Raw genomic sequence first — 72,089 nt, 5'->3', positions numbered from 1 at the left:
CTGGTACATCAACAAACAGGGGGGAACCAGGTCTTACCCTCTATGCCGCAAAGCCATGAGAGTGTGGGAATGTGCGATTTCCACCAACCGCTTTCTGATTGCAACGCACATTCCGGGGTGGACCAACATCCTAGCGGACAAACTCAGCCGCACCATTCTTACCCCTTACGAGTGGTCTCTCAACCCATTAGTAGCGAAGTAGATATTCGCAATATGGGGGCAACCCTGCTGCGATCTTTTTGCCTCTCCCTCAAACACCAAATGCGACAATTTCTTCGCTCTGATTCCCCCTCCAGGGGAAACTCCAAGAGACACTCTGGTGCATGCTTGGCCGCCCGGTCTACTTTATGCCTACCCTCCTCTACCCCTGATGCTACAGCTCTTACAGAAAGCCTCGCGGTTGGGGAGCAGGATGATCCTCATTGCCCCATTCTGGCCTTGGCGAACTTGGTTCCCTTACCTGTGGTCTCACCTAGTGAATCCCCCTTGGATTCTGGATCCCAGTCCGGATCTAATCTCCCATCCGTCGGGCTTGTCGACCCCAAATCTGGACAGTCTGAAGCTGACAGCTTGGTTGCTCCAGTTCCACTCCTAGTTAGGACTCTCAGTATCTCTTCACCAGTCAAAGCCATCCTCATGGCAGCGCATAAACCTTCCACCAGGAAAGTGTACCGCAGTAAATGGAAACGTTTCTCCGTCTGGGCGGAGCATCATAATCTAGATCATTTTGCGGCCCCTCTTCCATCCATACTAGACTTCCTAACTGGACTTTTTCAGGAAGGCGCTAGTTGCTCAACCGTCAAAGTACAATTGGCGGCCATCTCCCATTACCATGTGGGACATGACACAGGGCCCTTGATGTCAGCCAAATTGTGTAAAACCTTTCTCAAGGGTACCTTTCTGCTCAGACCCCCTATCAAAGAAGCCGTACCCCCTTGGGATCTTTCACTAGTTCTTCAAGCCCTGACTGCTCCCCCATTTGAACCTGCCGCTTCAGTGGATCTCAAATACTTGTCCTGGAAAACAGCATTCCTTGTAGCCATTACTTCAGCGAAAAGAGTTTCGGAACTTCAACCCCTTTCTGTGAAACCACCTTACTTGATTTTTCATCCGGACAGAGTGTACCTCAGGACCAATCCCTCCTTCCTTCCCAAAATAGCATCAGAAACCAATATAAATCGATCTATAAATCTACCGGTCTTCTTTCCTAAATATCAGAATAAAGGAGAGTACAAGCTGCACTCATTAGATGTTCATAGGCAGCTACGTTTTTATACTCATAGGACTTCTGGTCACAGGCAATCCGACCAGCTGTTCATTTCCTTTGCCAAATTTAATTTGGGGAAAGCAGTATCAAAAATTTCCTTGTCACGCTGGATTTCCCAATGTATTCTTTTAGCGTATCAAGCTTCTGGGAGACCCGCACCTGAAGGAGTTTGCGCACATTCCACTCGTTCCATCTCTACTTCTGCTGCCTTCAAATCTAGAGTTCTGTTGGATGATATTTGTTCGGCAGCCACTTGGGCCTCATCTCATACCTTTATTAACCACTACAAACTGGACGTAATTTCTAGAGGGAGAGCATCCTTTGGCTGTGCGGTGCTCCACAATATCCTTCCATGATGGCCACCCAAGATTCAGGTAGCTGATGACTCTGTCCCACAGGTTGCTGACAAATGAAGTCCCTACTTCAGATTAAGAAGTTATGTACTCACCATAACGTTCCATCTGAGTAGGTGGCTTCATTTGTCTGCAACCATCCCCCCTTCCTTCCCCCTGGCCTTCTAAATGGATCTATGTAGGTTGTTTATTGGCATACCCTTTTTGGGTATCTATAGAGGGGAAAACTTGATCTGAGGTCATGGAGGGTTGGCAGGGGATTATGGGTGAGGGGAGGAGCTAGGAGCTCGGATCCATTAGCTATGAAACAAGTTGCCGGCTCGGATCCGATGTCGGATCCAAGACCCACAGGTTGCAGACAAATGAAGCCACCTACTCAGATGGAACATTATGGTGAGTACATAACTTCTTATTGGATGTCATTTTGGAGGCAAGGAAGCCTAGTACTAGAAAATCTTATGCTGAAAAATGGAAATGTTTCTGCTCCTGGAACCAAACTCAAGGGATGGGAATGTACCTCAGATTCTTCAATACTTAACTGAGATGCTTCACAAGGGCCTTTCTTTTTCTTCCATCAAAATTCATGCCTCAGCCATTTCAGCTCATTACAACACAGAATCACCCCTCTTCTCTCATCCACTGCTCAAGCAGTTCCTCAGAGGGGACAAAAACTTAAGGCCACCCAGGAGTACCCCAACTCCAGCCTGGGACCTTAACTTTGTATTGGAAAAACTCGCCCCACCTACTTTTGAGCCAGCTGCAAGTGCAGAGTTAAAGTTCCTTTCTTGGAAAACAGCCTTCCTTTTAGCAATCACTTCAGCAAGAAGGGTATCTGAATTACAAGCCCTTATGGCAGTGGAGCCTTTCATCATCTTTCATGCGGACAGTGTGTCCCTGAGAACCAACCCCTCCTTCATGCCCAAGGTAGTATCCAGTGTGGCTCTTAATCAGTCCATTTATTTGCCAACCTTCTTTTCTAATCCACAGAACAAAGGAGAACAGATACTGCACTCTTTAGATGTGCACAGACAACTTAGATTTTACTTGGACTGGACTAAATCTCAAAGGAAACTGAACAACTGCTGGTAGCATTTGCTGTAGGGGCAGAGGGGAAGGCCGTTTCAAAGCAAACCATTTCTAAATGGATAGGCCATTGTATTAATTTCTGCTATAAGCACCATGGAAAACTTATCCCACAGGGGATAAGACCACACTCAACCAGGGCTGCATCTATCTCTACAGCCTTTCTCAGAGGTGTCCCTACCAGGGACATCCTAGAAGCTGCTACCTGGAGTTCTGTACATACTTTCACCAAGCATTACCATTTGCCTATTTTTGTTTAAATCCAGAGCTGGTTTTGCCACTGCAGTCTTGCAGGGCCCTATAGCTGGTCCTAATGCTATCTAAATTCCTCCTCCCATCCTTAGCTTTGGGAATCTACCCAAATGTGGTGACTGCAACAGTGAAACACGAAGAACATAGTACAGTTGTGTACACTTACCGTAAATGTAGATGCTCGAGTGTATTCACTGTTGCAGTCCTGGTTACCCTCCCTCCAACCCCCTGACTTCTTTTGGCTATACCTGTATTCTCCTTTACTATGCTTAAAAGCTTTTTGGTGTATTTGCTTTTTTGTTGGAGGTATAACCTTGCATATTTATATTTAATTGCTTCCCATTAGGGGGGCACCTGGCATCTGGGGCATGAAAAACTGATGTAATGGCATTGGCTGCATGCTTTATACCCCTGACTACATGTGACACCTCTGTGTGTACAGTTGGAGTGCACTTATCCAATGATGCAGGAGCTTTTTACGAAAGTTATCAAGTTGACAGATGGACTGGTATTAGTGTTAAACTCATGGAAAAGGAATATATTCTGACCTACTGAGAAGATAAGCCGGTATTGATTACATATCTCATTGTGCATCTTCAATGTAGTGGATGGATTTTGTAGCCCATCCAGTGAGTGGGGTCTATGTTTAACTGTCAAATGAAACTTTCATTGAACGGCTAAACATCGAACCCTATTCATTGAATGTGTGCGATGGGGATAGTAAGTACTTGGCTAACACTTCCCTGTATCACACACTGCAGTATTTCAAACCCACACAGGTGGTGGGGCTTTGCCCCCACACACCCCTAACTGTATATACCAACTCTGAGATTGCATTACAGTAGGGAAAAGGGCTTTGAAACAGTGCGGTGTGTGAGATGGGGGAAGTGTTGGCCGAGTAGTTAACTTTCTCCATCTCACACATTCACTGAAATGAATGTTTGATGAATGAACTTTTTATGAATAGGGTTCAAAGTTCAGCCATTTAATGAAAGTTTCATTTGATGGTTAAACAGACCACAGTGAGTAAGCAGTTGGGTAAAATATTTTTCAGTAAGCAGAAATGGAAAAGTACAGCCTGTAAGCAGTGCAATTAATTACACACACATACACGTATGTAAACTTATCAAAGTTGCACAAGTTTCCATTTTCCAGAATCTTTCATCAACCTGTAGAACAGATGGAGTCCGTGTCCAAGCTGTATCTGAAGAATACTTTTATGCTGTTTCACAGAATTGAAAAATAGAGCTGATTACCTTTTAAACATGTAATTTTAAAGAGCTTGTACTGATAGTCTGTCCCTCCCCCAGTTGTTTGGTTAAAATGGACTTAGGACATGTCAACTTTGTTTATCTTGAGACCTACCTGAATCATTTTTCTGATTCCACTGTATGATTTTTGTGAATGTGAAGTGCACTTTCTAGTCTTGTTAGTGTTTATACTATTCATTGTTTTGCTTTTCATGTAGTTACATGATCTTTATAAGATTACTGTTGCAGTAGCTATTGTATGTGGGCTGTATCCTGCCAAAGAAACTGTACACCCAGCCTGTCTACAAAGCTTCATGCTCCTTCCTCGTGTTTCTAATGTCAGCTCTTACTACAAGAGGATTGGTAGTATGAGCGATGCATTGATGTGCCAGATCTCATCACTTTCATGCCATTAGTCCGTTTATGCAGACTCGCTGCAGCATTGCATCTGGTGTAACTGTGTGGTCATCTTCAGGCAGAAAAGTGCCCCATTAGGAACCCTTCTTTTTTCATACAAGTTGTGGATGGTCATGATTCAGTCCATATTGCCTGATGTTCTTCGTGTTTCACTGTTGCAGTCATTACATTTGGGTAATCTGCTGGCAGGTTGCCCTCAGTCGGCCTGATTAACAAAGTCTTGGGTTCTGCGTCGGTTGCTGTCCCTTCTTCCATCATGTCAGGTCGTCAGGGGTATAAAACATGCAGCTAACGCCATTACATCAGTCTTTCTTGCCGTGCAGTGCCCGAAGCAGAAGCAGTTCGCAAGTGCTGGTCGACTCCTGAAATTTTCGTTTTCGAGTTTCAGAACCGAAGTTTTCAACTAAAAGCTAAGTACCCCGTTGGGGAAACTTTTTCTTGCTCCTTACCGATGTCAGTAAAAGTTAATAGTTGCATTACTTGTGGGAAGCAAATACCTCATAAGGATTTTCATTTGTACTGTATTCCTTGCTTAGGCCCTGACCACAACATGCCTTGCTGTCGGTTTTGTGCTACATTTAATCAACGCGTGATTAAACGTCTGTATATTTTTGCTTCTAAATATTTTGGCTCAAGATTTAACTATCCAGAAATGTCGTCTGTTAGCAATCCGACTACCGGAATACCTCAAAAATGCAAAGAAAAAGACAGAGACAGACTGTCGAGGTCCAAAACTGACGACATTGCTTCTCCTAAGCCAGTCGCCGGTTCACCGGTACTCAGTGAGGCGCTTTCACAGCCTCTGATACCCACTACTACTGATTCGCAGGCCTCTAATGAGACCCATTCGGAGTCCGGTATGCCACGAGATGCTTCAGTTATGGAAGCCGCAGATGTCTCTACCTTAGATGGGTCCGGAGCCACTGTGCAGGCACTGGCTGCTGAGGGTGTTTTCAGGCCTACAGATTTGTGTAGTAGACAGATGCCATCTTCAAAACTAAGGCCAAAATCTAAATCTATGCTAAAAAAACTGACGCTTGGGCCACGTGTGCAGGCCCGTATGCCTAAAACACAAATTATCAAAATGGCTGACAACTTAATTACTCTGATCAGGGGTAGCCAACCCCCTCCTTCTAAGAGACCTAGGTAAGACAGATTATGAATCTTATGAACAGGATTCTATTTCTTCTCACTCTTCTAATGAACAGGATTTGTCTATTCCTACTTATGAGGACTCTGATGCAGAGGATTCCATTCCTTCTGCCTCTCCCCCTGAGGATTTTTCTTTTGGGGAAACTTTACATGCCTTAAGGGAACATTTCCACTGGGAAAGTCAGGATTTCTCTGAATCTAAAAAGAGACTTAGGGATTTTCTTCTTCTTCCTCAGCATAGGCCTTTGGCTATACCTCCTGTTCTAGACATTGTTGATGTTTTTTCAGAATCTAGTATGACTCCTGATTCACTGCCTCCAGCTCCTTGTAAGCCAGACAGATACTACAGGGTTCCTGACTCCCATAAATTCCTTTTCAAAAACCCTGTTGCTGATCCTGAAACCATTTCTCAGGGTCCCAAGGGCATATAGGCCTCTTCTGCCAAAAATCCTACTCCTTCTGATAGAGATTCCAGGGCGCTGGATAGATGGGGTAAGAAGGTTTACACATCTGCAACCTTGGCAATCAGGGCTTTAAACTGTCAATTTCATATGCTTAAATATCAACAGCATATCATGGGACTACTTAAACAGAAAATTATATTAATCTCTGACTGTGTGGAAAATAAAGAATTGCAGTATTTATTGCATTCAGCTGAACAAGTTGGAAAACATACTTTGCAAAGTGGTTTTGATTCCTTGGAGACCTCTTGCAGGGCTGCTGTAACTGGATCTGTACTAAGAAGGCATGCTTGGCTCAAAGAGCAAACTATGCCTGACCATGTTAAAGCAAAATTGTTGGATGCTCCCTTACAACAGGACCGTCTCTTTGGTAATAAGCCTGAAGAAGTGTTAAAAAAAGAAGGAAGATAAAGCTAAATCTATGCAAACTGTGAAAGATTTCTTACAGGTACAACCTCCAATATATAGTAGGCACTGGCCTGCTAAGAACTGGTTCTTTCCAGTCCCCTCGAGAGCCGCTCAAGTCAAATCAAGACATTCCAAAGGCTCCAGGTTTCAGTCACAAGGAACTTTTGGAACAAAATAATGGGGTGCCTCCTCCTCCAAATCTGGAAACAACAAGGCACCTCCCTATGGTAAACAGTCTCAATGATTTCCCTCTATGATCACCAAGCACTTACCTCTTAGCCACCCCTTTGGGGGGAAAACTAGCACTTCATGCAGGAAACTGGCAACTTATTACCCAGGACAAATGGGTTTTAAATATAGTATCCCAGGGATACAGATTTCACTTCCACACGTTGCCAATCCCAAACGGATGGGCAGAGGCCCAGAAACAAGTTCTGTCCCTCATGAACATGGGGGCTATTCCACCTTTACCAGAAGAGGAAAAGGGACAAGGTTTCTATTCCAGACTTTTCCTGCTACCCAGAAAAGACAAATCATGGTGTCCAGTTTTGGACTTCTCCACTCTAAACTCATTTCTGGACATACCAAAATTCAAGATGCTGACTCTTCAACAGTTACTGCCTATGCTAGGCAAAGATGCCTGGTTTGTAACTCTAGACTTAAAAGAGGCTTACCTGCATATCCCAATCGGGGAATCTTGCAGAAGATACCTCCGCTTCAAAGAGGCTACTTGCATTACCAGTTCTCCGCACTGCCCTTTGGCTTATCTACTGCACCCAGGGTCTTCACAAAGTGCCTGGCACCAGTAATTGCATTTTGCAGGCAAAGAAATATTCAAATATATCCATACCTGGACGATTGTCTAATTCAGGCAGAAAACAAGGAAATTCTTCTAAAGCATCTGGCGTTTGTAAAAAAGGTTCTAATTTGTCTAGGGTACACCATAAATGAAAAGAAATCACAACTGGTACCCTCTCAAAAAATTACATTCCTGGGTGCAAGCTTGAATACAACTGCACAGCTGGCTTACCTTACACCAGAAAAGCAAATTCAATTGATGTCTTACTTCAAACAGGTGGCCACAAAAACCTTGCTATCTGAAAGACAAATTCTGCAGGCCTTGGGGTACATGGCCTCCTGCATTCTTCTAATTCCATATGCAAGACTGCATATGAAGAAACTTCAGTGGTACTTAAAAAGTTTATGGAGTCAACATTGTCACAGCCTGGAAACAATGATTCCTATTATACCTTGCCTGCAAGTAGAGTTCCTATGGTGGGCATAGGCCTGCCACCAAAACAAGGGACTGCCATTCACTCTACCCCCTGCCGCTCAAACTCTAACAACAGACGCATCAGACTATGCTTGGGGGGCTCATCTGGCAGGGAAGTGCATTCAGGGCAAATGGAGCCCAAATCATATGCACCTACATATCAATCAGAAAGAGATGCTAGCTGTACAGAATGCTCTGACAGCCTTCAAGGACTACCTTCAGGACAGCTAGTGATAGACAGACAACATCACAGTTATGTGGTACATAAACAAGCAGGGGGGGTACACATTCCTACCCCCTTTGCAGATTAGCCATGGTGTTGTGGGACACGGCCTTGACCTATCAGATACAACTACAAGCTCAATTCCTGCCAGGAAAGCTAAATACACTGACAGACGAGCTAAGCAGAAATCTAATGGACCCACTCGAATGGAAACTGGAACCACAAGTTTTCAACATGTTGACACGCAAATGGGGGAACCCAGACATAGATCTTTTTTGCTTCACCCCAGAACTTTCAATTGTGCAAATTCTGCACAGGAATTCATCACAAAAAAGTGGATGCCCTATCAGTCTATGCTTTTCTCCCTCTGCTCTCCAAAGTTCTACTAAAAGTCAAACAGGACAAACCAAAAATTATTCTGATTGCTCCAGACTGGCCTCGCCAGCACTGGTACCCACTCCTGCGCATTGTGTCACACCTTCCTATGTGGTACCTGCCTCCGACACCTTACCTACTGTCTCAGCAGAACTACAAAAATGTTCTTCGTGTTTCACTGTTGCAGTCATTACATCTGGGTAATCTGCTGGCAGGTTGCCCTCAGTCGGCCTGAATTCCAAAGTCTTGGGTCCTGCGTCGGTTGCTGTCTTCTCTTCCTTGACGTCAGGTTGTCAGGGGTATAAAACATGCAGCTGATGCCATTTTCTTCAGTCTTTCTTGTTGCGCGGTGCCCAAAGCAGAAGCATTTCGCAAGTGCCGGTCGGCCGACTACTGAAATTTTCGAGTTTGAGTTTCAGATCCGAAGTCTTCACTAAAGCTAAGTACCCCGTTGGGGAAACTTTTTTCTTGCTTTTTACCAATGTCAGAAAAAGTTAATCATTGTATTACTTGTGGGAAGCAAATACCTCATAAGGATTTCCATTTATACTGTATTCCTTGCCTAGGCCCTGATCACAATGTGCCTGGCTGTCGGTTTTGTGCTAGATTTAACCAATGCACTATTAAGCGTCGGTATATTTTTGCATCAAAGTATTTTGGAAACAGATTTAACTACCCAGAAATGTCGTCAGATAGCAATCCGCCTACCGGAGTACATAAAAAATGCAAAGAAAAGGACAGAGAAAGGCAGTCGAGATCCAAAACTGACGCCGAAGCTTCTAAGCCAGTCGCCGGTACTCAGGCGCTTTCGCAGCCCCTGATACCCACTACCTTCGAGTCGCAGGCCTCTACCGACACCTATGTGGAGTCCGGCATGCCGCAAGATACTCAAGGTATTGGACCAACTGATGTATCTCCCTCGGATGGATCCGGAGCCGCTGAGCAGGCACCAGCTTCTGAGGGTGTATTGAGACCTCAACATTTGTATATCAAACCGACAGCTGCAAAACCAAAGACAAAAGCAACTTCTAAAACTAAAATACCGATGCGTGAGCCACATGCACAGGCCTCCATGCCTAAAAAGCAGATGATCAAAATGGCTGAAGACCTTATTACCTTGATCAGGGGTACCCATCCCCCTCCAGATAAGAGGCCTAGGCAAGACACTGATTATGAATCTTCAGAACAGGTTTCTATTTCTTCTGATTCCTCTTCTGATTGGGAATTATCTATACCTCCCTGTGAGGATTCTGATGCTGTGGAGTCTATTCCATCTGCATCTCCTCCTGAGGATTATTCATTTGGAGAACCTTGCATACTTTGAGGGAGCATTTTCACTGGGAGAGTCAAGACTTCTCAGATTCAAAAAAGAGGCTCAGGGATTTCCTTTTTCTCTCTCAGCACAAGCCTTTAGCCATTCCCCTGATGTCCTTCAAGGATGCATCTGCAGTCATAACAAATGGGTTGTCCTGTCGTCAGGCAGCCCTTCGGTCGGCCGGATTCCAAAGTCTGGGTCTGGCCTCGGCTGGTGTCGCACTTCACCCGACGTCATCTCTGCTGGTCTTCAGGTATAAAGGCATCAGCCGACGCCATTTTCCTCAGTCTTTCTTGCCAAGAAAAGAGAAAAGTTGGAGACCTATTCTCGACCTGTCCGCCTTAAACACATTCATCATTGTCCCAAAATTCAAAATGCTGACCCTACAGCAACTTCTTCCCATGCTGGGCAAGGAGTGTTGGCTGGTAACTCTAGATCTCAAGGAGGCATACCTGCACGTCCCCATACGACCAAATTGCAGAAGATACCTCAGATTTCTTGCAGGATCAGAGCATTATCAATTCTCAGCATTGCCCTTTGGCTTATCTACTGCGCCCAGAGTATTCACAAAATGCCTGGCATCAGTAATCGCTCATTGCAGGCTACAGGGAATCCAAATTTATCCATACCTGGACGACTGCCTGATACAAGCGGACAACAAAAGCAAACTGACAAAAGACTTACAAAGAGTCATTTGCTTACTACAAGCCCTGGGATACACAGTCAATTTGAAAAAGTCAAGACTAATACCATCCCAAACAAAAACATTCTTGGGTGCAGAATTGGACACAGTAAAACAAATGGCATTCCTAACTGCAGAAAAACAAGAACAACTCGCTCATTACTTCTTGGCATTAACAAAGCAGAACAAACTAACAGCAAGGAAAGTACTGCAGGCCTTGGGCTTCATGGCATCATGCATAATCCTGGTCCCCCATGCCAGATTGCATATGAGAAAACTACAGTGGTACCTAAAGAATTTATGGTCTCAACACAGGCACAGCTTAGAAACCGAAATACCACTAATCCCATGCCTGAAACAAGAGTTCCTATGGTGGGCTCAAGCATGCCAGTCAAACCCAGGCTTGCCCTTCCACAACTTTCAAGCAAGCCAAACCATCACAACGGACGCCTCAGACCTAGGTTGGGGGGCCACATGCTGGACAAATGCATACAAGGATTATGGACCCCAGATCAACTGCACCTGCACATAAATCAAAAAGAAATGCTGGCAGTAAAACTAGCAATCCAGAATTTCAGACCATTCCTCAAAGAAGGCCATTTGATGATAAGGACAGACAACACCACAGTCATGTGGTACATCAACAAACAGGGAGGCACTCATTCATACCCCCTATGCGAATGACTCTGGACCTATGGAATATGGCTCTGAGCTACAACATTCAGTTACAGGCAATATTTGTACCGGGAAAAGAAAACATCCTAGCAGACATGTTAAGCAGAACTACCTCGGATGCTCACGAATGGATGCTACACCCGGACATCTTCAAGGCCATCACACAGAAATGGGGAATGCCACAAATAGACCTATTCGCATCCCCACTCAATCACCAGCTCAAGAAATTCTGCACAAGGACATACCACCCACTTGCATGGAAGGTGGACTCTCTATCCTTCAGTTGGAAAGGCCTGACAGCATATGCATTCCCACCTCTTCCTTTGATGCACAAGATACTACTGAAAATCAGAGGAGCGTCCAAGGATAATTCTGATAGCTCCAAATTGGCCAAGACAACACTGGTATCCATTGCTGAGGAGCATGTCACGGGGGAGAACGTGGACACTACCCCTGATGCCTTTGATGTTAACTCAGAACGACTACAACATCATGCATCCAAATCTAAAAACTCTGCAACTAACTGCCTGGAACATTACATAACAGCAACTAACCCAGATTTATCCCAAAGGGTTAAAGACATTATCCTGGAGGCCCGCAGACCTTCTACAAGAAGGAACTATGCAGGGAAATGGAAAAGGTTTGTCATTTGGAGCACTGAAAGAGGAAAAGATGTGTCAAAGATAGATATTGCCAACATCCTGGAGTATTTGGCAGAGCTTCTCCATACAGGCCTGTCCTATTCCTCCATCAAGATACATGCATCAGCTATTTCTGCAGAATACAGCTTGATCCCCTGTCTTCTCACATCCTCTACTCAGGCAGTTCCTCAGAGGAATCAAGAATGTAAAACCTCCTAGGAAACCACCATTACCAGCATGGGACTTGAACTTTGTGCTAGAAAAATTGACACTCCTCCATTCGAACCAGCAGCAACAGCAGATCTTCAACACCTATCCTGGAAAACTGCTTTCCTACTGGCAATTACTTCAGCAAGAAGGGTTTTGGAACTACAGGCCTTAATGGCAGTACAACCCTTCCTAATCTTCCATCAAGATAGAGTATCCATGAGAACTAATCCTACATTTATGCCTAAGGTGGTATCCAGAGTGTCTCTAAACCAGGCAATCCACCTACCTACCTTCTTTCCCAATCCACAGAACAGGGGGGAAAGACTGCTGCATACCTTGGATGTACATAGACAGTTGCGCTACTACCTGGACAGAACCAAGGGCAATAGAAAAACTGACCAGCTTCTAGTGGCCTATGCAACAGGAAGGGAAGGAAAAGCAATTTCCAAACAGACAATTTCCAAGTGGATAGGAAATTGCATCAGATGTTCTTCATCTCACATTGCTGCAGTCCTTACACTTGGGTAGTCCGCTGTCCTCGGTCGGCCCGAATATCAAAGTATTAGGCTGACGTCGGTCAAGGCGCTTAAGACTGACATCAGGACGTCAGGGTACAAATGCGCATGACCGACGTCATATCCTCAGTCTTTTTTGCCGCATGGTCCGATGCAGAAGCAGCGTTGCAAGTGCCGTTGCGTTCTGAAATTTTTCAATTGAGTTTCAGACCGAGTCAAAGTTGGCTAAGTACCCGTTGGGAATATTTTAGTTTTTTCTTGCCTCAGTGGTTTACCGGATGTCAGAAAAAGTGAATAACTGTATTTCTTGTGGGAAACAGATACCGCATAGAGATTATCATACTTGGTGTATTCCTTGTTTGGGGCCTGAGCACGATGTTGTTGGGTGTCGCTTTTGTGCTAGGTTCAATAAGCGCACTATTAAGCGAAGGCTAGATTGTGCCAGGTTGGTCTTTGGGAAGCGGTGCAATTATAAGATGCCGTCGGACGCTCCGACGCCCGCTTCTTCGAAGAAGCGCAAAGACAAGGCAGCTAAACCCAGGCAAGAAGAGTCGTCTGTACCGGACGCCGGTTCTTCAGAGGCGTCAGTGGAACCGGTGGTTCCGCCGGAGGCTTCTCTGGAGTCTCAGGGGGAGACTTTGTTATTGCAGGATGTGGCCTCCCAGGAGGCAGGTCAGGCTGAAGGGGCTTCTCAGGTTACTGTACTCCCCTCCCTTCCTAAGGTGGTTAGGCCCTCTCCTTCTGTTTCTAAGGCTTCTCCCAGAGGCAGGCCAGGTTTACCTTCTGTTGGTGTTACTCCTAGTTCTTCAGGATCTGTGCCCAAGAAGCACATGCTTAAAATGGCAGAAGATTTAATTACTTTGATTAGAGGTTCTTTGCCCCCTCCAGATAAGAGGCCTAGGGTGGAACCAGAGTTGGGGAGTTTTGAACAGCCTTCAGATGTTTCAGAGTCTTGGCTGAAGACTTGCAGGAGTACTCTCCTTACTCTGATTCTGATGCAGATGATTCGACCCCTTCTGCTTCTCCTCCAGAGGATTTTTCTTTTTCAGAGACTCTTCATTCCATGAGGGAACATTTTAAGTGGGAAGGTCAGGACTTCTCTGATTCCAGGAAAAGGCTTAGGGAGTTTTTGCTTTTACCCCAGCATAGGCCTTTGGCTATACCTCCTGTTCTGGATGTTGTGGAAGATGTGTTTGCGGAGGCTTCACTTAATCCTGATTCTTTGCCTCCGGCTCCTGTTAAACCGGATAGGTATTATAGGGTGCCTGAGGCTCATAAATATCTTTATAAGAGTCCTAGGGCGGACCCAGAAACTGTTAGTCAGGGACCTAAGGGTGTCAAGGCCTCTGTTGTAAAAAATCCGGTTCCTCCAGATAAAGAGGCCAGAGCTTTGGACAGATGGGGAAAGAAAGTCTATACTTCTTCCACCTTAGCTATGAGGGCTTTGAATTGCCAGTTTCACATGTTGAAATATCAGAACTATCTACTTTCTCAACTGAAGTCTAAGGTAGATGCTCTGGCGGAAGGCATTGAGTGTAAGGAATTACAAGATTTAGTACATGTCTCTGAACAGGTGGGTAAGCATTCTTTACAATGTGGTTTTGATGCTGTACAGGCCTCGTCTAGGGTGGCTGCCACTGGGTCAGTTCTTCGCAGGCACGCCTGGTTGAGGGATCAGAATTTATCTGAACATGTTAAGACAAGGATTTTGGATGCTCCTTTACAGTCTGATGTGTTGTTTGGTTCACCTGTTGAGTCAGTCTTGAAGAAAATGGAAGACAAGGCTAAGTCTATGCAGACTGTTAAAGATTTTTTGCAAGTCCAGCCTCCGAAGTTTAGTAGGAATTGGCCTGCTAAGGGGTGGACATACCCTTCTTATGATTCACAGTCTAGGGGTAGATCTAGACGTGGTAGGGGCAGAGCTCAGAGCTCCTTCAGGCCTAGAACAGGGAGTTCTCCTGCACAATCTTCAGGTGAGGGCAGGGGCCAGTCCTTTCGTAAACAGGCCCAATGACCTACCTTTTCAGCTGCCAGATCCTTCTTGTCTGGCAGCACCTTTGGGAGGAAGGTTGGCACTCTTCAGGGAAAATTGGAGTTTAATTACCCAAGACAGATGGGTATTGGATATCATACACCAAGGTTACAGGTTTTATTTCCATACCTTGCCTCCTTTCAAAGGCATGCCGGACGTTCCTCCTCAGCAAAGACTAGAGGCTCACAAGCAAATTTCTCTGCTGCTCCAAATAGGGGCCATACAACCGGTCCCTCTACCAGAAGTGGGCCTAGGATTTTATTCTCGCCTGTTCCTAGTACCAAAGAAGGGGAACACGTGGAGACCAATTTTGGATTTATCTATCCTCAACACTTATCTGGACATTCCCAAGTTCAAAATGTTGACGTTACAACAGCTTTTACCTCTGCTGGGCAAAGATCACTGGATGGTGACTCTGGATCTCAAGGAGGCTTACCTTCATGTTCCTATCAGGCTAAGTTGCAGGAAGTATCTGCGTTTTCGAGCTGGGACTTCTCATTATCAGTTCTCTGCATTGCCCTTTGGCTTATCTACTGCCCAGAGTGTTCACGAAGGTTCTGGCTCCAGTGATAGCTTTCTTCAGGCTAAGAGGAATACAGATCTATCCTTATTTGGACGATTGCCTGATTCTGGCCCAAGGAAAGGACGAACTTCTTCATCATTTGCAATATGTGATAGCAGTGCTAAGATGCCTGGGGTATTCTGTGAGCGAAATAAAGTCCAGTCTAGTACCCTCTCAGGACATGTGCTTTCTGGGTGTGAGACTGAATACAGCATCCCAGATGGCCTTTTGACCACGGACAAACAAAAGAATCTTTCTCTTTACTTCCATCAATTGTCTCATCAGTCCAGGCTGACTGCAAGGACAGTCCTTCAAGCCTTGGGGTTCATGGCATCTTGTATTCTGGTGCTTCCCAATGCCAAACTGCATATGAGGAAGCTGCAATGGTATCTCAAAAATGTATGGACACAGCACTGCCAAGATATGGACACTGTCATTCAAATAATACCTTGCATTCAAAAGGAATTTTGTGGTGGGCTCAGGAATGTCACCTAAACAAGGGACTCTCTGTGACCCGGCCAGAGGCGAGTCAGATTCTAACGACAGATGCCTCAGACAAAGCTTGGGAGCTCATCTAAATGGAAAGTGGGTACAAGACCGTGGCCTGCCAGACTTCAACATCTACATATCAACTTGAAGGAGATGTTAGCAGTCCAATTTGCATTAATAGCTTTCAAGGATTTACTTCTTCCAGGGCAGGTGTTGATTCTAACAGACAACACAACTGTCATGTGGTACATCAACAAGCAAGGGGGGACACATTCTTATCCTCTATGCAGACAAGCAATGATTTTGTGGGAGACTGCTCTCAGTTTACAGCTAAATCTTCAGGCAAGGTTTCTGCCGGGAGCACAGAACTCCTTAGCAGATGTGTTGAGCAGGCAAATTATGGATCCCCACGAGTGGAAATTGGATCCTCATGTATTTCAGAAATTGACAGTGTTATGGGGAACTCCAGACATAGATCTGTTTGCTTCTCCACTAAACTACCAGCTGCCAAAGTTTTGCACAAAAAGGTTTCATCCCACAGCTTGGAAAGTGGATGCTCTCTCATTCAACTGGAACAATCTTCATGTGTATGCCTTTCCACCTCTGCCTCTCCTCCCAAAGGTACTCCTGAAGGTCAGACAGGACAAGCCAAAGATGATTTTAATAGCTCCAGATTGGCCTCGACAGCACTGGTACCCATTACTGAGAAGTCTGTGCAGGAGCCTCCATGGCCTTTGCCTTCGATTCCACACCTGCTGTCTCAGGAGAACAGTCATTTACTCAATGTCAAACTTCACTCTCTTCACCTGACAGCCTGGCATATTCTGTTTTAAACCCTGGAGGGTCTCAGCTGCCACAGCAAGTTTTGAATGTTATTTTGGAGGCCAGAAGGCCTAGTACAAGGAAAGTGTACGCAGATAAATGGAAGAGATTTTTATTTTGGAGTACAGCAAAGGAATTTGATGTTTCTAAGCCTAATTTAAGTGTGGCTCTTCAATATCTTACTGAGTTACTGGACAAAGGTTTGTCCTTCTCTTCTATTAAGATTCATGCTGCAGCAATTTCTGCTCACTATGACTGTGAACCACCATTGTTTTCTCATCCTTTGTTTAAGCAATTCCTTAGAGGGCAAAGAATATAAGACCCCCACGGAGAGCTCCGACTCCTGCTTGTGATCTCAATTTTGTGTTGGAGAAACTCACTCTACAACCTTTTGAGCCTGCAGCTACTGCTGAGTTGAAATATTTATCATGGAAGACTGCTTTTTTGTTGGCCATTACCTCTGCGAGAAGGGTTTCTGAATTACAGGCCCTTATGGCAGTTGAGCCTTTCTTAATTTTCCATAAGGATAGGGTATCTTTGTACTAATCCTTCCTTTATGCCTAAAGTGGTTTCTAGTGTGGCTTTAAACCAAACTATTCATTTGCCTACTTTTATGCAAACCCCAAAATAAAGGGGAAAAGATTTTGCACACTTTGGATATACACAGGCAGTTGCGATATTATTTGAGCAGAACTAAAGGGTTCAGGCAGTCTCAGCAGTTGTTTGTTTCTTTTGCTTTGGGTTCTCAGGGCAAGCCTGTGTCAAAACAAACTATTTCTAAGTGGATTGGGTTTTGTATTGCTTTCTGTTATTCCCATCATGGCAAGGAGGTTCCAGCTGGGATTAGGCCTCATTCCACTAGGGCTACTGCCACTTCTACAGCTTTTTTAGGGGGGGTGGCAACTAAAGATATTTTGGAGGCAGCTACTTGGAGTTCAGTGCATACTTTCTCTAAGCATTATCACCTTCCACTTTACTCTAAATCGAGGGCTGGTTTTGCCACTGCAATTTTACAGGGCATTTTGGCAGCTCCTACTGCTTTATAGTTTTGCCATCCTCCCTTATCTCTGCTTTGGGATTCTACCCAAGTGTAAGGACTGCAGCAATGTGAGATGAAGAACATAGTACAGTTTTGTACCTACCATAAATGTAGATGTTCAAGATCCACATTGCTGCAGTCAATACCCTCCCTCCTTCCCTCTGTAGTTAGGCGGTTGTGTGGTTTGGGTTGTACATATTGTGAATATTGTATATATTGTACATATGGTTAGTACAAGGGTGGTTGGTTGTTTTTTGCTGTCTTTTGGTTTTTGACCTTTCTGTTTAGGGTCTTCTGACATCTGGAGCAAGAAAAGACTGAGGATATGACGTCGGTCATGCGCATTTGTACCCTGACGTCCTGATGTCAGTCTTAAGCGCCTTGACCGACGTCAGCCTAATACTTTGATATTCGGGCCGACCGAGGACAGCGGACTACCCAAGTGTAAGGACTGCAGCAATGTGGATCTTCGAACATCTACATTTATGGTAGGTACAAAACTGTACTATTCTGTTACTCCTACCATGGAAAACCAATTCCACAGAACATAAGACCTCACTCTACAAGGGCTACAGCCACTACCACAGCTTTCTTACGAGGAGTGGCAACCAAGGACATTATTGAGGCGGCTACTTGGACCTCCGTGCATACATTTGCCAAGCATTATAACTTACCTCTATACTCTAGATCCCGAGCAGGGTTTGCCACTGCTGTTTTGCAAGGGATCCTAACTACACCATAATTCTTCTTCCTCCTCCCCTAGTTTGCTATGGTATTCTACCCATTTGTTATGACTGCAGATGCATCCTTGAAGGACATAGTACAGTTTTGTACCTACCATAAATGTAGATGTCCGAACAGGATAGCATCTGCAGTCAGGATTACCCTCCTTCCCCTCTGTGGTATTCCTAGGGTATTTACCCTCCTAATAGCTAGCTGGGGGGGGATCTCTTATGGTGTATTTGTTTGTATATATGTACATACATGCTTATTTTTTGTGTTTGCCTACCTTTTTTTTGGAAACATTGGCATTTACCCAAAATTTAGTTTTCCAAGAGGGCAACTGGCATCTGGGGCAAGAAACATTGAGGAAAATGGCGTCGGCTGATGCCTTTATACCCGAAGACCAGCAGAGATGACGTCGGGTGAAGTGCGACACCAGCCGAGGCCAGACCCAGACTTTGGAATCCGGCCGACCGAAGGGCTGCCTGACGACAGGATAACCCATTTGTTATGACTGCAGATGCTATCCTGTTCGGACATCTACATTTATGGTAGGTACAAAACTGTACTTTTTAGACATTGTGGATGATGTGTTTTCGGAGTCTAGCTTGACCCCTGACTCCTTACCTCCAGCTCCCAGTAAGCCTGACAGATATTACAGGGTCCCTGACTCGCATACATTTTTATTTAGAAACCCTGCTGCTGATCCTGAAACTATTTCACAGGGTCCAAAGGGAGTTAAGGCCTCAACAGCAAAAAATCCTACCCCCTCTGACAGAGATTCAAGGGCACTAGACAGATGGGGGAAAAAAAGGTTTATACATCTGCAGCCTTGGCAATCAGGGCCTTAAACTATCAATTTCATATGCTAAAGTGCCAACATGTTATGGGATTGCTGAAACAGAAAATGATGTTGATTTCAAAATGTGCAGAAAATAAAGAATTGCAAGAATTATTGCATGCAGCTGAACAAGTTGGAAAGCATACTTTGCAATGTGGTTTTGATTCCTTAGAGGCCTCCTGCAGGGCCGCAGTTACTTGATCTGTGATTAGGAGGCATGCTTGGTTAAAGGAATAACCTTTGCCTGATCATGTTAAAGCTAAATTGCTAGATGCACCTTTATAGCATGATTCTTTGTTTTGGTATTAAGACAGAAGAGGGTTTAAAGAAAATGGAAGACTAAGCTAAGTCTATGCAAACTGTTAGACTTTTTACAAATGCAGCCACCAAGATTCAGTAGACACTGGCCTACAAAAAAATTGGTCCTTTCCTGTGTCAGACAGAGCTCAAAGGGGCAAATCCAGACACCCTAAGGGTTCCCATATACTAGGTGCAAGATTCATACAGGTCAAAGCAGTGGGGTGCTTCTACCTCCAAATCTGGAGGAGATAAAGCGCAAACCTACAGAAAACAATCCCAATGACTTCCCCCTGCCTACTCTAAGCACTTATCTTTTGGCAGCTCCCATAGGGGGGAAGTTAGCACTTTCTGCTCAAAATTGACAGTTAATACCTCAGGACAAGTGGGTACTAAACATAGTATCACAAGGATACAGATTCCATTTCCACACTCTGCCAATGGCAAATGGTTGGCCAGATCTGCCAAAAAATCAATGGGCAGAGGCACAAAAACAGGTTACGTCCCTCATGGATATGGGGGCCATTCAGCCAGTACCAGAACAGGAAAAAGGGCAAGGTTTTTACTCAGGACATTCCAAAATTCAAAATGCTAACTTTGCGGCAGCTTCTGCCATGCTGGGCAAGAATGCTTGGCTGGTGACACTACACCTAAAAGAGGCATACCTGCATGTCCCAATAAGACAATCATGCAGAAGATACCTCAGATTCAAGGCTGGCTTAATGCATTACCAGTTCTCTGCCCTTTGGCTTATCTACTGCACCCAGGGTCTTTACAAAGTGCCTGGTACCAGTAATTGCATTTTGCAGACAAAGAAGTATACAAATATATCCTTACTTAGACCACTGTCTCATTCAAGCAGAGAACAAGGACATTCTTCTTCGACACCTGGCATTTGTGAAAAGGCTTCTAACATGCCTAGGTTCCACAATAAACGAAAAGAAATCACAACTGGTACCCTCTCAAAAGATAACATTCCTAGGTGCAAGCTTGAATACAACTGCCCAGATGGCTTACCTCACGCCAGACAAGCAAAGGCAACTGGCTACTTACTTCAAACTGATGGCAACAAAAACCCATTTATCTGCAAGACAAATTCTGCAGGCTTTGGGCTTCATGGCATCCTGTATCCTACTGATTCCATATGCAAGACTGCATATGAGGAAACTTCAATGGTACCTGAAAAGTTTATGGAATCAACATTCTCACAGTCTGGAAGCAATGATTCCTCTCATTCCCTGCCTACAACAGGAGTTTCTATGGTGGGCAAAGGCATGTCACCAAAACATGGGACGGGCCTTCACTCTCCCCCCTGCCAGCCAAACCTTAACAGACGCCTCGGATTATGCCTGGGGGGCCCACATGGCAGGAAGATGCATTCAGGGCATATGGACTCCAAAACAAATTCATCTACATATCAACCAGAAAGAGATGCTAGTTGTTCAAAATGCCCTAACAGCCTTCAAGGACTTACTTCATCCAGGACAAGACCACCGTCATGTGGTATATAAATGAGCAAGGGGGCACACACTCATACCCCCTTTGCAGATTAGCCATGGCACTGTGGGACACAGCTTTGACTTACCAAATACATCTTCAAGCTCAATTCCTGCCAGGAAAACAAAATACACTGGCAGATGATTTAAGCAGAAACCTTATGGATCCTCATGTGTGGAAACTAAATCCACAAGTCTTCAGCATGATAACAGAGAAATGGGGGGAGCCCAAACATAGATCTATTTGCCTCTCCTCAAAATTATCAATTGAAAAGATTCTGCACAAGGACTTATCACAGCCAAGCATGGAAAGTGGACGCCCTATCCTTCACTTGGAAAAACCTATCGGTTTACGCCTTTCCTCCACTGCCTCTTCTCCCCAAGGTCCTCCTAAAAGTTAAACAAGAGAAACCAAAGATGATACGAATTGCCCCGGACTGGCCCTGCCAGTACTGGTACCCAATCCTAAGGAACTTGTCTCAATACCCAGCTTGGACCTTACCTCAAAGACCTCAACCACTGCCCCAGCAAAACAATCAGATCCTGCACAATCAACTACAGACAATGAACCTGGCAGCATGGCTGATCATGTAGTTATACAAACAACACCTCTAAGTAAAGCTGTGATGGCTGTTATTTTGGAAGCCAGAAGGCCTAGTACTAGAAATTCATATGCTGACAAATGGAAGAGATTCTGTGCTTGGAATCAAGCACAAGGAACTGATACAGCAGAACCAAATATTCCTCAGATATTACAATACTTAACTGAGGTGCCTGACAAAGGCCTTTCTCATCAATTAAAATCCATGCCTCTGCCATTTCGGCTCATCACAATACAGAGCCACCATTCTTTTCTCATCCTTTACTAAAGCAGTATCTTAGAGGAGCCAAAAATTTAAGGCCTCTTAGAAGATCACCATTACCTGCATGGGACCTCAATTATGTGTTGGAAAAGCTCACCCTGCCTCCATTTGAACCAGCTGCTACCGCTGGTATAAAGTTCTTATCATGGTAAACAGCTCTGCTACTAGCAATTACTTCAGCAAGAAGAGTTTCAGAGATACAGGCCCTCATGGCTGCAGAGCCTTTTATCATATTTTACCCAGACAGGGCATCTCTGAGGACAAATCCTACTTTTATGCCTAAGGTGGTTTCCAGTGTGGCTCTTAACCAAACTATTCATCTGTCAACCTTTTATTCAAATCCGCAGAACAAGTGGGGGAGAATTCTGTATTCCTTGGACGTACACATAGAGCTAAGATTCTACTTGAGCAGGACTAAAGCTCTAAGAAAAACTGAGCAATTACTGGTGTCATATGCTGCAGGATCAGAAGGAAAGGCTATTTCAAAGCAGACACTTTCAAAGTGGATAAGCCACTGCATCCGTTTCTGCTACTTACGCCATGGTAAACCTGTGCCCAAGGGCATTAGGTCTCATTCTACCAGAGCTGCGGCTACTTCAGTAGCCTTTCTTACAGGAATACCAACCAAAGACATTCTAGAGGCTGCTACTTGGAGTTCTGTTCACACCTTCACAAAGCATTATCATTTGCATCTCTACTCTAAGTCCAGGGCAGGCTTTGCCACTGCAGTTCTGCAGGGCCTTATAGCCACACCTAATGCTTTTTAGCTCCAGTCTCCCAACCATAGCTTTGGGATTCTACCCAAATGTAATGACTGCAACAGTGAAACACGAAGAACATAGTACAGTTGTGTACACCTGGCATAAATGTAGATGTTCGAGTGTATTCACTGTTGCAGTCCAGGTTACCCTCCCACCATCCCCCTATCATTCTGGAGTTTATCTTTCCTTCTCTATCTTCTACAATCTATGTGGTATATTTGCTTGTAGATGAAGGCAAAGTTTATATTGATGCATGTATATATATTTATATATTTTTGCTACCTTTTTGGGGGCACCTGACATCGGGGGTAAGAAAAACTAAAGAAAATGGCATCGGCTGCATGTTTTATACCCCTGACGACCTGACGTCATGGAAGAGAAGACAGCAACCGATGCAGGACCCAAGACTTTGGAATTCAGGCCAACTGAGGGCAACCTGCCAGCAGATTACACAAATGTAATGACTGCAACAGTGAATACACTCGAACATCTACATTTATGGTACGTGTACACAACTGTACTTTCTGCACACTCAGCTCCAAACTTTGAATCTGGCAGCGTGACTAATCAACTAATTTCACTCTTGGCATCCCTCAGCAAACCAGTCATGGATATCACTTTGGAGGCTAGAAGACCTACCACTAGAAAATCTTATGCTGACAAATGGAAAAGATTCTGTGCCTGGAAGCAGTCACAAGGAATAAGCACAGCAATGCCCAATATTCCTCAGATTGTGCAATACTTAACTGAGATGTTTCACAAGGGCTTATCCTTTTCTTCCATAAAAATCCATGCCTCTGCCATTACAACACAGAACCTCCCCTCTTCTCTCATCCTCTGCTAAAGCAGTATCTCAGAGGGGCCAAAAATTTAAGACATCCCAGGAGAGCACCAACTCATGCATGGGACCTCAATTTTGTTTTGGAAAAACTCACTCTCCCTCCTTTTGAGCCAGCTGCTACTGCAGACCTAAAATTTCGCTCCTGGAAAACAGCTTTCCTTTTATCAGTCACTTCAGCTAGAAGGATTTCAGAATTACAGGCTCTTATGGCAGTGGAGCCTTTCATTATTTTTTATCCGGACAGGGTGGCTTTCAGGACCAATCCATCTTTCATGCCTAAGGTGGTATCCAGTGTGGCTCTTAATCAGACCATTCATCTGCCAACTTTCTTCCCCAGCCCACAGAACAAGGGTGAGTGGATTCTGCATTTATTAGATGTATACAGACAACTTAGATTATACTTAAACAGGACAAAATCTCTAAGAAAATCTGAACAGCTATCTGAACAGCTACTGGTGGCATTTTCTGCAGGGGCAGAGGGAAAGGCTATTTCAAAGCAGACTATTTCCAAATGGATAAGCCATTGTATTTTTTTCTGCTATATGCACCATGGTAAACCTATCCCCAAGGGGATCAGGTCTCATTCCACCAGGGCTGTATCTACTTCTGCAGCCTTTCTCAGAGGGGTTCCTACTAGAGACAGTCTAGAAGCTGCTACCTGGAGCTCAGTTCATACATTCACCAGACATTACCATTTACCTCTTTTCTCTAAATCCAGAGCTGGCTTTGCCACTGCTGTCCTGCAGGGCCTTATAGCTGTTCCTAATGCTTTATAAATCCATCCTCCCAACCATAGCTTTGGGATTCTACCCAAATGTAATGACTGCAACAGTGAAACACGAAGAACATAGTACAGTTGTGTACACTTACCATAAATGTAGATGTTTGAGTGTATTCACTGTTGCAGTCCTGGTTACCCACCTTCCAGCCCCCTGTTTTTCTCTTACTATACCTCTACTTCCTTGTATTATGCTTAAAAACCTTTTGTTTGGAGGTATATTTTTGTGGTTTTAATGATATATATATATCATTAAAACCACAAAAATATACCTCCAAACAAAAGCAAATACACCAAAAAGGCTTTTTTAAGCATAATACAATTAAGTAGAGGTATAGTAAGAGAAAAAGGGGCTCTCTCTCTCTCTCTATATATATATATATATATATATATATATATATATATATATATATATATATATATATATATGTATATATATATATATATATATATATATATATATATATATATATATATATATATATATATATATATATATATATATATATATATATATATATATATATATATATATATATATATATGTATATATATATATATATATATATATATATGTATATATATATATATATATGTATATATATGTATATATATGTATATATATATATATATATGTATATATATATATATATATATATATATATATATATATATATATATATATATATATATATATGTATATATATATATATATATGTATATATATGTATATATATATATATATATATATATGTATATATATATATATATATATATATATATATATATATATATATATATATATATATATTTATATACATATATATATATATGTATATATATATATATATATATATATATATGTATATATATATATATATATATATATATATATGTATATATATATATATATGTATATGTATGTATATATATATATATATGTATATGTATGTATATATATATATATATATATATGTATATATATATATATATATATATATATGTATGTATATATATATGTATATATATATATATATATATATATATATATATATATATATATATATATGTATATATATATATATATATATATATATATATATATATATACATTTTGGGGGGCACCTGACATCTGGGGCAAGAAAAACTGTTGTAATGGCATCGGCTGCATGTTTTATACCCCTGACGACCTGGCATCATGGAAGAAGGGACAGCAACCGACGCAGGACTCAAAACCTTGTTAATCAGGCTGACTGAGGGCAGCCTGCCAGCAGATTACCCAAATGTAATGAATGCAACAGTGAATACACTTGAACATCTACATTTATGGTAAGTGTACACAACTGTACTTTCTGAGGACAGACAGTTGGATGTGCTGTATACATCTTCAGGATGCCTACTATCACTTAAAGACAAAGAGGTGATCCAGGAGATTTTGTCATAATTGTTTATGCCAGAAAATGAAAGTGCAGATGTTCTTCATGTTTCACTGTTGCAGTCAGGTCATCACTAGTATAAAGTAAGGCAGTCAATGCCATTATATCAGTCTTTCTTCCCATGGAGCTCGAAGCAGAAGCAGTTTGCATGAGTGCCAGTTGGCCGCTACCTGAATTTTGTCTTCCAAATTGAAGTTGAAGTATTCTAAAGCCAAGTACCCCATTGGGGATCCTTTTTTTTTTGCACTAACAGATGTCAGAAAAACTTAACAATTGTCTCGCCTGTAGAAAGCAAATACCACACAGATTTTCATTCTTACTGCATCACTTGCTTAGGCCCAGACCATGACGTCCCCCACTATCGCTTCTATGCTTTGTTCAATGCCAGAACTATATGTCATTGGGCCCTTGGTGTAGCTAGATATTTCCGCTTACAGTCCTTGAATTCCGATATGGCTTTGGTAAGCCATCCAATAGCAGATCTTCTGAAAAAAACGTAAAGCTAAAGAGAGGCAGACTGCACAGGTCCAAACCTACCGACGACGCCCCTGTTAAGCTAGTCCTCAGTTTTCCGGTCCTCATTGAGGTGCTTTCACAGCCCCTGATGCCTGCCTCTGTAGATTTGCAAGCCGTTACTGAGACCCTTTCAGAGCTAGGTATGCTGCAAACTCTTGTTTTGACTAATGATTCTGTGGTCGTCTCTACCTTGATGGGTCCGGAGCCACTGAGCAGCCACCAGCTTCCGAGGAAGTCCTTCGCACTACTGATTCTCGACACAAACTGACGACTTCTTTCTTGACTACCATTCTTTCGAAAACCAATGAGTTTCTTAGGCCCAGGTTACGAACCACACCCAAGAAATCGACAACCCAATCTCAGGCACCTGCTTCCTTGCCTCAGTCTCAAATGCTTAAAATGGTGGAAGACCTTATCCTGCTGATCAGGGGAAACCAAGCTACCCTTTCCAAAAGAAAGAGATCTGTCCCCTGTAGTTTTGTCTGGACAGGAGTCTGATGACTGATGCATCGAAGTCCGAAGACATGCAACTCCTCTCTACTTATGAGGATTCTGATGCAGAGGATTCCATTCCTTCAGCCTCTCCCCCAGAGGATTTTTTCTTTGGGGAAACCCTTCACACCTTAAGGGAGCATTTCCAATGGGAAAGTCAGGACTACCCTCAGTCTAAAAAGAGACTCAGGGAATTCTTAAATCTTCCACAGCACAGACCCCTGGCCATCCCCCCAGTCCTGGATGTTGTGGAGGATGTTTTTCTGGAATCCAGCTCGACTCCTGACACCCTCCCTCCTGCACCCAGAAAACCATACTGGTATTACAGAGTCCCTAACTCACACAAATTTCTTTTTAAAAATCCTACTGCTGACCCTGAGGTAATTTCTCAAGGGCCTAAAGGAATTAAAGCAACCTCTGCTAAGAATCTCACCACCTCAGACAGGGATTCCCAAGCACTAGACAGATGGGGTAAAAAAGTATACACCTCATCTACTCTTGCTATCAGAGCACTGAATTTGTCAGTTCTATATGCTAAAATTTCAGCAACATACCCTGGAACTCCTCAAACAAAAAATGCCTTCCTTTCCTGCTTATGCAGAATCTAGAGAGTTACAAGAGCTGATGCATTCTACAAGTCAAGTAACTAAACACACCTTGCACTGTGGTTTTGATGCCCTAGAAGCTTCTTGCAGGGCAGCAGTCACCAGTTATGTCATTAGAAGGCATGTATGGCTTAAGGAACAGCCCTTGCCAGACCATGTTAAATCGAAAGGATGCCCCCCTTGCACAAAGACAATGTGTTTGGGACTAAGGCAGAAGAGGACTTAAAAAGGATGGAAGAAAAAGCTAAACCTATACAGACAGTTAAGGATTTCTTACAGGTCCCGCCACCCAGGATCAGCAGGCATTGTCCCTCCAAGCACTGGTCCTTTCCTGCTTCCACCAGGTTAGTTCAGCCCAGATCCCAGGGAACCAGATCCCACAGACAGCAGTCACAAGGGATGCAGAGATCTAAGCAGTGGACTACCTCCACTTCAAAACCAGGGAGTTCTAAGCTACCCCCTTATGGTCAGAACTCGCAATGACTCTCCTCCCCACCCCCTCCCTCTGCCCACCTCCACTTACCCATAGAAGGAAAACTCTCCTTACATGAAAACACCTGGGCCACCCACCATTACAAATGACCACGGGGTTCTCAACATAGTGTCCCAGGGATACAGATTTTCTTTCCATACCCTTCCAACTCCAAAAGGGTTCCCACGCTACCTCAAAACCAGTCGGCAGAGGTGCAAAAGCAAGTCCTTTCCCTGCTCTCTGTGAGGGCATGAGAGCACTTTCCTGCAGAGCAGAAAGGCCAGGGTTTCTACTCCAGACTTTTACTGATACCCAGGAAAGAAGGGCACCTGGCGTCCCATCCTCGATCTATCCATTCTAAACACTTCCTGGTGATCCAAAATGTTCACCCTTTGGCAGCTGCTACCATTCTCTCCAAAGATGCTTGGTTAGCCACCCTAGTCCTAAAGGAGGCCTACCTCCACATTCCTATCGGGGAATAATGCAGGAAATATCTTCCGTTTCAGGGCAGGATCCCAGCACTTTCAGTTCTCTGCACTTCCCTTTGGCTTATCTACTGCTCCCAGAGTTTTCACAAAACGTTTAGCTCCGGCCATTGTCTTTTGCAGACAAAGAAATATCCAGATTTACCCATACTTAGACGACTTCCTAATTCAGGCAGACAGCCAGGAAAAAGCTGCTCAAGCACCTGGCCTTTGTAAAGTCCCTACTAACCTTCCTAGGGTACACAATCAATGAAAAGAAATCCAAACAGTTACCCACTCAAAGGATTATATTTCTGGGAGTAAGCATGGACACAGCATCCCCAGATGGCATTCCTTACACCAGAAAAGCTATCCTTCCGGCAGCCTACTTCTGTCAACTAGCCACCAGACCCCAACTATCTGCAAGGAAAATCCTGCAAGCTCTGGGGTTCATGGCATCTTGCATTCTACTCCTTCCATATGCCAGACTGCATATAAGGAAACGTCAATGGTACCTAAAAAGCCTTTGGTGTCAACACTCTCAAGACCTGGAAACTCTTTTATACCTATAATACCTTGCCTCAGAAAAAAATTTTTTTGGTGGGCATCAGCATGCTCCCTCAAAGGACTACCTTTCTCACCACCCAAGTCCACCCAGACCATCACCACAGACTCATCTGATTATCCCTGGGGTGCACACCTGGACGACAGGTGCATACAGGGCCAATGGAGCCCAAAGCAAATCCATCTGCACATCAACCAAAAAGAGAGAGCTGTCCAGCATGCCTTGATAGCTTTTAAACCCCTTCTCTCCCAAGGGTCTCTCCTGATCAAAACAGACAACACAACTGTGACGTGGTACATCAACAAGCAGGGAGGGACTCAGTCTTATCCTCTATGCAGGCTGGCCATGACCCTTTGGCACACAGCCTCTACCATGCAACTCCACCTGTTAGCTCAATTCCTGCCAGGTTCACTCAACCCTCTGGTGGACCACTTAAGCAAAAATCTTCTGCACACACGAGTGGCAGCTCAACAGAAGAACCTTTGCCCTAATAACTCAGAAATGGGGCACCCCGAAGGTCGACCTCTTTGCCTCCCACACCAACCATCAGCTCAGCAAGTTCTGCACCAGGAAGAATCACTTCATGGCTTGGGAAGTGGATGCCCTGCCTTTTCCCTTGGTCAGTCTGTCAGTCTATGCCTTTCCTCCACTACCTCTCATCCCCAGGGTGCTGCTCAAAATAAAGGAGGAAAAACCAAGAACAATTCTTATAGCTCCAGACTGGCCTCGCCAGCACTGGTACCCCTTGCTGCGCAAGCCTGCCCCCTCTACCACCTTGGCATCTCCCTCAGATTCTAAACCTCCTGACCCAGAGGGAAGGGGAATTCTTGCATTCCCTACAGCAGACACTCAATTTGGCAGCTTGGCTTATTCCCTAACCCCCGATCAATCTGGCAACCTCAGCAAACAGGTTATAGATGTTATACGTAAGGCCAGAAGCCCTAGCACTAGAAAGTCTTATGATAACAAATGGAAAAGGTTCTGCACCTAGATCCAGGCTAAGGAAGCCAATGCGGCACAGCCTTCCCTCCCTCTCATCCTGGATTACTTAGCTGACCTGCTACACAGTGGACTCTCCTTTTCCTCTATTAAAATTTATGCCTCTGCTATCTCTGCTCATTTTCCCACAGAGCAGCCCCTTTTCTCACACCCTGTGATCAAACAGTTCCTAAGAGGGGCTAGCAACTTGAGTCCTTCAGAAAGTCTGATCAATTGCTAGTTATCTTTGCTGCAGGGGCAGAGGGAAAAGCCATCTCCAAACAAACCATCTCCAAATGGATAGCACACTGCATCAATTTCTGCTAGAAACACGGAAAGCCTCCCCCCAAGGGGGGGTCAGAACTCACTCCACCTCTGCAGCTTTCCTCAGAGGAGTCCCCACTAGGGACATTTGTTCACACCTTCACCAAACATTACCACCTGCCTATCTTCTCCAAATCCAGGGCAGGGTTTGCCTCTGCAGTCTTGCAGGGCATCCTAGCCAGCCCCTATTTCCTTGACTGCCTCCACCTTTTCCTCAGCTTTGGGAATCGACCAAAATGTGATGACTCCAACAGTGAAACATGAAGAACATACTACAGTTGTGTACACTTACCATAAATGTAGATGTTCGAGTGTATTCACTGTTGCAGTCCTGGATGTTCTTCGTGTTTCACTGTTGTAGTCATTACATTTGGGTTATATGCTTGCAGGTAGCCCTCAGTTGGCCTGATTAACAAAGTCTTGGGTCCTTCATCGGTTGCTGTCCCTTCTTCCATGACGTCAGGGGTATAAAACATGCAGCTGATGTCATTACATCAGTCTTTCTTGCTGTGCGGTGCCCAAAGCAGAAACAGTTCGCAAGTGCCAGTCGGCTGACTTCTGAATTTTTCGTTTTCGAGTTTCAGAACCTAAGTCTTCAACTAAAGCTAAGTACCCCATTGAGGAAGCTTTTTCTTGCTCCTTACTGATATCAGTAAATGTTAATAATTGCATTACTTGTGGAAAGCAAGTACCTCATAAAGATTTTCATTTGTACTGTATTCCTTGCCTTGCCACAACGTACCTTGCTGTTGGTTTTGTGCTTTATTTAATCAGCGCACGATCCATTGTCAGTATATTTTCGCCTCTAAATATTTCAGTTCTCAGTTTAGAAATGTCGTTGGTTAGCCATCCTACTACCGGGATTCTGAAAAAATGCAAAGATAAAGACAGAGACAGGCCGCTGAGGTCCAAAACTGCCGACAATGCTTCTCCTAAGCCAGTTGCCAGTTTGCCGGTACTCAATGAGGCTTTTTTGCAGCCCCTGATACCCACTACTTCCGATTCGCAGGCCTCTACTGAGACCCATTCAGAGTCCAGTATGCCGCGAGATGCTTCAACTATGGAACCTGTGGATGTCTCTACCTTGGATGGGTCCAGAGCCGCTGTGCAGACACCGGCTTCTGAGGGTGTATTCAGGCCTACGGACTTGCATATTAAACAGACACCTCCATCTTTACTTGGGCCTAAATCTTGGACCATACTAAAAAACTGACACCCAGATCACATGCTCAGGCCTCTATGTCTAAAAAACAAATGATAAGAATGGCTGAAGATCTAATAACTCTAATCAGGAGTAGCCAACCCCCCCCCCCCCCAAGAGGCTTAGGACTGAAGTTGGTTATGAATCTTCTGATCAGGATTCTGTTCTTTTTGATTCTTCTGATGATCTGGATTTGCCCTTATCTACTTATGATGATTCTGATGCAGGGGATTCCATTCCCTCTGCTTCCCCTCCTGAGGATTTTTCTTTTGGGGAAACCTTACATACTCTAATGGAGCATTTCCACTGGGAAAGCCAGGATTTTTCTGATTCAAAAAAGAGGCTTAGGGATTTCCTTCTCCTACCTCAGCATAGGCCTTTAGCTATTCCTCCTGTACTAGACATTGTTGATGATGCTTTTTCAGAGTCTAGTTTGGCCCCTGATTCCTTGCCTCCTTCTCCTAGAAAACCTGATAAGATACTACAGGGTCCCCGAGTCCCACAAATTCCTTTTTAAAAATCCTATTGCAGATCCACAGACTATTTTACAGGGGCCCAAAGGCATTACGGCTTCTACTGCTAAAAATCCTACCACTTCTGATAGAGATTCCAGGGTGCTGTATAGATTGTGTAAGAAGGTTTACAATTCTGCAACCTTGGCCATTAGGGCTTTAAACTGCCAGTTTCATGTGATAAAGTATCAGCAATATGATATTGGACTGCTTAAACAGAAAATGATGTTGATTCCTGACTGTGGAAAATAAAGAATTACAGGATTTAATGCATTCTGCTGAACAAGTTGGAAAACATACTTTGCAGTGTGGTTTTGATTCATTAGAGGCCTCTTGCAGGGCTGCTGTTACTGGGTCTGTGCTCAGAAGGAATGCTTGGCTTAAGGAGCAATCTTTGCATGATCATGTTAATGCTAAGTTGTTGGATGCTCCCTTCAATCAGGACTGCCTGTTTGGCAACAAGGCTGAGGAAGTTCTTAAAAAGATGGAAGATAAAGCTAAATCTATGCAAACTGTTAAAGCTTTCTTGCAAGTTCAGCCTCCTAGATTTAGTAGGCACTGGCCCTCTAAGAATTGGTCCTTTCCAGTCCCTTCCAGGTCTTCTCAAGCCAAACCCAGACACAGCAAAAACCCTAGATTTCAGTCCCAGGGGACACACAAGACTAAGCAGTGGGGGGGCCTTCCAAATCTGGGAGAAATAAGACTCCCCCCCCCTATGGTAAACTGTCTCAGTGACTTCCTTTTAAAATGTCCAAGCACTTACCAACTGACTGCCCCTTTGGGGGGGAAAGATTGCTCTTCGTGCAAAGAATTGGGAACTCATTACCCAGGACAAATGGGTTTTAACTATAGTGTCCCAGGGATACAGATTTCACTTCCATACTTTGCCAACACCAAATGGGTGGCTGGACCTACCCCCAAATCAGTGGGCAGAGGCCCAAAAACAAGTACTTTCTCTCTTAAGCATGGGGGCTATTCAACTGGTACCAGAAGAGGAAAAGGGACAAGGTTTCTACTCGAGACTTTTCCTGGTACCCAGAAAAGACAATTCATGGCGTCCTATCCTGGACCTGTCTACTCTAAACACTTTTTTGGAGATTCCAAAATTCAAGATGCTGACTCTTCACCAATTACTTCCTATGCTAGGTAGAAATGCCTGGTTGGCAACACTAGGTTTAAAAGAAGCATACCTGCACATCCCAATTGGGGAATCTTACAGAAGATACCTATGCTTCAAATCAGGCTACACACACTATCCATTCTCTGCACTGCCCTTTGGCTTATCTACTGCACCTAGGGTATTCACAAAGTGCCTAGCTCCAGTTATTGCATTTTGCAGGAAAATAAATATTTAAATATACCCATACCTGGATGATTGTCTAATTCAGGCAGAAAGCCAGAACATACTTTTGAATCATCTGGCCTTTGTTCAAAGGGTTCTAACTTGTCTGCACTACACCATAAATGAAAAGAAATCACACCTGGTACCCTGTCAACAAATTACTTTCCTGGGAGCAAGCTTGTATACAACTTCCCAGATGGCTTACCTCACGCCAGAGAAACAAATTCATTTGACAACCTACTTCAAACAAGTGGCCACAAAAGCCCTGCTATCTGCAAGACAAATATTGCAAGCTTTGGGGTTCATGGCCACCTGCATTATTCTAGTTCCATATGCAAGACTGCACATGAGGAAACTACAGTGGTATCTAAAAAGCCTATGGTGTCAACATTCTCAGGATCTAGAAGCAATGATTCCTATCATACCTTGCCTACGCCTAGAGTTCCTTTGGTGGGCAGAAGCCTGCCACCAAAACAAGAGACTACCTTTCACATCACACCCTGCCACCCAAGACCTAACAACAGACACATCAGACTATGCATGGGGGGCTCACTTGACAGGGAAGTGCATTCAGGGCAAATGGAACCCAAGTCAAATGCACCTGCATATCAATCAAAAAGAAATGTTAGCTGTACAGGATTCTCTGACAGCCTTCATGGACCACATTCTTCCAGGTTCTTCCAGGACAACTAATGGTAAAGGCGGACAACACCACTGTTATGTGGTACATAAGCAGGGGGGTACACGTTCTTACCCCCTCTGCAGACTAGCCATGGCATTGTGGAACACAGCCTTGAGCTACCAAGTGCCCCTACAAGCTCAGTTCCTGCCAGGAAAATTAAATAAACTCGCAGTCGGGCTAAGCAGAAACCTCATGGACCCACACAAGTGGAAACTGGAACCAAGGATTTTCAGCATGTTAACAAGCAAATGGGGGAGCCCAGATATAGACCTGCTTGCTTCTCCCCAGAACTACCAATTGGACAAATTTTGCACAAGGACTCCCCACAAACAAGCCTGGAAAGTGGATGCTCTGTCCTTCAGCTGGAAAAACCTATCAGTCTATGCCTTCCCCCCTTTGCCTCTGCTCTCCAAAGTACTACTAAAAATCAAACAGGGCAAACCAAGGATGATTTTGATTGCTCCAGACTGGTCGCGCCAACACTGGTAGCCTGTCCTGCACAGTGTGTCACGGTTATCCCCATGGCACCTGCCTCAGACTCCTTCCCTGATGTCCTTCAAGGATGCATCTGCAGTCATTACATATGGGTTGTCCTGCCTCATACAGCCCTTCGGTTGGCCGGATTCCAAAGTCTGGGTCCGGCGTCAGCTGATGTCGCCCTCTCCCTGACGTCAGAGCGCCTGGGGTATAAAAGCGTCAGCCGACGCCATCTTCCTCAGTCTTGCCGCGTGGTGCCCGAAGCAGAAGCAGTTCGCAAGTGCCGGTCGGCCAGCTCCTGTAACTTCAGCTACCGAAGACTTCAAAAGCTAAGTACCCCGTTGGGGACTCTTTCTTGCCTCAGCCGATGTCAGATCAAATGCTTAAAGTTAATAATTGCTTAACTTGTGGGAAACAAATACCTCATAAGGATTTCCATTCTTACTGCCTCCCCTGCCTAGGCCCAGACCACGACGTCTCGGCCTGTACAGCCTGTGCTTCCTTCAACCGACGCACTCATAGGCATCGGGCGGAGTTTGCAGAGGAATTTTTTGGGGCTAATTACTGTTACAATATGCCGTCAGAGATTCTGACTTCTCATTTAACCAAAAAACGGAAGGACAAGGACCAACACACGCGGACCGTGGTTTTGGCTGAAACCACGCCTAGGCCTACTGCGAGTGTCTCGGTCTCGGCTGAAACCGAGTCCTTGGTACTTCCGACCGTCGAAACCGCACAACCGACAACCTCGGCCCCGGAGGCCTCTTTTGAGTCGGTTATAGAATTTCCCTCAGAAACCGGTGTTCTGGAAACATCCGACACCATTTCCCTAGACAAAACTACACCAGCACGTGGAGCAGCCAGGCCTCCTGCATCCATGTCCATAAAGGCATTCACAAGGGCTAAAGCTGCTAAACAGCCAAAATCACTGCCTCCCAAGGCTATTCCTCAGGGATCCACTACAGGTTTACAGATTGTAAGTTTAGCTGAGGACCTTATTTCCTTAATTAGGGGCTCTCAGTCACATCCGGACAGGGGCTCTCAACCTCCTCTAGACAAAAGGCCCGGGTTGAGCCCACTGATCCCCAGTCCTCTGATGAGGCCTCAGATGGCTCTGCTCTTTCAAACTACCAGGAGGAGGCCTTTATGGCCTACAAGGATTCTGATGCAGAGGAATCTATTCCCTCTGCCTCCCCTCCAGAAGAGCTGTCCTTTGGGGAGACCCTTCACTCCATGAGAGAGCATTTCAAATGGCAGGGCCAGGAATTCTCTGATTCCAGGAAGAGATTAAGGACTTTTTTGCATTTACCTCAGCATAGACCTTTGGCTATTCCTCCTGTTTTGAATGTCATTGATGATGTGTACTCTGAGTCTAGCATTACCCCTGACTCCCTTCCTCCGGCTCCTGTCAAACCTGATAGGTACTACAGGGTCCCGGACTCGCATCATTTTCTTTACAAGGCCCACTCTGCTGACCCTGAAACTATTTCCCAGGGCCCTAAAGGGGTTGCATCTAACACTACTAAAAATCCACTCCCCTCTGAAAGGGAGTCCAGGGCTTTAGAGAGATGGGGTAAAAAAGTGTATACTTCTTCCACTCTTTCTATGAGGGCATTAAATTGTCAATTCCATATGATACAGTACCAAGAGTATTTGTTAGATGAATTGCATAAAAAACTGTCTTTACCTGAACCCGTAGATCGCAAGTCACTTCAGGATCTGGTACATAACTCCCAACAGGTTAGCAACCATTTCTTGCAGTGTGGTTATGATGTATTGGAAGCTTCATGTAGGTCAGCAATGACAGGTGCAGTCATACGTAGGCATGCTTGGCTGAAGGAACAAACTCTGCCAGATCATGTTAAAGCAAAGCTTCTGGATGTGCCACTGGAAAAGCAAAAGTTATTTGGCTCCACTGCTCAGGAGGTCTTAAAGAAATTTGAGGAAAAGGCTAAATCTGTACAAACAGTCAAAGATTTTCTCCAGGTCCAACCACCAAGATTCAGCAGAAATTGGCCCTCTAAGAATTGGTCCTTTCCAGACACAGAGAGATTTCAAAGAGGCAAGAACAGGTGTGCCAGAGGTAGAGGGCAAGCTAGAGGCACCTACAGAGGACATCAATGGCAGCCTCCTAACCAGAAAGGTAGTGCAGGACCTACAACTGCTGCACAAGGACAGACTCAATGACTTTACCTTGACCCCACCAACCAGGGCTCAATTGGAAGCACCTTTGTGCGGAAAGCATCTTTATTCTCAAAAAAATTGGCACAGTATTACAAGGGACAAATGGACACTGCAAATAATAGACAAAGGATACAGGTTCCATTTTCATACATTACCAAAAAGAAAAGGCATGCCAAACCTGCCACCGAATCAAAGGGCAGAGGCTTTAAAACAAATTTCCAACCTATTGCAAATGAAAGCTATAGAAAAGGTTCCTCTCACAGAACAAGGCCAAGGATTTTATTCCAGACTATTCCTTGTCCCAAGAAAAGAAAAACAATGGAGGCCTATTCTCGACTTGTCCGCACTGAATACTTATCTCATTGTGCCAAAATTCAGAATGCTGACCCTACAGCAACTCCTTCCCATGCTGGGCAAGGGGTCTTGGCTGGTAACTCTAGACCTCAAGGAGGCATACCTACATGTCCCTATCAGACAAAGTTGCAGAAGACACCTCAGATTTCTTCCAGGTTCAGAGCATTATCCATTCTCAGCATTGCCCTTTGGCTTATCTACTGCGCCCAGAGTATTCACGAAATGCCTGGCATCAGTAATTGCACACTGCAGACTTCAGGGGATTCAAATATACCCATATCTGGACGACTGCCTTATAGAAGCGGACAGCCAACAAACTTTGGTAAAACACTTGAATTATGCCATCCGCCTACTTCAGGCTTTGGGATATACAGTCAACATTCACAAATCAAGACTTGTTCCATCCCAAAGGATAATTTTTCTGGGTGCGAAACTAGATACAACCACCCAAATGGCTTTTCTCACGGAAGAAAAACAAAGACAACTACCGGATTATTTCAAAAATCTGACAAAACAAACTCAGCTGACTGCAAGGAAAATCCTGCAGGCCCTGGGTTACATGGCATCTTGCATTCTTCTGATTCCACAAGCAAGGCTACATATGAGGAAACTGCAATGGTACCTAAGGAGTTTATGGTGTCAGCACAGTCACAGCCTAGAAGCTTTGATACCACTCATTCCATGCCTTCAAAAGGAATTTCTGTGGTGGGCTCAAGCAAGCCAGTCAAACAGGGGTCTGCCCTTCAGCAAACCAATAATCAGCCAAACCATTACAACGGATGCTTCAGACCATGGATGGGGAGCACACATGGAGGGCAGATGCATTCAAGGACTATGGTCACAGAAAGAATTGCGCATGCACATAAACCAAAAGGAAATGCTGGCGGCGATACATGCAATCGAGGCCTTCAAACATTTTCTGCATCAAGGACACCTGCTAATAAGGACAGACAATACCACAGTTATGTGGTACATAAGCAAGGAGGTACCCATTCCTACCCTCTTTGCAGGCTGGCAATGAATCTTTGGGAACTTTCCCTAAAAATCAATATAGAGCTGCAATCCCAGTTTGTGCCAGGAAAAGACAATATACTGGCGGACAGCCTAAGCAGAAATATCATGGATCCACACGAATGGATGCTGCACCCAGACATCTTCCTTCAGATAACACAATCATGGGGGAGGCCGGACATAGATCTTTTTGCCTCCCACCACAACCATCAGCTGAAGAAATTCTGCTCAAGGACAAACCACCCACAAGCATGGAAAGTGGACGCCCTCTCTTTCAGCTGGAATACTCTAACAGTGTATGCATTCCCACCTCTTCCATTAATGACCAAGGTCTTACTGAAGATCAGGACAGAGCAGCCCAAAGTGATTCTGATAGCTCCGGACTGGCCCAGACAGCACTGGTACCCACTGTTAAGGAGCATGTCACGCACGAAACCGTGGCCTCTACCACAATGGCCACTTCTTCTGACACAACACAATTACAAAACTCTGTACTCCAGCCTGAAAACCTTGCAGCCGACAGCCTGGAGAATACCTTGACTCCTCACCAGGATAAGCTATCCAAGACAGTGAAGGACATCATCATGGAAGCTCGCCGGCCTTCCACAAGAAAGGCATATTCAGCAAAATGGAAAAGATTTCGCACTTGGAGCACCACAAAGGGCCTAGATGCGACAGTGATGAACTTGGCACATATCCTGGAATACTTGGCAGAAGTGCTCCACAATGGCCTTTCTTACTCTTCCATAAAAATTCATGCTTCAGCAATTTCAGCAGAATACAATACTGATCCACCTGTCTTCTCTCATCCTCTGCTAAGGCAGTTAATAAGGGGAATTAAAAACATCAATCCTCCAAGGAAACCACCAGTGTCTACATGGGACCTTAACTTCATGTTGGAAAAATTAACTCTACCTCCCTTTGATCCAGCAGCATCTTCAGAACTACAGTTCCCGTCTTGGAAGACTGCCTTCCTTCTGGCCATAATCTCAGCAAGAAATGTATCTGAGTTGCAGGCCCTCATGGCAGTACAACCATTTCTTATTTTTCATCAGGACAGAGTCTCATCGAGAACCAATCCTTCATTCATGCCAAAGGTGGTATCCAGGGTCTCACTGAACCAAGCTATTCACCTGCCTACCTTCTTTCCAAATCCACAAAACAAAGGGGAGAAACTTCTGCATACCCTGGACATTCACAGACAGTTGCGCTACTACTTGGACAGAACTAAGACTTACAGAAAAACTGACCAGCTATTTGTAGCATATGCTGCTGATGTACAAGGAAAAGCAATTTCCAAACAGACAATTTCAAAATGGATAGGGAATTGCATTCGATTCTGTTACTCTTTTCATGGCAAAACTGTGCCAGCTAACATTAGACCTCATTCCACCAGAGCCACAGCCACCTCCACAGCCTTCTTAAGAGGGGTGGCTACCAAGGACATTTTAGAAGCTGCTACATGGAGCTCCGTGCATACATTTTCCAAGCATTACAACTTACCCTTATATTCCAGATCCAGAGCAGGCTTTGCTACGGCAGTCCTGCAGGGCATTTTAGCTACACCATCCCTTTCTTAGATCCTACCACCCCCAGCTTGGCTATGGTATTCTACCCATATGTAAGGACTGCAGATGCATCCTTAAAGGACATAGTACAGTTTTGTACCTACCATAAATGTAGATGTCCGATAGGTATGCATCTGCAGTCAGGTTTTTACCCTCCCTCCTTCCCCTCTGTGGTATTTCCTGGGTACTTATCCCTCTTATAGCTAGCTGGGGTTATCTGTTATGGTGTATTTGTTTTATATTACTGTGCATGTTTGGAATTTTTTGCATCTCTCCAAATTTAGCCTTCCTTAGAGGGCACCTGGCATCTGGGGCAAGAAAAACTGAGGAAGATGGAGTCGGCTGACGCTTTTATACCCCAGGCGCTCTGACGTCGGGGAGAGGGCGACATCAGCTGACGCCGGACCCAGACTTTGGAATCCGGCCGACCGAAGGGCTGCCTGAGGCAGGACAACCCATATGTAAGGACTGCAGATGCATACCTATCGGACATCTACATTTATGGTAGGTACAAAACTGTACTTTGTCTCAGCAGGAGAACCAGATTTTGCACCCTCAGCTTCTAACACTGAACCTTGCAGCCTGGCTAATTACATAATCTCTCCTTTACCATCCCTCAGTAAACCTGTGATGGATATAATTTTAGAGCCAAGGAGGCCTAGTACTAGAAAATCTAATGCTGGAAAATGGAAAAGATTCTGTGCCTTGAACCAGTCTCAAGAGATGAGCACAGCAGCACCCAATTTACCTCAGATTTTGCAATACTTAACTGAGATGCTTCATAAGGGCCTGTCTTTTTCCTCCATTAAAATCCACGCTTCAGCCATTTCAGCTCATTATAACACAGAACCTCCCCTCTTCTCTCATTCACTGCTCAAGCAGTTCCTCAGAGGTGCCAAAGATTTGAGACCACCCAGGAGAGCTCCAACCCCAGCTTGGGACCTTAACTTTGTTTTGGAGAAACTCACTCGACCTCCTTTCGAGCCAGCTGCTACTGCAGACTTAAAATTTCTTTCTTGGAAAACAGCTTTCCTTTTAGCAATCACATCAGCTAGAAGGGTATCTGAATTACAGGCCTTTATGGCAGTGGAGCCTTTCATCCATCTTTCATGAGGACAGGGTGTCCCTCAGAGCCAGTCCATCCTTCATGCCCAAGGTGATATCCAGTGTGGCTCTTAATCAGTCAATTCATTTGCCAACCTTCTTTCCCAATCCACAGAACAAAGGGTAACGGATTCTGTACTCCTTAGACGTGCACAGGCAACTTAGTTTCTACTTGAGACAGAACTAAACCTCAAAGGAAATCTGATCAACTGCTGGTGGCATTTGCTGCAGGGGCAGAGGTGAAGGATATTTCAAAGCAAACCTTTTCCAAATGGATAGGCCATTGCATTCATTTCTGCTACAAACACCATGGAAAACCTGTCATACAAGGGATCAGACCCCACTCTACCAGGCTGCATCTACCTCTACAGCCTTTCTCAGAGGAGTCCCTACCAGGGACATCCTAGAAGCTGCTACCTGGAGTTCTGTACATACTTTCACAAAGCATTACCATCTGCCAGTTTTCTCTAAATCCAGAGCTGGCTTTGGCACTGCAGTCTTGCAGGGCCTTTTATCTGGTCCTAATTCTATTTAAATTCCTCCTCCCATCCTTAGCCTTGGGAATCTACCCAAAAGTGATGACTGCAACAGTGAAACACGAAGAACATAGTACAGTTGTGTACACTTACCATAAATGTAGATGTTCAAGTGTATTCATTGTTGCAGTCCTGGCTACCCTCCCTACAGCCCCCTTCTTTTTTTGGATATACCTCTACATTCCTTTACTATCTTCAAAAGCTTTTTGGTGTATTTGCTTTTTTGTTGGCAGTATAACCTTTTATATTTATAGATTTAATTGCTTTCCATTAAGGGGGCACCTGACATCTGGGGCAAGAAAAACTGATGTAATGGCGTCGGCTGCATGTTTTATACCCCTAACGACCTGATGTCATGGAAGAAGGGACAGCAACCGATGCAGGACCCAACACTTTGTTAATCAGGCCGACTGAGGGCTACTGCAAGCAGATAACCCAAAAGTGATGACTGCAGCAGTGAATACACTCTAACATCTACATTTATGGTAAGTGTACACAACTGTACTTTAGTTGTCTGTCAGGGGCCAGAATTTGCCATATCGCATAAGCACTCAAGTCTCTCAACAACAGGTACTATTATGACACTGTCATAGTCCATGTTGGTGTGAATGTCTTGAGGTATACCTCCTTGGACTATGAAGGGAGACCTGATTGATCTCGCTGAGTATGTGTCACAAGCTGGTATGTCCCTAGCCTTAAGCAGCATTCTACCGTCACCCAGAATGATGCCTCAAATCAAACAGAAAATGATTGACTTTAACAATTGGTTTAGTTTCTGGTGTCATTCCAGCGGGATCCAGTACCTGACAGCCTGGGAAGATAGGATCTACAGACAACAATCCTTTGCCAGAGATGGGCTGCATCTGTCTCACTTTAGGCTTTTGGCTTCTGGCAAAGGCTCTTGCCTCCCATAGTGCCTTTTTTAGGAAAAGTGATGAGGTTAAAACTACTAAAATAAAAATTTTAACAAAACGCAAATGAAAGGTCATGCTACTAAATGCTAGGAGTCTAAACATGAAACTGCAATCATTGCAAGTGTTCTTTACCATGGAAAATGCTGGCCTGGTTCAAATCTACGGATAGCACCCCAGCCTTATCTGATTACTCATCCTATCATAAATTCAGACCCCAAACTATGGGCAGTAAAGCCAAAGGAGTGGAGTTTCAATAAATATTAAAGACATACACACATTCAGGCTGATCAAACAGTATGATGCACAGGAGACACTCCAGGCACAGTTAACCATTGACAAGACCCCTATACAAATCATAGCTAGCTACCAGCCCCCAAATCTGACTCAAGATGCCTAATCTGCCTCTCTTGACCTCTTCAGATTTACCAAGATTCAACTCTTTACCCTGATCCTGGGTGACTTTACCCAAACATAGGCAGGAAGAACTACTCACGCCAGAACACAAATATCCAGAGAGTCCTCGATTTTGTTAATGCAAATGCTTTGGAACAGCTAGTCAATACCCCCACAAGAGGTGATAATATATTGGACTTGGTATTAACCAATATGAGAAACCACTGCAGCATTCCTGCAGTATCATCCTCCCTGGTAAGATTTGACCATAAATCAGTAACTTTCAAAGTCACCATCTTCTCTGACCCCCCTCTAGCTAGGGTCAAACAAAAAAACTTCTCCAGAGCTGATTACAGCCTCCTGATGGATGGTATAAACAGCTTCACAGTCCCCTCCCCCTCTAGGAACTGGCATCAGTATCCAAAACTATACCAAAGCACTATACAAGAATTTATATAGATGCATGGACTCAGGAATACCTGACCGGACTAAATCACCCTCCACAAGGAAGAGTAAACCTGTCTAGTGGACATCTGCAATAAATAAACTCTATAACAAAAGGAAAAAAAATGCTGTCCAGTACCAAGAAGTAGAAGGTGCTCAATTGGAAGCAATCTCTTCTTAGCCTGAATAAGCAAATAAGAGCACTAGTGAAATCCACCAAAGCAAACTTCGAGTCCATATTGGCCATTTCTACTAGATACAGTCATAAGGCCTTCTTCACTTATGTCTACGGTCTCCAAAGCATCCAGATCTGTTCAGAACTGGTGGTCAAGGACACCACATGTACAAATGCCTTAGATATAGCAAACTTGCTGGCTGATAAATTCAGCAAAAACTTCACCCTTGTGAAGTAAATCAGGACATTACCAGTACCTGCCCCTTCTCCTTGTATCTAGGGAACAGGTTATCACTGCTCTCTTCAAGGCAAAACATGCAGCCACCATGGGATCTGATAACATCCCAGGCTGCATCCTACATAAACTCAGGCAGGAATTGGTAGCACCATTAGGCACCCTATTCAACCAAAGCCTGAATACTGGCTTTGTCCCAGCTGAGTGGAGGACAGCCACTGTCATACCTTTGCACAAAGGTGAAATGTCCACTGATCCAGGAAGCTATAAACCCATCAGCCTAACTAGCCTGATCTGCAAGCCCATGGAACAGATTATCATGGACCTCATTAAGAAGGACATTGGCAACCTCTAAACACTAGTTCCCACACAGTTTGACAAGGGGAGGTCATGTCTGTTAAATTTGGTTGACAACTTTGAGACAGTCACCGAAGACATGGATGAGGGGAAGACTGTGCACACTGCTTACCTTGACCTGGCCAAAGCCTTCAACACTATTCCCCACTCGGGCATAATAGATAAACTGTTTCAACTAGGCATCGATCATTATGATATCAGATGGGTAGCTAACTGGCTGACTGATAGATCCTACCTAGTCTAAATAGGGGAAGCCACCTCAAGCAGTAGTCCTGTAACAAGTGGCATACCCTAGGGTTCGGCCTTGGGACCTCTGTTATATGTGATATACTTTTCTGAGTTACAGGCCAATACCAGTGGCCTGTGGCTGACTAAGTTTGAAGATGACTGCAAGCTAGGCACTGTCATCAATTCCTGTAGTGATGTCAACATCCTCCAAAAGGGTCTCACCCAAACAGATGACTGGTGCCAGAAACATGGACTCAAGCTGAATACCAAAAAATGCATCATCTTCCCCTTTGGGGAGAGTGACATCCCCACAAATTATCACATTAATAACATCCTAAGCATGCAGTCAGTCATGAGGGATTTGAGCAGCCAGGTTGATAGCAGCCTGACTTTTGACCACCATATTGCTTCCAATTTATGGAAAGCGTTCTACATGGTCCACGACATAAGTAAGCGTATCTCATTCTGGGACAAAGGAGGTCATAACATCCCTGTATTATTCTCTTCTAAGGCCCATTATTGAGTACAATGCCCCATTTAGCATATACTTAAAGCACATGCAGCAGCTGGTGAGACCAAAGAGGTTCCTCACCAGGAGAATCCAGGACCTCAAAAATCTACCATACACAGGTTAAAAGTCCTATCCCTCTACTCAGTTTCATACAGACTCCTCAGAGATGATCTCTGTCTAGCATACAAGGGTATCTCGGACCCCACATTGATGGGATTGCTGCATATCTGCAAGTCAAGTTCTACTTGCGTAGCCCACACGTGTGGCCTCAACCTGGTCTGTGACATCAGTAGGACTTGGCAGGACAGATTTGTGTCCCAGAGACTCCCCCATCTGTGGAATAGACCCCTTCTCCATGTCAAGCAGAGTACCTCTTTACCCCTTTTTAAGCGCAACCTGGATAACTGGATGAGAAACAGAAAATACATCCCTGGGATTCCACCTGTGTCCCTGCTGGACAGGGGCACCGGATGCTGACTTGTCTAAACATGGGCTAAACTGTTGACTAGGCTTATAAGGGCCTCAGGGCAAATAGCCTAGTAACTTCCTATGATCATAAAACTGGGGCAGAAAGACAAAGTACTGAAAGTGGAAGACAGCAGACTGTTTGTGGAGAATGATTCTTTATTGTGCACCAGGCAGAAGAGAAGTAAATTTATTCCACTATTCATGAAATGTTGAGAAACAGGCATGGGATTCAAACTGCTGTACCCAGCTATTTTCAAAATAACCTTCCTTGGAGGGACAAAATCATTTTCTGATGAAGTACATACTAAGGAAGAATTACAAACGTTTGTCCAAAAAAAAGTGAGCTGTGAAACAGGAGATTCTGCTACTTGTTTTTCTGGTAATAAAGACCACAGAGAGAGCATGCCAGTGAAACATTTTCCAATGTTTCAACGGAAAATGCTTGTGTGAAGGAAAAAAACACAAGATTCTACTAGAAGAATTAAGAGTATGTTGGAAATGAAACAGAGAGTGGGAGATGAGTACCCATTTCCCTATAGGTCCCTTCTGACTCAGTTACACAGCAAACTTTTTCACTTTTTCTAGCATGTCGAAGGGTCAGTTGCTAGCATCCTCTCCTGTTCAGCTGGTGAATCTGGGCATCTTGAGGCAATGTTACAATTGCCTCATGTACACAGACAACCCACTCCTCCCACAAAACACAAATACATGTGAGAGATGCAACTATATAGCCAAACTGGAGGCTGAGCGCTCTCAACTCAGGACTGGCAAGACCGGACAGGAGGAGAAGGAAACCACGCACACCACAAACCCAGTTTCACATAGAACTATCACAACTGCAAAACAAACACATAAACACACAAAGACATACTCGGAGGCACTGATCAAAAATCTACCAAAACTACAGAGGTCTCCAAAGCAGACACCCAAGCAACTGCCACCTCAAGACATAAGACATGCAACACATAGCTCTCAAAGTCAGTGTGCTAAACAGTCACAGCCCTTAAGGCCAAACACAATGCCAGACACACTTGTTATAGGTGACTCCATAGTCAGACACACTGACGTCCCACTCACCAGACTGAACAAGGAAAAGATCACAGTAAGCTGCCTGTCGGGCGCTAGAATTCGCCACATAACACAAGCACTCAGGTCACTCAACAGCAAGTACAAGTATGACTCAGTCATTGTCCATGCCAGTGTGAACGACCTGAGATGTACCTCCCTGGACTACCTGAAAAGAGACATAGAGGAGCTCTCAGATTATGTAGCCCAGGCCGGTATGACCCTGAGCAGTATCCTACCCTCACCAAGAATGATGCCACAATACAGAGACAAAATGATCAGCTTTAATAATTGGCTTAATTACTGGTGTCATTCTAAGGGGATCCAATGTCTGTCTGCCTGGGATGACATGCTTGACAAGCCACGCTGCTTCGCAAGGGACGGCTTGCACCAGTCACCCCTGGGCTTCCGGATATTGGCAAAGGCTCTTGCCACCCCCATAGTGCCTTTTTTAGGCAAGGCTCAAATGATAAACCTACCACCCTAGAAAACAAAAATGGAAAAAAACTAAGGGTAATACTGCTCAATGCCAGAAGTCTAAACCTCAAGATGCACGCCCTCGAAGCCCTCCTCAGTATGGAGAACATTGATGTCTGTTCTGTGACTGAAACCTGGTTCAAGGCTCCTGAGAACATCCCAGCACTATCAGGTTATACCTCATATCATGCATTCCGGCCCCAAAATTCGTCCCGAACCACAAAAGGAGGGGGAGTATCCATATTCATAAAGGATACCCACACCTCCAGGTTAGTGGCAACGCACGAAGCATCAGAGACCATCCAGGTGCAATTAACCATAGGTAAAACTGCCCTACAGTTTCTAGCATGCTACAGACCACCCTCTCAAACTCAGGAAACCCACACAGCCTTCCTGAAGACACTGGAGAGTATGAATGTCTCTCCAAACACCACCATATTGGGTGACTTCAACTACCCAAACATAGACTGGGAACATTACTCAAACCTCAACACCCTAGCCCAAAGGTTCTTGGAGTTCATAAACTCAAATGCTATGGAACAACTAGTCACCATTCCCACAAGAGAAGAAAATATACTAGACCTGATCATCACAAACATGGGGACAAAATGCTCCACACCGGAAGTATATCCCTCATTGGTGAGATCAGACCATAAATAAATCTCACTGGAGATCCACATCCCGCCCCCAACCCCAGCAAAAAAAGACCACAGTGAAGAACTTATCAAAAGCAAACTTCACACTTCTTAAGACTGGCGTGGTATCCTTCAAAGACCCCGAGCCAGTGGAAACCACAACCCACGCTGCTGAAACCCTTACAAATCCCTTCTACGAGCACCTCCAGGAATGTATGGATCAAGCAATCCCTAATAAAATCAAGACCCTTTCCACCAAAGGTAGACACCCGGTCTGGTGGACCCCAGCCATAAACAAACTCTACAACAAGAGGAAAAAGCTACTACATGACAGAGCAAAATCCCTAAAAGGGAAGGCATCTCTGATCAATACTAGCAAAAAACTATGATCACTCATAAAATCATCCAAGGCCAACTTTGAGAGAAAAATCGCTAAAGACACAAAAGACGATCATAAGGCCTTCTTTAGCTATGTTAGAAACCTGGGTGGAAACTCCCAGATATGCTCAGAATTAGTCCAAAATGATACAAAAATCACTGAACCCACAGACATTGCCAACATACTGGCAGACAGGTTCAGTGCAAATTTCTCCTCCCCAAAAGGAGAAATATCTATCCCACCTGAGTCTAGCCTCCCAAACATCTCAGATGCCCAGGTGAGAGTTGCTCTCTCTAAAGCAAAAAACACAGCATCAATGGGACCGGACGGTGTCCCCGGCTGTGTGCTACACGAACTCAATGAGGAACTAAACCCACACATAAGGCTGTTGTTTAATCTTATCCTTACTACAGGATACGTACCCAAAGAATGGTGTACGGCAACTGTGGTCCCACTCCACAAAGGCGGTGCTTCTACGGACCCTGGAAATTACCGCCCCATGAGCTTGACGAGCCTTGTCTGCAAAGCTATGGAGAGGATCATAATGGAACTCATAAATAAAGACATTGGGGACCTACAGACACTGGATCCTACCCAATTTGGCTTTGTCAAGGGCAGATCCTGCCTCTTGAACTTGGTCGACTTTTTCGAAACAGTCACTAAGGCCATTGATGAGGGTAAGGCAGTTCACACAGCCTACCTTGACCTAGCAAAAGCGTTCAACACAATACCCCACTCGGGCATCATAGAAAAGCTCACCAGCTTAGATGTAAACCCATATGTCACAAGATGGGTTGCAAACTGGCTCAAGGACAGAACCCATAGGGTTAGAGTTGCTGGTGCCATGTCAGACTCTAAGCCGGTCACGAGCGGTGTCCCACAGGGCTCAGTCCTGGTCCCCCTCTTGTTCGGCATTTATTTTTCTGAAGTGCAGGCAAACATAAGGGGATTGTGGCTGACAAAATTTGCAGATGACTGCAAACTGGGCACCATAATTGACACTCCATCAGACACAGACATCCTCCAGAGAGGTCTCATAGAAATGGATAACTGGTGCCAGAGCCATGGCCTTAAGCTAAATGCCAAAAAATGTATAGTCATACCCTTTGGGAAAAACAAGGTAACCCCTAATTACCACATAGGTGGTAATCCATTAAACACGGAAGAAGTTATCCGGGACCTGGGGACCCAAGTTGACAGTAACCTCTCTTTTGACACTCACATTGCCAAAGTGGTTAGGAAGACCTTCTACATTGCCCACCTGATCATGAAGGGATTCACATCCAGATCAGGAGAGGTCATTGGACCCCTGTACTCTTCACTTATCAGACCAATGATTGAGTACAACGCCCCATTCGGAATGTACCTTAAGCGACACCTGCAGCAGTTGGAAAGACCCCAAAAGTTCCTCACCAAAAGGATAAAGGGGCTCAAACATATGTCATACGCTGCCCAACTGAAGAAACTCCAGCTCTATTCAGTCGCATACCGTCTGCTCAGAGGTGATCTGTGCCTGACATACAAGGCCATGTCCAACCCGGAATTAATGGACATGCTCCACCTCAAAAAATCCAAATCCACCAGAGCCACGAGAGCAAGAGACTTAAACCTCAACACGGATATAAATAGGACGTGCTGGAGGGACAGATTCATCACCCAGAGACTCCCTACACTATGGAACAGAATCCCAGTCCATGCGAGGCAGAGCCCCTCACTGACTCTGTTCAAGAGAAATCTTGACGAGTGGATGGGAGATCGTAGGTTTACCCCAGGAATCATCTCTGTGTCACTGCTGGACAGAGGCACAGCAAACTAATGGGTATAGTATTCTCATCCTAAGGGGTGGTGAAAGCCACACACACTCTGGCTAGGCTTATAAATGCCCTAGGGCAGATAGCCTAGTATGAACCTATGAACAGGAATAAATCCGGTAACTTGGAAATTGACTATTGTGGGATTATAAAGCAATAATTATATTTCTGAACTATGATAGAACAAGAAAATCTGGAAATATTGGACTCTTTTGGACATAAACTTGTAGGGGACTAAGCATGTGCCCAACTTTTCATTAACATTCAGAAAATACTTAGGAGAGGGGAAGAGGAGGGAGAAAATGAACTGCAAGTAAAATAATTGATGTGAGAGTGTTCAATCTCGCCGTTTGTTCTTACACCTGGGTTCGGAGCCGATCCTCGGCTCCGTGTCAGCCACTTGGCAAAGCTCTGCATCGAGAAGAAGCTCGAGACCAACCTATCTCCCACAATCCCCCTCTGCCTTTACCTCAGATCTAGTTTGCTGCTGCAACGTTCGCATCATTTTTGATGAGCTCGGACCACCTCAAAGCTAAGATTGTTTTATCTAATATATTTTTTGGATAAAAATTTCTCTTTTTCCTTCTTAAAGTTGTTGTGTGTGTGTGTGTGTAGTGTATCGAGGGTTTCTCGGGTTCGTATATAAATTTTATATACTTATTTAGAGTTAGTTCCCTTGGGGCCTACCCCACCCTTTAACATTATATACAGGATTGACTTTAACTACAGGATTTGACCTTTATTACTGGATTGGACATTATTACTGGCTATTACACTGTTTAACTTTTTGGATTTGACTGTACTGTTAACATGTCTGAAAAAGCTAAATCAGGCTTCAAACGGTGCCAATGTGGACAGAAAATGTCTGTCACAGATAATCATAGTTCCTGCGTCTACTGTCTTGGCCCTCTCCATCTGCAAGAAGACTGCTCCATCTGTCATTCTTTCAGTGGAAGGGTCATGACAGATAGGCGCAGGAAACTTATGGATAGAGGCCTTTTGAAGCCTGCATTCCAAGAGGCTCTGGATGCATCAGACCAGACATCTAAATCCTCGAAGGAATCGAAGACGTCGGAGCCCATGTCATCGGCTCCGAGCTCTTCATTTAAAGTTCGCTCACTGGTTCCACAGACCTCGGGGCCGAGTGTTGAACTTTTGTCAGTTACCGAGCCTCGAGTCTTGGAACCGGTGACAGAGCTTCCTCCTCCTGTACTTTTGAGGTCGGCTCCATCTTCGATTCCTTCGACGCGTTCTTCTAGGCCCCTCTCCGACACCGATGTAGACCGCGTGGTGCAGAAATTGATGGAGAATACGGCCTTGTCCAAACTCATCTCTGTCTCCTCCCAGTTGGTGTCGAGACTCGAAGGCCTTCCCTTATCTCCATCTGTTCCTCCTCCAAGGCCTATCCAGTCTTTGGAGCCGGGAGAGGCTGATCTGATGATTGTGGAGCCCTCGGTGCCGGAACCGTCTTTTTCTCGGTCGGCACCATTCACCTCGACTCCGACGGACCCAGCACTGGAGTCGCGGAGCCGAAGATCCATCCTTGGATCGGGGACCGAGAGTTGGACCGATGTTTCAGTTCCGACTCTCCCTCTTGGAGCCTCGGCTCGGATCGACTCGGCTCCGTCCTCGGGGTCGATGCCATCGGTGCCTGTCTCGGGGATTCCTCAGTTTTCTTCGGAACCAAGGGATACCTCGACTCGGGACCCGGGGGCCTTCGACCTCATGAGGAAGGTGTTGTCGACTCAGACAACCACTTCGGCAGAAACAGCTTCACCTTCCCATAAGGGTCCGTTATCCTCCTCTGCACCCACGGCTACATCTAAGCGTCGAGCACCAGTGTCTCAGCCACCCCTAGAGGGTGCCCCCTCTTCCTCGGAGGCTTCATCGGATGCTCCCCCCTAGGAAGTTCCGAGGAAAAGATTGTGTAAGAGGAGACACTTGGATTCTCCACAAGAATACTTGACGTCGGACACTGACTTAGATGAGTCAGAAGGGTCCCCAAAATCACCCTCGGAGGATGTCTCCTTTTCTGACATCCTGGAGATCCTGAAACAGAGAGGTGATTGGCAAGCCCTACCCCCTTCTGAGGATGAGTCAGTCTTGCTGAAGGCATTTGGTGCTCGCCCTTCCTCCTCCTGGGTCACTCCGCCCTTCGATGAGTTGATGGGATTGATTGCTCGAAGGGCGTGGGAGACACCTGACATGGTGGAGCCAGTCCCTAGGAAGCCTAATAAATATATTACTGCCCCACAAGACAAGGCTTATCTCACAAAGGGAGTTCCAGTGGACGCTATGGTGGTGGCAGCGGCCACGAAAAAGGAGATGTCTGAATCTTCCTCATCTGTCCATCCACCTAACAGAGATTCTAGGACTATGGACAGGTATGGGAAGTGCATTTTTAGATGTCCTTCAAGGATGCATCTGCAGTCCTAACATATGGGTTGTCCTGCCTCAGGCAGCCCTTCGGTCGGCCGGATTCCAAAGTCTGGGTCTGGCCTCGGCTGATGTCGCACTTCACCCGACGTCATAGCTGCTGTTAATTGGGTATAAAGGCATCAGCCGACGCCATTTTCCTCAGTCTTTCTTGCCGCGCGGTGCCCGAAGCAGAAGCTGTTCGCAAGTGCCGGTCGGTCAGATCCAGAGATTTCTACTACCGAAGACTTCTAAAAAGCTAAGTACCCCATTGGGGACTCCTTCTTGCCTCAGCCGATGTCAGAAAAAGTAAATAATTGTTTAACTTGTGGGAACCAAATACCTCATAAAGATTTCCACTCTTACTGCCTTCCTTGCTTAGGCCCAGACCACGACGTAGCAGCTTGTCTAGCCTGTGCTTCCTTCAACCGACGGACACTTAGACGTCGGTCGGAGTTTGCGGAGGAGTTTTTTGGTCCCGCTTTTGCTTACAAAATGCCGTCGGACCCTCCGACTTCACAATTAGCTAAAAAGCGTAAGGAAAAGGACTGACACTCGCGGTCCGTGGTTTCGGCCGAAACCACGGTTAAGCCAACCGCGAGTGTCTCGGTTTCGACTGAAACAGAGTCCTCGGTTCTTCCTTCGGCCGAAAGCATACCTCCGACAGCCGAGGCCTCACACAGCATGGCTGAATCTGCTACTGAAATTTCTCCTGCTGTAGCAGGCACCCAGGATTTATCAGATACTATTCCTTTAGACATATCTACTCCTGCACGTGGAGCTGCTAGGCCCCCTGCATCCATGTCTATCAAGGCTTTTTCTAGGGCTAAAGCAGCTAAATCTTCTAAGGCCTTGCCTGCTAAAACCCCCTCACACAGGCCTAGCTCTAGTTCCCAAATGCTCAGCCTGGCAGAGGATCTCATTTCTTTGATCAGGGGATCCCAACCTCACCCTGACAGGGCCTCTCATCCCCCTCCCGAGAAGAGGCCTAGAGCAGAGCCACCTGAGCCAGTTTCTACAGATTATTCCTCTGATGATTCAGAAAACTCAAATCCTCCAGAAGGCCCTTATTCTCCATATGAGGACTCTGACACAGAAGACTCCATTCCTTCTGCCTCTCCTCCTGAGGAATTTTCTTTTGGGGAAACCTTGCATGCTATGAGAGAGCAATTTCAATGGCAGGGCCAGGATTTTTCAGATTCTAGGAAAAGGCTAAGGGCCTTTTTACATTTGCCACAGCATAGGCCTTTAGCCATTCCTCCAGTACTAACAGTTGTGGATGATGCATTTAATGATGCTTGTACTGCCCTGACTCTTTCCCCGGCCCCTGCTAAGCCCGACAGATACTACAGGGTCCCGGACACACATTATCACTTGTATAAGGCTCCTATTGCAGATCCTGAAACTATTTCACAGGGCCCCAAAGCTGTAGCAACTGCCTCTGCCAAAAACCCCCTCCCCTCTGAAAGAGAATCTAGAGCATTAGAGAGATGGGGTAAAAAAGTTTATACTTCTGCTACTCTTTCGGCTAGGGCCTTAAACTGTCAATTCCACATGATTCAGTATCAGGAATTTTTGTTAGATCAGCTAAATAAAAAACTATCCTCTCCTGAACCTATAGACCATAAGTCCCTTCAGGATTTGGTACATAACACTCAGCAGGTCAGTAATCATTCCTTAAAATGTGGCTATGATGCACTGGAGGCTTCCTTTAGATCAGCTATGACTGGTACAGTGATCAGAAGGCATGCATGGTTAAAAGAGCAATCCTTACCAGACCATGTAAAGTCAAAGCTCCTAGATGCTCCCATGGAGAAACACAGTTTGTTTGGCTCCCCTGCACAGCAAGTGTTAAAGAAGGTGGAAGAAAAAGCAAAATCTGTCCAAACAGTCAAGGATTTCTTACAGGTCCAGCCTCTGAGGTTTAGTAGAAATTGGCCTTCGAAGAATTAGTCCTTTCCAGACACCACCAGAGCACAGAGAGGCAGAAATAGGTGCCCAAGAGGCAGAGGTCAATCCAGAGGTGCCTACTGGGGACGTCAGTGGCAGCCTAACAACCAGAGAAGTACTGCCACAGATCCAGCTACTACCACTCCCACAGGACAGTCACAGTAACTTGGCTCTGATACCGCCTACCGGGGAACAACTGGAAACACCCTTAGGCGGAAAGCTAGCCTTATTTTCAGTAAACTGGCATTACATTACAGGAGACAAATGGATTTTACAGACAATAGACAAAGGTTACAGGTTTCACTTCCATACTCTACCAAGGAAGAGAGGAATGCCAAACCTACCACCAAACCAAAAAACAAACGCTCTAGGACAAATCAACCACTTACTAAGGATGAGAGCTATAGAAAAGGTACCGTCTATGGAACAAGGACAAGGATTTTATTCCAGACTTTTCCTGGTGCCAAGAAAAGAAAACCAATGGAGACCCATTCTCGATCTGTCCGCTCTGAACACATATCTCATTGTTCCAAAATTCAAAATGCTGACCCTACAGCAACTTCTTCCCCTGCTGGGCAAGGAGTCTTGGCTGGTGACTCTAGATCTCAAGGAGGCATACCTGCACGTCCCTATACGACCATATTGCAGAAAATACCTCAGATTTCTTGCAGGATCAGAGCATTATCAATTCTCAGCATTGCCCTTTGGCTTATCTACTGCGCCTAGAGTATTCACGAAATGCCTGGCATCAGTAATTGCTCATTGCAGGCTTCAGGGAATTCAAATTTATCCATACCTGGACGACTGCCTGATACAAGCGGACAACAAGATCAAATTAACAAAAGATTTGGAAAAGGTTATTCACCTATTGCAAGCCCTGGGATACACAGTCAACATAAAAAAGTCAAGGCTGATACCATCCCAAAGGATAACATTCTTGGGTGCAGAACTGGACACATCAAATCAAATGGCATTTCTCACAGCAGAAAAGCAAAAGCAACTACCACTCTATTTCATGGCATTAACAACGCAGAACCAGCTTACAGCAAGGAAAGTCCTGCAAGCCCTGGGTTACATGGCATCCTGCATAATATTGATTCCACATGCCAGACTACATATGAGGAAGTTGCAATGGTACCTAAGGAATTTATGGTCTCAGCACAAGCACAGCCTAGAAACCCAAATTCCAATAATTCCATGCCTGAAGCAAGAATTCCTGTGGTGGGCTCAGGCCTGTCAGTTGAACAAAGGACTGCCTTTCCACAGCCCTCACCCAAGCCAGACTATCACCACAGACGCCTCAGACCTCGGTTGGGGGGCGCACATGGTAGACAAGTGTATACAAGGCCTATGGACACAAGACCAGCTGAACCTACACATAAATCAAAAAGATGCTGGCAGTGAAACAGGCAATTCAGACATTCAGACCGTTTCTTCAACAAGGCCATTTGCTGATAAGGACGGACAACACCACAGTTATGTGGTATATCAACAAGCAGGGAGGCACACATTCATATCCTCTATGCCGGATGGCAATGGACCTGTGGAATGTGGCCCTGAACCTCAACATTCAGCTCCAGGCCATATTTGTGCCAGGAAAAGAAAATATACTAGCAGACACCTTAAGCAGAACTACCACGGATGCCCACGAATGCATGCTGCATCCAGACATCTTCAAATCCATTACAAAGAAATGGGGCCTACCAGAAATAGACCTGTTCACATCCCCACACAACCACCAATTGAGAAAATTCTGCACAAGGACATACCACCCACTTGCTTGGAAGGTGGACTCCCTATCCTTCAGTTGGGAAAACCTAACAGCATATGCATTCCCACCTCTTCCTTTGATGCACAAAGTGCTACTGAAGATCAAAGAAGATCACCCAAGGATCATCCTGATAGCTCCAGACTGGCCGAGGCAGCATTGGTACCCGCTACTGAGGAGTATGTCTCGGGCACACGCATGGCCTCTACCTCTCGTTCCTTTACTGCTAACGCAGAACAACTTCAAGATCCTACATCCAAACTTGAAAACACTGCAGCTAGCTGCTTGGAATCTTAAATAAAACAAAATAACCCAGATTTATCTCAGAGGGTTAAAGACATTATCCTGGAGGCTCGCAGACCCTCCACAAGGAAAACTTACTCAGCAAAATGGAAAAGATACCTCATTTGGAGTGCAGCAAAAGGAGAAAATGTATCATTGGCAAACATAGCTAACATCCTGGAATATTTAGCAGAGCTTTTCCACAATGGCCTGTCTTACTCCTCCATTAAGATTCATGCATCAGCAATTTCAGCAGAATACAACATGGATCCTCCAGTCTTCTCTCATCCTCTACTCAGGCAGTTTCTAAGAGGAATTAAAAATGTAAAGCCTCCAAGGAAGCCACCTTTGCCTACATGGGACCTGAACTTCGTGCTAGAAAAGTTAACACTTCCCCCTTTTGAACCAGCAGCAACAGCAGAATTACAGTTCTTATCTTGGAAAACCGCTTTCCTGCTTGCAATCACTTCAGCAAGAAGGGTTTCTGAATTACAGGCATTAATGGCAGTACAGCCCTTCCTTATCTTCCATCAGGATAGAGTGTCCTTGAGAACAAACCCTACTTTTATGCCAAAGGTGGTCTCCAGGGTATCATTGAACCAAGCAATCCACCTACCAACATTCTTCCCCAACCCACAGAACAGGGGGGAAAGACTACTGCATACCTTGGATGTGCACAGGCAATTGCGCTACTACCTGGACAGAACCAAGAACAATAGAAAAACTGACCAGCTTCTGGTAGCATATGCAACAGGAATGGAAGGAAAAGCAATTTCAAAACAGACAATCTCAAAATGGATAGGAAATTGCATTAGATTTTATTACTCTTTTCATGGAAAGACAACTCCAGAAAACATCAGACCTCACTCCACAAGGGCTACAGCCACTACTACAGCTTTCTTACGAGGAGTGGCTACCAAAGACATTTTAGAGGCTGCTACTTGGAGCTCCGTGCATACATTTGCCAAGCATTATAATTTACCTTTATACTCCAGATCCCGAGCAGGTTTTGCCACTGCTGTTTTGCAAGGGATCTTAACTACACCATAATCTTCTTAGTGCCTCCTCCCCCAGTTTGGCTATGGTATTCTACCCATATGTTAGGACTGCAGATGCATCCTTGAAGGACATAGTACAGTTTTGTACCTACCATAAATGTAGATGTCCGAGAGGTATGCATCTGCAGTCAGGATTACCCACCCTCCTTCCCCTATGTGGTACTCCTAGGGTATTTGCCCATCTTGTAGCTGGCTGGGGGAATCTATTATGGTATATTTGTTTGTATATATGTATATACATGGTTATTTTTGTTTGCTCTCTACTGTTTGGAATCATTTGCATTTATCCAAATTTAGCCTTCCTAGAGGGCACCTGGTATCTGGGGCAAGAAACACTGAGGAAAATGGCGTCGGCTGATGCCTTTATACCCAATTAACAGCAGCTATGACGTCGGGTGAAGTGCGACATCAGCCGAGGCCAGACCCAGACTTTGGAATCCGGCCAACCGAAGGGCTGCCTGAGGCAGGACAACCCATATGTTAGGACTGCAGATGCATACCTCTCGGACATCTACATTTATGGTAGGTACAAAACTGTACTTTCAGCGGCTTTTTCCATGCGATCCCTGAACTATTTGACCCATTTCACACGGTTACATAGGGATCTAATCAAAGAGTTGGGAGATACCCTCCAGGGTACTACAGATGCTGCTGTCTCGGAGAAAGTTACAGCACAACTCAATACCCTTACATCTATTGCGAACTCGTCCATGAGGCTGATCTCATACGCAGCCGAAGGATCGAGTAGGGCTGCGGCTTCAGCGATTGCTCTTCGTAGACAATCCTGGATGCGCTTATGTTCCTTTGCGGAAGCCTTCAAGTCTTCCTTTACTAACGCCCCATTTGATGGTGCCACTCTCTTTGGCCCAGAAGTAAAGGAGACCCTTACCCAGTGTGAGCAAGAGGGAAAGACTCTGCCTGCTGTCGGAGTCCGTTTTTCCACCCCATCCAGACCGTACCCCAAAGGGCAACGTGGTGGAAAAATGTGGTTTCGAAAACCCCAAGGCTCTTTCCCAGGCACACAGGGTGATGCCCCCTCTAGAGGCAGAGGAGGGGGCAGAGGTAGAAGACGTCGCCCTGGCAGCAGAGGGGGTCCACAAAACCAAGGTGACAGGGATACACTCCCCGGGAAACCTTTCCAGCACTCCTGAAAGGAGGCCCGACTGTCCTGCTCTGGAGGCAGTCGGGGGTCGCTTAGCTTTATACCCTCAGGCCTGGCAAAGTCTTACATCAGACAATTGGGTAAAAAGCATTGTTACCAGAGGTTACAGAATTCCTTTCCTATTGCCCCCAATTCCGCAGAAAAGACTCCCAGATGTACCGCCCCATCTGCGAGGCCCTGCAGCTATAGAAATTTCAAAGCTGCTAGAAAAGAGTCATCCAACCAGTCCCAGCGGACCAAAGAGGATTTGGAACTTACTCAAGGTTCTTTTTAGTTCCAAAAAAGACAGGGGACTGGAGGCCAATTCTGGACCTAAGCAAACTCAACACCTTCATCAAGAAAGAAAAGTTCCAGATGGTCACGCTTCAATCGATCCTTCCATTCTTACAGAAGGATGACTGGATGTGCTCAATAGATCTAAAGGACGCATACTACCACATCAAAATGGCCAGGGCGTCCAGGGATCACTTGCGCTTCCGGCTGGGAGCCAGTCACTTTCAGTTTCGAGCCCTGCCCTTTGGTCTGACCTCAGCCCCCAGGGTTTTCACCAAATGTATGGCAGTGGTAGCGTCTCACTTGAGATGCCTGGGATTCCAGGTGTTTCCGTATCTGGACGACTGGCTCCTTTCTGCCACCACCGAGCGTCGACTGATTCAGGCCAGGGATTACACACTACAACTCTGTGTTCATCTCGGAATTTCCGTAAATTTCGAAAAATCTTTATTACAGCCATCACAGCATATCTCATTCATAGGAGCAGAATTGGATACGCGTTGCTTAATCCTAAGGCTTCCTCCAGAAAGAATAGCCTCCCTGCAAAACCATATATCTCTTCTCCTATTATCCAGAAAATCCCCAGCAAAACTGGTTCTGACGGTTTTGGGTCTCATGGCAGCCTCCCTCATTGCGATACCCTTGGGAAGACTGCACATGAGAGTTCTTCAATGGCTACTGTTTGCACAATGGTCGTTCCAACAGTTACCCCTGACACACGAAATTCACATCACGAACATCTGCAAATCGCACCTGTCTTGGTGGCTTCAGACTTGCAATCTCTCCAACGGAAGACCATTTGTGCTACCCACGCCGACAGCTACGGTGACCACGGACGCTTCCCTGATAGGGTGGGGGGGCATCTTTCAGGGACAGACAGTCCAAGGCGAATGGACCAAATTGGAGTACAATCTGCACATCAATGTTCTAGAGATGAGGGCAGTGTTTCTAGCGTTGCAACACTTTTCTCACCTTCTTCCTCTAGGGACCATTGCAGTTCAGTCGGACAACATGTCCGTAGTTTGGTACATAAACAAACAAGGGGGAACCAAGTCTTATCAGCTATGCAGAGAGGCCATGAGAATCTGGCAATGGGCAGAGTCCACGGGTCGCTTTCTTATAGCAACGCACATCCCAGGGTTATCCAACGTCAAAGCGGACAGGTTGAGCAGAGCCATCCTGTTACCTCACGAGTGGTCCCTCAAACAATCAATTGCGAAGGAAATTTTTCGCAAGTGGGGCCAGCCTTGCTGCGATCTGTTTGCATCTCCAATGAACGCCAAATGCAGAAGCTATTTTGCCCTATTACCCCCTCCAGGGGAAGTCCCCAGGGACGCTCTGGTTCACCATTGGCCCCCGGGTCTCCTGTACGCTTTTCCTCCTATTCCCCTGATTGCAAAATTTCTACAGAAAGCCAACGACCTGCAAAGGACAATTATCCTCATTGCCCCATTCTGGCCTCGTCAAATTTGGTTTCCCTTTCTTCTAGCACACCGAATTTGGGAACCCTGGATCCTGGACCCGGAGCCGGATCTGCTGACCCACTCGTCAGGGGCTCCCCACCCGTCGCTACTCTCCCTCAGACTAGCAGCTTGGCTGCTCCGCTTCCCTTCTTAGCCAGGTCTGATCTTCTTTCCCCTGCAGTTCAGAATATTCTGGTGGCTTCTCATAAAGCTTCCACTACGAAGATTTACACTAGTAAATGGAAGCGTTTTGTGCACTGGGCAACTACACAACAATTGGATCCCGTAATAGCCCCTCTTAACAGAGTCTTGGAGTTTTTAGCCGAACTATTCCACCAAGGAGCTTCTCCTGCCACTTTGAGAGTGCAATTGGCTGCCATTTCAAACTTTCATGTGGGAGAAAATGGGGCTCCTATTATGGCTCATAGACTTTGTAAGGCCTTTCTAAAAGGATCTTTCCATATTAGGCCACCAGTTAGAATTCCTACATCACCTTGGAATTTGAACCTTTTTTTATCACAGCTAATGCTACCACCCTTTGAACCAGCCTCTTCCTGTTCTTTGAAGTTTTTGTCATGGAAAACCCTTTTTCTGGTGGCTATCACATCGGCCAGACTGGTATCGGAACTTCAAGCTCTTTCCGTTAAACACCCATATTTGATCTTTCACCCTGATAGAGTATCTCTTCGCACTAATCCATCATTTCTTCCCAAAGTTTGCTCCGTTAATAATATTAATCAGTCCATTGAGCTCCCCACCTTTTTCAAGAACCATTCCAATAAGTTGGAATATATGTTACACAAGTTAGATCTTCATAGACAACTCAGGTTTTACTTGGATAGAACAAAGGATCACAGAAAAACAGACCAGCTCCTTTATAGCCTTTGCAGACAGCAAAAAGGGAATGGCGGTTACGAAATGAACCCTTTCCAAATGGATTTCCGATTGTATTATTTTTGTTTATACTGCCTCTGAGCAGAACTTGCCTGTCAAGCCCAAAGGGCATTCTACAAGATCAATATCTACATCCCTGGCTCATGCAGCCCGCCTACCGTTGGACACTATTTGTGCGGCTGCCACTTGGTCTAAACCACATACATTCATTACTCATTACAAAGTAGACAGGATTTCTAGGGACAGGGCAACCTTTGGTTCCACTGTGCTCAGGAACGTTCTCCCGTGAGTTCCTCAGGAACATGGAGCTAGGGACGCTACCCAGGTGTAAGAACAAACGGCGAGATTGAACACTCTCACATATAGAAGTTATGTCCTTACCGTAACGTTCCATGTGGAGTGTTCATCTCGCCTTTGTTCTTACATTCCCACCCTCCCACCCTCAGGAAGAACGTCCAGTTTAGATGTCTGGTTTGGTTCTCCAGCTTCTGCCTTGTTCAGTTGTTGTGGCTGTATTTCAGCTATGTTTTTTTGCATGAATGTGTTATATTCTCTTCTGTTGACTTCTGGTTTGCTTGCAAACTAGATCTGAGGTAAAGGCAGAGGGGGATTGTGGGAGATAGGTTGGTCTCGAGCTTCTTCTTGATGCAGAGCTTTGCCAAGCAGCCGACACGGAGCCGAGGATCGGCTCCGAACCCAGGTGTAAGAACAAAGGCGAGATGAACACTCCACATGGAACATTATAGTAAGGACATAACTTCTGTTTTTCCTAATGGTACTATTTTTATAGTGCATGATTTTTTTTTGCATGCCATAAAGTAACATTTTTTTCATTTATTTTTAAGTGTAATGGGGACACTAATGTAAACAGGTGCTCCTGATTTTTTTTCTCTTCTCTTGATGTCCTTCAAGGATGCATCTGCAGTCTTTACAAATGGGTTGTCCTGTCGTCAGGCAGCCCTTCGGTCGGCCGGATTCCAAAGTCTGGGTCTGGCTTCGGCTGGTGTCGCACTTCACCCGACGTCATTGCGGCAGTCATTCGGGTATAAAGGCATCAGCCGACGCCATTTTCCTCAGTCTTTCTTGCCGCGTGGCACCCGAAGCAGAAGCTGTTCGCAAGTGCCGGTCGGTCAGATCCAGAGATTACTACTACCGAATACTACTTCGAAGACTTCTATAAAGCTAAGTACCCCGTTGGGGACTCTTTCTTGCCTCAGCCAATGTCAGAGAAAGTTAATAACTGTTTATCTTGTGGGAAACAAATACCTCATAAAGATTTCCACTCCTATTGCATACATTGTTTAGGCCCAGACCACGACGTAGCAGCTTGTCTAGCCTGTGCTTCTTTTAACCGACGGACGCTTAGATGTCGCTCGGACTTTGCTGAACAGATTTTCGGCTCCGATTTTGCCTACATTATGCCGTCGGATCCTCCAACTACGCAAATAACCAAAAAACGCAAAGAAAAGGACCGACACTCGCGGTCTGCGGTTTCGGCCGAAACCGCGGTTAAGCAAACCACGAGTGTCTCGGTTTCGGCCGAAACCGAGCAAGTGGTTCTTTCTTCAGCTGATAACTTGCCTTCTACCGAGGCCTCTTCTAACCTGGTAGAATCGGCTTCTGAAAACCAACCGTCTGTTGCGATTTCACAGGATTTATCAGACACCATTCCCCTAGATATTTCTACCCCTGCACGTGGAGCTGCTAGGCCTCCTCCAGCTATGTCTATTAAGGCCTTTGCCAGGGCTAAAGCAGCCAAAGCATCAAAACCTGTGCCTACCAAGCCCCCCTCTCACAGGCCCAGCACCAGCTCCCATATGCTTTCTTTGGCAGAGGATCTCATCTCTTTAATTCGTAGAGCCCAGCCTCATCCAGACAGGGCCTCTCTCCCTCCTCCAGAAAAGAGGCCTAGAGCAGAGCCCCCTGAGCCAGTAGCCACAGATGATTCCTCTGATGACTCAGAACATGCAGACCCTCCTGAGGCTTCTTATTCTCCTTACGAAGACTCTGATGCTGAGGAGTCCATCCCTTCAGCCTCTCCTCCTGAGGAATTTTCCTTTGGGGAAACCTTGCATGCTATGAGGGAACAATTTCAGTGGCAGGGCCAAGATTTCTCAGACTCTAGAAAAAGACTTAGGACCTTTCTACATTTGCCACAGCACAGGCCTTTAGCTATACCTCCAGTTCTACCTGTTGTTGATGATGCATTTAATGATGCTTGCACTGCTCCTGATACTTTACCTCCGGCTCCTGCTAAGCCCGACAGGTACTACAGGGTCCCGGACACTCATCACCACTTATGTAAGGCTCCTTTTGCAGATCCAGAGACTATCTCCCAGGGCCCTAAAGCTGTAGCAGCTACTTCTTCTAAAAACCCCCTCCCCTCTGAAAGGGAATCCAGGTCCTTAGAGAGATGGGGTAAAAAAGTTTACACCTCTGCTACTTTGTCAGCTAGAGCTTTGAACTGCCAATTTCATATGATTCAATATCAAGAGTTTATGCTTGACCAGTTGACTATAAAGCTGTCCTCTGAAGAATCTTTAGATAAAAGTATGTTCAAGAAATGTTACATAACATACAGCAGGTTAGTAACCATTCTTTAAAATGTGGCTATGATGCACTGGAGGCTTCCTTTAGATCAGCCATGACTGGCACAGTTATCAGGAGACATGCATGGTTGAAAGAACAGGCATTACCAGACCATGTCAAATCTAAGCTTTTGGATGCACCTATGGACAAGGTCAATTTATTTGGTGCCCCCGCACAGCAGGTATTAAAAAAGATGGAAGAGAAAGCAAAATCTGTGCAAACAGTGAAAGATTTCTTACAAGTTCAACCTCCAAGGTTTAGCAGGAACTGGCCCTCCAAGAATTGGTCCTTTCTGGACTCCTCTAAGGCACAAAGAGGCAGGAATAGGCGCTCTAGAGGCAGGAACCAATCCAGGGGTGCCTACAGGGGTCGCCAGTGGCAGGGAAACAACCAACGAGGCACGGATACAGCCACCACCACTACAACTCAATCACAGTGACTTGGCGGTGGCACCGCCTACCAGGGAACAACTACAAGCACCCTTAGGCGGAAAGCTAACATTATTTTCAAGAAACTGGCACTGCATTACAAGAGAAAAATGGATTTTGCAGACTATAGACAAAGGTTACAGGTTCCATTTTCATACACTACCAGGAAAGAGAGGAATGCCAAACCTACCACCTTCTCAAAGGGCAGAAGCTCTAAAACAAATATCTCAATTATTAAGAATGAGAGCTGTGGAAAAGGTACCATTTACGGAGCAAGGGAAGGGATTTTACTCCAGGCTCTTCCTGGTACCAAGAAAGGAAAACAAATGGAGGCCTATTCTAGACCTGTCTGCTTTAAACACATTCCTCATTGTTCCAAAATTCAAAATGCTGACCCTACAGCAGCTTCTTCCCATGCTGGGCAAGGAGTCTTGGCTGGTAACTCTAGATCTCAAGGAGGCATACCTGCACGTCCCCATAAGACCAATTTGCAGAAGATACCTCAGATTTCTTGCAGGATCAGAGCATTATCAATTCTCAGCATTGCCCTTTGGCTTATCTACTGTGCCCAGAGTGTTCACGAAATGCCTGGCATCAGTAATCGCTCATTGCAGACTTCAGGGAATTCAAATCTACCCCTACCTGGACGACTGCCTGATACAAGCGGACAACAAAAGCAAACTAACAGAAGACTTACAAAGAGTCATCTACCTGCTGCAAGCCCTGGGATATACAGTCAATACAAAAAAGTCAAGGCTGATTCCATCCCAAAGAATAACCTTTCTGGGTGCAGAGTTGGACACATCAAAACAAATGGCATTTCTAACTGCAGAAAAGAAAGAGCAACTGCCTCTCTACTTCTTGGCATTAACAAAGCAGAGCCATCTAACTGCAAGAAAAGTGCTACAAGCTCTAGGCTTCATGGCATCCTGCATAATACTGGTCCCTCATGCCAGGCTGCATATGAGAAAGCTACAGTGGTACCTAAAGAATTTGTGGTCTCAGCACAAGCACAGCCTAGAAACCAAAATTCCAATGATCCCATGCCTGAAGCAGGAATTCTTATGGTGGGCTCAGGCCTGTCAATCGAACACAGGACTGCCCTTCTGCAAAAGTCAACCAAGACAAACCATCACGACAGATGCCTCAGACCTCGGTTGGGGGGCACACATGATGGGCAAGTGCATTCAAGGCCTATGGACTCAAGACCAGCTGCATCTGCACATAAATCTAAAAGAAATGATGGCAGTAAAATTGGCAATCCAGGCATTCAGACCTTTTCTCCAAGAAGGCCAGTTGATGATAAGGACAGACAACACCACGGTTATGTGGTACATCAACAAACAGGGAGGTACACACTCATACCCTCTATGCCGGCTGGCACTGGACCTATGGGATGTGGCTCTGAGCTACAACATTCAGTTACAGGCAATTTATGTACCAGGGAAGGAAAACATTCTAGCAGACATATTAAGCAGAACTACAACAGATGCCCACGAATGGATGCTGCATCCGGACATCTTCAAAACCATCACAAGAGAATGGGGATTACCACAAATAGACTTGTTTGCATCCCCATTCAATCACCAGTTGAAGAAATTCTGCACAAGGACTTACCACCCACTTGCTTGGAAGGTGGACTCCCTATCCTTCAGTTGGAAAAGCCTGACAGCATACGCATTCCCACCACTTCCTTTGATGCACAAGGTGCTTCTCAAGATCAAAGAGGAACGTCCGAGGATCATTCTGATAGCCCCAGACTGGCCAAGACAACATTGGTATCCACTACTGAGGAGCATGTCCCGGGAACAAATATGGACACTGCCCCTGATCCCATTACTGCTGACACAGAACAACTACAACATCCTGCATCCAAACCTAAAAACTCTGCAGCTAACTGCCTGGAACATTACATAACAGCAATTAACCCAAATTTATCCCAAAGGGTTAAAGACATAATCCTGGAGGCTCGTAGACCTTCAACAAGAAAGAATTATGCAGCAAAATGGAAAAGATATCTCATCTGGAGTACTGCAAAGGGGCAAGATGTGACACAGGTGAACATAGCCAACATCCTGGAGTACTTGGCGGAGCTCTTTCATACAGGCCTGTCCTACTCCTCCATCAAGATACATGCATCAGCTATTTCAGCAGAATACAGCTTGGATCCTCCTGTCTTCTCGCATCCTCTGCTCAGACAGTTTCTGAGAGGAATTAAAAATGTAAAACCTCCCAGGAAACCTCCATTGCCAGCATGGGACTTGAACTTTGTGCTAGAAAAACTGACTCTACCTCCTTTCGAACCAGCAGCTACAGCAGAATTGCAATACTTATCCTTGAAGACTGCTTTCCTGCTGGCAATAACTTCAGCAAGAAGGGTCTCTGAACTACAGGCATTAATGGCAGTACAACCCTTCCTGATCTTCCATCAAGATAGAGTGTCCTTGAGAACAAATCCTACATTTATGCCTAAGGTGGTATCCAGAGTCTCTTTAAATCAGGCTATCCACCTTCCTACATTCTTCCCCAATCCACAGAACAGGGGAGAAAAGCTCTTGCATACCTTGGATGTGCACAGACAATTACGCTACTACCTGGACAGGACAAAAAAACAATAGAAAAACTGACCAGCTTCTGGTAGCATATGCAACAGGAAAGGAAGGAAAACCAATTTCTAAACAGACAATCTCCAAATGGATAGGAAATTGCATTAGATTTTGTTACTCCTACCATGGAAAGAAAACTCCAGAGAACATCAGGCCTCACTCCACAAGGGCTACAGCCACTACCACAGCTTTCTTACGAGGAGTGGCTACCAAGGACATTATAGAGGCTGCTACTTGGACCTCCGTGCATACATTTGCCAAGCATTATAATTTACCTCTATACTCTAAATCCCGTGCTGGTTTTGCCACTGCTGTTTTGCAAGGGATGCTGCCTACACCATAATCTATTCTCAATTCCTCCTCCCCTAGTCTAGCTATGGTATTCTACCCATTTGTAAAGACTGCAGATGCATCCTTGAAGGACATAGTACAGTTTTGTACCTACCATAAATGTAGATGTCCGAGAGGAATGCATCTGCAGTCAGGATTACCCACCCTCCTTCCCCTCTGAGGTACTCCTAGGGTACTTACCAATCTTCAGCTAGCTTGGGGGGGATCTATTATGGTGTATTTGTTTGTATATATATACATACATGCTTATTTTGTGTGTTTGCTCTCTACTATTTGGAAACTTTGGCATTTATCCAAATTTAGCCATCCAAGAGGGCACCTGGCATCTGGGGCAAGAAACACTGAGGAAAATGGCGTCGGCTGATGCCTTTATACCCGAATGACTGCCGCAATGATGTCGGGTGAAGTGCGACACCAGCCGAAGCCAGACCCAGACTTTGGAATCCGGCCGACCGAAGGGCTGCCTGACGACAGGACAACCCATTTGTAAAGACTGCAGATGCATTCCTCTCGGACATCTACATTTATGGTAGGTACAAAACTGTACTTTCTCCTTGTTCATTTTTAAGAAGTGTAGGCACTGCAATGTAAAGTCTGGTTAAAAGAGCATGACAAAAGACAACATTTTGTTTTTTCTCATTCTTGCATAAGGAATGACTGGCTTAAGGCCATTGGTTTCATCTAGTGAGAAGTTTTAGGAGAAAGCAAGTAAATGAAAAATAATATTGGATACTGTAAGTCTTTTTTCTAGTATATAAATGTTTGCTTAGTAGCTGTTCTGTATCTGGTCCTCATGTCTCCAGGAGTCAATCTGATAGAGAAATGGCTAGGCGATAATATTCTCTGAAAACAATCAAGTGTTTACACAGCAGGGAGAGCTGTAAAGATAAGACAAAAATCAGAGAGCACTTAGTTGACGCATAGGCTGCACAGTGTGTCTTGTCGTTGTATCTTTTGGCTTTTCCTGGTTAGGGGTCGCCACAGCAGAACACCGGTCCGCTAATGATTGGCAGTAGATTTTTACGTACCGTGTTACCAACCCTGACGCACAACCTTCAACGAAGGTACGCTCATTCATGTACATCTCCACACAGAAGACGCTTTAGCTGAGAATCAAACAAGACAACATCTTGCTGTGCAGGCAACAACACTACCGTAGCACCACCACCGCAGTAGAAGCATAGATAATCTTCCTTTTAGGTTAACTCAAGTCTGTATGCGGCTGTCAGGTTGGAGCATTTTATTTCTTATTAGGAGGGTAAAACTTCAATATTTGAAGATGTACATTGCTTTGTGTGTTGTTACGTTAATAGGTTTTAGGGGGTATTGGTGGGATGTGTTTTTTGTTTGTTTGAGGGCTTTCAATAAAACAAAAGGTTTTGTAAGATGTGACATGGACTCAAATGGCTATGACAAGAAACAACTGTATAAAAGATCAACCTGCCAAACAGTGTATGCATGCAACACAAAAGTTGGAACTAGACATTTAGCAAAAAAGCTGTTATACATAAAATGTGGGAATAATTTTTCAGTACAGTAATGCTTTCTGTAATGTCTTTAAATGTTAGTGGTCTCACAGATAAATACAAAAATGGAAGAGTAGTGAACTACATTAAAAATGTAGACTGCAAATTGCTATGCTACGAGACACATTTGGAAGGAACAGAACATGTGAATTTGATAAAGGTTTTTCAGGATGGTTATTCAGCAGAGTACCTGGGACAAAGGAAAAGGGGGAGTACTTGTATTAATTTCAAGAGGAGCTCCAATAGTGACAGAGGAAGACAAAAAAGATAATGATAGATTTGTAGTATTAAGGGGCTGCTAACAAAGGAGGAGGATTACACTGGCATGTATAAATATTCTGCCTAAAACTTCTATAATGGAGGTTAAGAAAATTCTGGGAGAAATAATCAGCTTTCATCAAGGATGAAATAAGAGGGAAGCTTAAGAAACAAGGAGAGCCTGGGATTTTGGATGCAGGCCTTTAAGGAGAATAACAATAATCATACAGAATATTGTACCCATAAAGTTGCAGAAAGTATTCTAAGAACTAAACCAACACGGGAATGGAAAAGGAGATTCTTCTGATAGAGAAGACTGCAATTAGGGATACAGACAAAAGGAAAGAGGGGGGATGAAATTTGTTGGAGAAAACTAGCAAAGGAACCAAGGTTTCGGGAGGAAATAACTACAGAGAGAAAGATGATAGAATTGGAAGATGCCAAGAATGACTGCAGGTTAGAGAGTGCCTTCCCTATTAGGAATTGATAGAGTATAGGCAAAGAGAGAGAAATAGGGGCATTCTAAATGAAAGACCAGTACTGGTACAGTTTTTAATCGAATCTAGAACAGAAGCTGCTATTAAAAAAGGAATAACTATAGGAATCAATCAGAGGAGGTTAGAAAGGACTGGGAAGTGTGTTTGGATAATCAATTCACAAAGATGGGAGGATATATGCATGTCTCCCAGATATATAACAAAATCTAGAAGATGTTGGATTTTTGCCTGGAAATGTTTACATAGATATTTTTATACCCCCAAGTACACTCCAGAGAATTGGAGGTGTGAAGAGTAGGAAAGAGGTAATTAGAAACATATTTTCTGGGACTGTGGTGAGTTGGGAGACTAAGGATCCCCATGGAAGCACTGTCGGAGATGCTGAATGGGCAGATTGGTCAGATGAGGGAGATGAGTTTTCTGAGCCATGATTCAGAATCAGGAATTGCTTACACATGGTAAGGCCTTGCTATATAATAATGGTGGCTGCCAAAAAAGCAGTTGCTAGAAAATGGAAATCAAAATCTAAACCAACTATACTGGAAGTGGTGTATATACTAACAGAAATAAAACAACTGGAAATGAGATCTTCAGAAAAGGGTAGGAGCAAACTGCATAGGAAAAAAATGGTAATTATGGGAACAATACATACAAGGAAGGAATGAGGTTTAACAGGTATCAGGACTTAAATGAGCTATGTAATGTTTGAGTGAGAAAGATTGAGTAGATTATAAATGATGTATAATGGTTGCAACTTGGAGTATGTCAGTATGTTTTGTGATATAAAATGTTTGCAACTAGGATTTGTGCCAGTGTGGTTTGTTTTCATTTATATAAATGTATGATTCCTGCCTGTAAGGTAAGTGACTGTTTAGTAAAGATGTTTCCGTTTTAAAAAAAGGCAGGAATTGAATAATTTAAGTCATATTGCTAAGGTTATATGATGTATAGCAATTATGTGTGAAGCATAATGTTTGTTATGCTAATATAGTTACATTTATACAAATGTAATTTTGCCTATGTCACAAGTGATAATTTAATAAAGGTGTTTGAAACAAAAAAAAAAAGGAATATTATCTATAGGCGGGGACTGAAATTTGATTTGCAACAGTGAAGATGGGTCTGGGGGACCCAGAAGGGAAAATATAACAAAGGAGGGTAGATGTTTAAAGAAATTTATGAAAATATTTGGCATGGGAGATGTGGATTTAGTAGTAGGAGTTTGGAGTGAATTTACGTATTATTCCCCAAGACACAAAAATTGGACTAAGTTAGACTGATTTACATTTCACAGGAACACATTCATTTAATTGAATGTCTTGATACATACCCAATAACTATTTCAGATCATGCACCAATAATTAAAATAAAAACACATGGTATTGAAATAAAAATGCAACACTGGTGCTTTCCCACCTATCTGTTGAAAAGAGGAATTTAAGGAATGGGTACTGGAAGTTTCTCAGGAGGTATTAGAGAAAATAAAAATTTCTTCTGAAAATATAGCTAGGGAGTGAGATAAAATTAAAGTGGAGTTTAAAAACATTGTGGAAATGAGAGAGAGATATATGATTAAGAAGTAATGAGAATTATTTAGAGCAACTGATGTTAAAGTTTATTTATTTGTTTGACATTTGTTAACCAGGTTAGTCCGACTGGGCAAAAGCCCTTTTTCAGCAGAGGCCTGAGGAGAAAAGCTCTGTATATAAAATACAAGCTAAAATGCGATGCACTTTATAATTTATTATAATCAAATAGCATAGCAGAAATTAACACTGCTTACAATCAAGTTTGTCAGAAACCAGAATACAAAAACGATATGTATGTAGTACTAACCCATAGTTATGAGTTAGCACAGGATGAAATTAGGAGGGAAAACAGCGAAGGTAGATTAAGTGGGTGCAGAGCAAGGGCAGGACCAGGATTTTAGTAGGTGGTCCTTGAGATATTTGTTGAAGCTATAAGTGTTAGAGATGGTTCTTAAGCATAGATGTAGTTTATTCCAAGCTGGTTTGCCTATGTTTTTATTAGGCTTGTGAATTTCTAAGAGGTGAAGATCAGAGCTTTGGAGAGTATGTTTTGGAGAGTAGGGAAGGATGAGGGTTGAGAGAGCAGGATAGGAGGAGTATTTGTTTAGGATGGAGTCTGTGAGACGTAGCTGAGGAAAGTTATTGCTGGAATTCAAGCCATTGAAGGTTTTTTAATGCTCTGCAGTGGTGGGAACAGTAGGGGAAACTGGCACCAAATCTAGCAGTCTTATTAAAAATGTTTTCAAGTTTAAGCAGTAGATTGGATCATATGTTGTTTAGGATAGGTGCAGCGTACAGTAGGGTAGGAAGGCCTGAGCTAGAGAAGGTTTAGTTTCATTAGTGAGATATTTTTTGTGCATATATAACATCCCTAGTTTTTAGTGTGTCTTTCTAATAGTTGAGTGTAGATGTCGAATTTAAGTTAGTCATAGATACTCCAAGCAGATGTCCTTCGTGTTTCACTGTTGCAGTCATTACATTTGGGTTATCTGCTTGCAGTAGCCCTCAGTCGGCCTGATAAACAAAGTCCTACATCGGTTGCTGTCTCTTCTTCCGTGACGTCAGGTCATCAGGGGTGTAAAACGTGCAGCCGACGTCATTACATCAGTCTTTCTTGCCGTGTGGTGCCCGAAGCAGAAGCAGTTCGGAAGTGCCGGTCAGACAACTCCTGAAATTTTCATTTTTGAGTTTCAGAACCGAAGTCTTCAACTAAAAGCCAAGTACCCCGTTGGGGAAACTTTTTCTTGCTCTTAACCGATGTCAGTAAAAGTAAATAATTGCATTTCTTGTGGAAAGCAAATACCTTTTTCATTCGTACTGTATTCCTTGCCTAGGCCCTGATCACGACGCACCTTGCTGTCGGTTTTGTGCCTTATTTAAACCACAAACTGTCCGTCGTCGGTACTCAGTGAGGCGCTTTTGCAACTCCTGATACCCACTACTTCAGATTCGCAGGCCTCTACTGAGACCCATTCAGAGTCCGGTTATGCTGCAAGATGCTTCAACTGTGGAACCTGTGGATGTCTCTATCTTGGATGAGTCCAGAGCCGCTGTGCAGGCACCGACTTCTGAGGGTGTATTCAGGCCTACTGACTTGCATATTAAACTGATGCCATCTTCTTCTTCAAGGCCTAAAACTCGAACCATGTCTAGAAAACTGACACCCAGACTGCATGGTCAGGCCTCTATGCCTAAAAAACTAATGATAAGAATGACTGAAGATCTTCTTACTTTAATCAGGGGAAGCCAACCTTCCCCTTCTAAAAGACCTAGGACTGAGTTTGCTTATGATACTTCTGACCAGGATTCTGAAATTTCTGTTTCCTCTGATGACCAGGATTTACCCTTATCTATCTATGAGGCTTCTGATGCTAAGGACTCTATTCCCTCTGCTTCCACCCCAGAGGATTTCTCTCTTGGTGAAACCTTGCATACTCTCAGGGAGCTTTTTCGTTGGGAAAGTCAGGATTTATCTGATTCTAAAAAGTGGCTTAGGGATTTCTTACTCCTGCCCCAACACAGGCTTTTA

Source organism: Protopterus annectens, chromosome 13.part0 (genome assembly GCF_019279795.1).
Source record: "Protopterus annectens isolate FY-2018-M chromosome 13.part0, PAN1.0, whole genome shotgun sequence".
Lineage (NCBI taxonomy): Eukaryota > Metazoa > Chordata > Ceratodontiformes > Protopteridae > Protopterus > Protopterus annectens.
Note: the sequence above shows the minus strand (reverse complement) of the source record.